The 68762-nt window shown below is 37.3% G+C and overlaps 9 protein-coding genes and 1 pseudogene across 12 annotated transcripts; 4 read left to right on the forward strand and 6 right to left on the reverse strand.

The window, feature by feature from the left end:
* The first annotated feature begins 1213 nt into the window (after positions 1-1213).
* On the forward strand, positions 1214-9395 carry LOC137938531 (receptor-like protein 46). The gene is made up of 6 exons (XM_068783484.1): positions 1214-3592; positions 6596-6690; positions 7118-7408; positions 7606-7694; positions 7835-8332; positions 8618-9395. The coding sequence occupies exons 1-6, from the start codon at positions 1214-1216 to the stop codon at positions 9223-9225; spliced, it is 3960 nt and encodes a 1319-aa protein (XP_068639585.1). The 3' UTR covers positions 9226-9395.
* A 1983-nt stretch (positions 9396-11378) lies between these two features.
* On the forward strand, positions 11379-14662 carry LOC137939042 (receptor-like protein EIX1). Its single transcript, XM_068784211.1, has one exon. The coding sequence runs from the start codon at positions 11417-11419 to the stop codon at positions 14426-14428; it is 3012 nt and encodes a 1003-aa protein (XP_068640312.1). The 5' UTR covers positions 11379-11416; the 3' UTR covers positions 14429-14662.
* A 5972-nt stretch (positions 14663-20634) lies between these two features.
* Positions 20635-23306, reverse strand: LOC137939340 (protein neprosin-like). Its single transcript, XM_068784620.1, has 7 exons — positions 23148-23306; positions 22587-22673; positions 22220-22438; positions 21680-21841; positions 21517-21570; positions 21258-21404; positions 20635-21158 (listed from the first exon to the last, which is right to left on the reverse strand). The coding sequence occupies exons 1-7, from the start codon at positions 23304-23306 to the stop codon at positions 20796-20798; spliced, it is 1191 nt and encodes a 396-aa protein (XP_068640721.1). The 3' UTR covers positions 20635-20795.
* A 2521-nt stretch (positions 23307-25827) lies between these two features.
* On the reverse strand, positions 25828-27163 carry LOC137938655 (LOB domain-containing protein 24-like). Its single transcript, XM_068783628.1, has 2 exons — positions 26528-27163; positions 25828-26264 (listed from the first exon to the last, which is right to left on the reverse strand). The coding sequence occupies exons 1-2, from the start codon at positions 26711-26713 to the stop codon at positions 25944-25946; spliced, it is 507 nt and encodes a 168-aa protein (XP_068639729.1). The 5' UTR covers positions 26714-27163; the 3' UTR covers positions 25828-25943.
* A 1574-nt stretch (positions 27164-28737) lies between these two features.
* On the reverse strand, positions 28738-35406 carry LOC137939240 (probable LRR receptor-like serine/threonine-protein kinase At1g63430). Its single transcript, XM_068784473.1, has 13 exons — positions 34995-35406; positions 34048-34189; positions 33869-33940; positions 33617-33760; positions 33374-33526; positions 33060-33176; positions 32916-32983; positions 32026-32277; positions 31689-31897; positions 30787-30919; positions 30532-30689; positions 29917-30126; positions 28738-29784 (listed from the first exon to the last, which is right to left on the reverse strand). Exons 1-13 carry the CDS (start codon positions 35077-35079, stop codon positions 29539-29541), a joined length of 1989 nt encoding a protein of 662 aa, XP_068640574.1. The 5' UTR covers positions 35080-35406; the 3' UTR covers positions 28738-29538.
* A 7834-nt stretch (positions 35407-43240) lies between these two features.
* Positions 43241-44677, forward strand: LOC137939235 (heavy metal-associated isoprenylated plant protein 39-like). Of its 2 annotated transcripts, XM_068784464.1 has the most exons (3): positions 43241-43624; positions 43801-43882; positions 44390-44677. In XM_068784464.1, the coding sequence occupies exons 1-3, from the start codon at positions 43616-43618 to the stop codon at positions 44593-44595; spliced, it is 297 nt and encodes a 98-aa protein (XP_068640565.1). In that variant the 5' UTR covers positions 43241-43615; the 3' UTR covers positions 44596-44677. The 2 variants fall into 2 exon arrangements, with proteins under 2 accessions (XP_068640565.1, XP_068640566.1); XM_068784465.1 differs by lacking the exon at positions 43241-43624 and having other exon boundaries at positions 43792-43882.
* A 340-nt stretch (positions 44678-45017) lies between these two features.
* On the reverse strand, positions 45018-57672 carry LOC137939023 (tRNA-specific adenosine deaminase TAD1). 3 transcript variants are annotated; one of them, XR_011109919.1, is made up of 12 exons: positions 57584-57672; positions 54819-55086; positions 53386-53506; positions 52589-52779; positions 52411-52500; positions 49856-49969; positions 47135-47307; positions 46961-47037; positions 46732-46851; positions 46238-46322; positions 45543-46097; positions 45018-45428 (listed from the first exon to the last, which is right to left on the reverse strand). XR_011109919.1 is itself a non-coding variant. In XM_068784185.1 (11 exons), the coding sequence occupies exons 2-11, from the start codon at positions 54985-54987 to the stop codon at positions 45992-45994; spliced, it is 1239 nt and encodes a 412-aa protein (XP_068640286.1). In that variant the 5' UTR covers positions 54988-55086; positions 57584-57672; the 3' UTR covers positions 45018-45991. The 3 variants fall into 3 exon arrangements, 2 of the variants coding, with proteins under 2 accessions (XP_068640286.1, XP_068640285.1); XM_068784185.1 differs by having other exon boundaries at positions 45018-46090; XM_068784184.1 differs by having other exon boundaries at positions 45018-46097.
* Positions 55601-57480, reverse strand: LOC137938532 (pentatricopeptide repeat-containing protein At3g60050-like; annotated as a pseudogene).
* Positions 57673-57950: 278 nt separating the features above from the next.
* On the forward strand, positions 57951-59327 carry LOC137939165 (peroxisome biogenesis protein 7). The gene has a single exon (XM_068784377.1). It carries the CDS (start codon positions 58057-58059, stop codon positions 59005-59007), a length of 951 nt encoding a protein of 316 aa, XP_068640478.1. The 5' UTR covers positions 57951-58056; the 3' UTR covers positions 59008-59327.
* Positions 59328-65065: 5738 nt separating this feature from the next.
* On the reverse strand, positions 65066-67832 carry LOC137938533 (cytosolic sulfotransferase 17-like). Its single transcript, XM_068783485.1, has 3 exons — positions 67717-67832; positions 66181-66248; positions 65066-66105 (listed from the first exon to the last, which is right to left on the reverse strand). Exons 1-3 carry the CDS (start codon positions 67830-67832, stop codon positions 65066-65068), a joined length of 1224 nt encoding a protein of 407 aa, XP_068639586.1.
* Between the last annotated feature and the right edge of the window lie 930 nt (positions 67833-68762).

The raw sequence follows: 68762 nt of genomic DNA on the forward strand, positions 1-68762 counted from the left end.
TCCTGTTGCCCGTGCGCATTTTGGAAGTTTTTTGGGTCAATATAGTTTTGTCATAGAAGCAGATCACCCTGGTGATACAGAAGATTCACCTAGTTTTTGCTATCTTTCCTGGATGGTGCAAATGGAGTCTTGGAGTTTTGTTCCCTTTGGTTCTTTCAAGTTTACTATTTATGAAAGTGGTTCTTCCGAGAAGACAGATCAAGGAGGTTTTTGAAACATCATTAAGGACAATCGTGGACTGACCCTTTTTTCTGTATTTAATCCTTTTCCGGAGTTGGGTCGGTGTGGAAGTTGCTACAGCTTGTTCAGTGTTAACCGATTCAGACGCTAATTCCTTCACAAAGGGGGAAAATGCAAATTTTCTAAGCAGTGCGTGTTCTTTGGGGCGTCTAGTCAAGATGGGAAGTCGACCTTCAGTGACATGCAGAAAGACTTGCCGGACCTGGTTGCCTAAGTCGTGTTTGATTATAAAGACGTGATAGTGAAAAGGTTGGTTGAAAGGGGCCATTCTAGCAAGACCTCCAGTACTAGACGGCATCAACTTTCTCTCTAGTCATGCCACGATGGTAAAGGTGCGTCTAGTCAAGAGGGGAAGTCTTTAAGTATTGATTGTCAAGAAGTGATAGTGATAATTGATAATTTTATTAGAGAATAAACCCATTTTTTCAAGTCCTGCAATTACTTTCACAGTTCTTCCAATCGAAGACCTGTTTTCCTGGTAAATGTTGTAAACTCTTCGAGGTTGAAGGCCTTCCGTGACTTGCAGAAAGTCTTGGCTCTAAAGTATTCGAGGTTGGCTCTAAAGTTTTCTTTCTGTATTTAATCCTTTTCCGGAGTTGGGTTGGGTTGGAAGTTGCTACAGCATGTTCAGTGTTAACTGATTCAGATGCTAATTCATTCAAAAAGGGGGGGAAATGCAATTTTTCTAAGCAGTTCGTGTTCCTTGGGGCATCTAGTCAAGAGGGGAAATCTTAAAAGTATTGAACTGATTTTCTGAAGTGTTGGAAAGTCTTCGAGGTTGAAGACCTGGCTGCCAAAGGTTTTATAAAGCCAGTCTAAGTCCGTGTTTGACGTGCTCTAGATGAACTGTGTTCCACAAAATTTGTACTGATATGCAGAAAATGTAAAGTTGGTCAAGGCCAACTCACTACATAAATGACGATCGGAGAGAGTCCGAATATAGCTTCCTTAGGCAGATAACCAGGGAGGCACCATGGGTAACACACCAGTCGAAAGACCTGTCCTGGGAATTGTTTCCTTGTGTCTGATCTTCAGTTGGGTGGTACTATGCGTAAGCGGGCAATGCCATGATGCAGAGAGAGACACCCTTAGCAAGTTCAGAAACGGTTTGAACGATCGCGATAACAGGCTATCCTCATGGGGTAATAATTCTGATTGTTGCAGATGGAGAGGGATTGCTTGCGACAACAAAACTGGGTACGTAACCAAACTTGACCTCTCACGTTATGGCTTTGAGTCCACTATTCCAAACTGGATAGCTAATCTTAGTCACCTTGTGTCATTAAATCTGTCTGGAAATCAATTTTACGGAGAAATCCCTATGTCCATAGGGAACATTACCTCACTTGTTGAACTCGATTTGTCTGAGAATCGAATTGATGGTAGCATTCCAGAAAGTATAAGCAATCTCCACCAATTAGAACATTTGGATTTGTCTTACAACATCATAGACGGGGGGCCAACTCTGGATAAGTTATGTCAGCTAAAGAAGCTCAAAGTTTTTTCTCTCCCTGAATGCAATCTTAAAGGTACTATCCCTGCATGTTTGGGAGAACTTTCTTCACTTGAGGTAATAAATCTTTGGTCAAATCGGTTGGATGGAGCTCTTCCAGGCAGTCTAGGACAACTAGCTCAATTAAGTGAACTTCGGATAGGAAACAATTATCTATCAGGTACTGTGTCCGAGGTCCATTTCAAATATTTGAGTAACTTGTCACTTCTAGATCTGTCTTCCAACTTTCTAACACTTCGCTTTGAAGATGACTGGTCACCTCCATTTCAACTGAGTGTGATCAGGCTGGGTACATGTCACTTGGTGCCACAATTTCCTCCTTGGTTGAAAACTCAGAAACATTTATTCGAATTGGATATCTCTAAAACAAATATTTCAGGCAATATACCCGAATGGCTTTGGGATAATCGCTTGAGTATCTTGAATCTTTCAAGGAATACGATAGAGGCAAAGCTGCCAAACCCTTTGAAGGTGGGACACGGTGCAATGTTGGATTTGAGTTATAACTTATTTTGGGGTCCTGTACCGAGTATGCTAGAGTATGTTTCATTTGTTGATATCTCCAACAACAAATTTTCTGGACCGCTTCCGCATCACATCTCTCAAGCATTCCCTGGTTTGCAATTCTTCTCTGCTTCAAATAACCAAATATCTGGTACTATTCCCATGTCAATTGGAGAACTGGGCTTATTGCTTCTCGACTTATCAAAGAACAATTTCAGAGGTAGTATTCCCCCAACAATTGGCAATTGCAGATCACTGATTGTGCTTGACCTGAGTGAGAATTTTTTGCAAGGAGACATACCAGAGACTATTGGTTCCATTATTTGGCTCAAATATTTGCACATGAGGAAGAATAATCTATCAGGACAGATCCCGTATTCGATATGTAATTGTTTTTTACTGGAAACTATTGACCTTGGTGAGAATAGATTATTTGGTAATATTCCTGCAAGGATTGGTAATTTGTCTGGTTTAAGAAACCTCCGATTGCGATCCAACTTGCTATCTGGGAAAATTCCACCTCAACTCGCAGAAGCTCAGTATATTGATGTCCTGGATTTAGCACATAACAATCTCACGGGTTTAATTCCTCCAAGTTTAGGTAAGTTGTTTGCCATGAGAAACCGAGATGAATTTAGTAAGGTATGGATTCTTTTTCCACAGAATATACCACAGAAGGGTATAGGTCAACATTATATGGACAATCTATTTGTGTTAAGACAAGGTCGAATACAAGAATATACGAGCACACTCTTCCTTGTTACAAATCTGGATCTTTCCAATAATAATTTGGAAGGTAAGATCCCAGAAGAGTTAACAAACAATTCAAATCTCCTCTTGTTGAACTTAGCTCATAATCATTTCACAGGGAATATACCAAAAAATATTGGTAACATGAGTTTGTTGGAGTCACTTGATTTATCAAATAACCAGCTCTCTGGTTCAATCCCTCAAAGTTTGTCATTTCTCACTACATTGAATTACTTGAACTTGTCCTACAATAACTTGTCTGGGAGAATTCCATCTGGTCCACAACTTCAAGTCCTAAACTATCCATCAATTTATTGGGGTAACCCTGAACTGTGTGGACTTCCTCTTATAGACATTTGCCCTGGAGATAACCCCACTCGAGGGGGTGAAGATAATGGTGATGAAGGAAAAGAAAATGAAAATGATGGAAATCAAGAAAGTGACATGCTATGGGTTTATGCTGGCATTGCCCCCGGATTTGCAGTGGGATTTTCAGGAGTGTTATTGATTCTGATCTTTAAAGAGTCTTGGAGGCTTTCCTTTTTCAAGTTTGCGGACACTTTGTCAACTAAGCTTTCTTTACATGCATGATAGTGAAATGAGAGTTAAAATTACATGGATAGATATATTTATTCATGCAGTAAATAAAGAAAGGTGTGTTTGGACTTTTGAAGATGGTAGCATTTTTCATCAGAGTTCTTTATTTTAGATAGAATTGTGGCAGTAAAGTGTATGTGATTGAAGAGCTCCTAGGTGGAGCATATGTGTGGGATTTGCTTTGTTGGATTGTATTTACTAAAGTTAAACTTGTAACACATTGATCTCCACAGTATATATTTCAAAAGAATGAAGTCTAAGGAGAGTTATATCTTCGTTTGTACTTCTCACCAGAGATTTGGTTCTTTTAGGTTGTGTTTGGATGACTAAAAGTGGAGAGAAAAGAAAAAGAAGAGAAGAGGGAAAAAAAAAAGAGAAAAGAAAAGAAAAGAAGTTTTTTTGTCTTGTTTGGGTACACGTGAAAAATGGAGAAAAAAAGAAAATTAGTAATATTTTAAAATTTTGATGATTAAAATTTTCTCTAAATGGAAAGGTTTTTGGCTGCCTGAAAAAATACTCCAAGCTTCAATAACAATGAGTACAAAAGAAGATATAACTCTCCTTATGCTTGCGAATGAAGATATGGCACCCAATTTTGTTACCTCATGATTAATCATTAACCCCTAGGTTGTTCTAGACTCATTTTCCATACGACCTCTTGCCTGAATCCTTAACAAGTTCAAGAAGCTGCAAGATTGTATATGTAGCCCGCAGTCCAGCTGATATCTTATTTTAAGCTAATATCATTAAAATATTATTTAAATTTAAAAATAACCAACAATTTATTATTTTAAATCATGGCCGACGAAAATAGCATAGAACTATGCAAAACATTGGTTTTCATTTGGTGCTTGATCACTTGTACCCCGACTGATCACATTGTGGGTATGTGTCTTCTTTCTCCTATTTCTTCTAAAAGAAGTCAATAATTTTAATAAACATGCTAATGAAATCCCAACTCATATAAAAGAGTTTTAGGAGTAACATACAAGTAATTAATGAAACTTAGTTAACCAGCTAATTAACATACAAGTAATTAATGAAACATTTACATAGGGCCTGTTAGTGCACTCGGATGGTAAGTGAAAATGTAAGTGATTACACTCTCACTTGCACAAAACCGTTAGTGTGTGCACCCGGAGGAAAGTATAAATGAATGAACCAATTCATTCACTTTCACTCGGTCCTCCTGCGTAAAAAAAGTGAATCAGGATTCCCATCCGAATCCTAATCCATCCGCTTAAACTCGCACTCTATGCTCCCTGTTGTGCTGCCTCCTCTCGCCGAACCATCTTGCCCTTCAGCTCCTCTCTTTCTTCCCCCTCTCACCGTAGCGAAACCCTCTCGCCATCTCAAATTCTCTCTTTCTTCCTCCTCTCACCGTCTCAGCTCTTCTCTTTCTTCCCCCTCTCACTGCCGAACCCTTTCTGTGTGATTCTTTAGCGAAGAATGACCCAAAGATGGTTGTTTGTGTAAGTCAAATATGTATCCATCTTCAGTCTATTGTAATTTAACCAAACTCATGGCACTGACTTGACATACAAACTTTTCATTTCAGAATCAGACATAGAGAATTTGGGTTGAAAGCTGCTTTTCTTGTTTTTGAAATACTAGCTGTCTAATTCTGGAAGTAATCCTTATTCATTGTCATACGCAGTAATCCTTTTTTTTATGGCAAAAAAGTAATTCTTTAAAAAATCAGAGAGCAGATAGTGAAAATCAATCCAAACAGGCCCTTTGCTGTTCATGGAGGCACTGTTGTAGAGTCTTTGATCCTCAATTCCATAAATCTCTATCCTTGATCTGTCTTGTGGTTCTCACTGCAATTTAGAATCTTCATGCTGAGCAACCAAGAAAGCTAGGAGTAATCTGAAAAGGTATTTTCTCGTCTTTGACCCTGCATCTTATTCTTACCTGTATGGATGGTAGTAACATCTAGGTAATATCTTTTTTTTCTGTTTGATACTTGTTCTTTATTGTGAGAATCACCATTGATGGTAACTCCTCTGGAGGAGACTTGAACCACTTGATATCAGCAACCATGAGTGGTGTGACCTGCTGCTTGCGCTTCCCGGGTCAGCTGAACTCAGACTAGCGCAAGCTTGCCATGAACCTCATTCCCTTCCCTCGTCTTCACTTTTTCATGGTGGGATATGCCCCGCTCACCTCCGGTGGCTCCCTGCAGTACTGAGCCCTTACTGTCCGTGAGCTCACCCAGCAGATGTGGGATGCAAAGAATATGATGTGTGCAGAACACCCTCGCCATGGTAGGTACCTCACTGCATCAGCCATGTTCAGGGGCAAGATGAGCACGAAGGAGGTGGATGAGCAGATGATCAATGTCCAGAATAAAAATTCCTCTTACTTTGTGGAGTGGATTCCCAACAACGTGTGACATCCCTCCTACCGGACTGAAGATGGCATCAACTTTCATTGGGAACCGATTCAGATGCTAATTCTTTCACAAAGGATGAAAGTGCAATTTTTCTAAGAAGTTCTTGTGTTCCTTGGTGCGTCTAGTCAAGAGGGGAAGTCTTATGTATTGATTGTAAAGAAGTGATAGTGATAAGGTTTGTCGAAAGGGGCCATTCTAGCAAGACCTCCACCAATCTCTCCAGAACTAGATAACATCAACTTTCTCTCTAGTCATCAATTTTTCTAAGAAGTTCGTGTTCCTTTGGGCGTCTAGTCAAGAAGGGGAAGTCTTAAAGTATTGATTGTAAAGAAGTGATTGTGATAATTATCAATTGAACCGATTTTTTTAAGTGTTGGAAAGTCTTCGAGGATGAAGACCTTCAGTGACTTGCAGAAAGACTTGCCGGCTATCCTCAAAATGGCCAGCTTGCAAGCATAAATGACGATTAGAGAGTCCGAATATAAGATTTTATTGATGACACTGGCATTGCCCTTTAGGTTTGTCATTAATATTGTCACCCACCCAGGAAGAGTGGCGATATACAGATCCATCATATGGTTCTTGAACTCGATCAGAGGTTGTCTCTCTTCTTCAATCCAACGGCAGGCAAAACTGCATTAGAGAAGCATTCTAGAAACAAAAGCAAAAAGCTTTCAGTGGAGTCCCCATGGTAGGTACTAGCTCGCTTTTGGTGGTTGGTCTGCCACTCCTTCGTACTGCGGATTGCAAGAAGGCCGAGTAGATTAGCTAAATACGTCGGATTCCAATCGAAGACACGTTTTCTTGGTAAGTGTTGGAAAGTCTACGAGGTTGAAGGACTTCAGTGACTTGCAGAAAGTCCTAGAGGACCTGCTGCCAAAGGTTTAGTAAAGCCAGTCAAAGTCATGTTTGTTGTGCTCTAGACAAACTATGCTTCACAAAATTTGTAGTGATTGGAGAAGGCAGACTTGCAAAGTATAAATGACGATTGGAGAGAGTCCAACTTACAAGCATAAATCACGAATAACCAGGGAGGTAGATAACAGGGGAGGCACCATGGGTAACTCACCAGTCGAAAGACCTGCTCTGTGAATTGTTTCCTTGAGTCTGATCTACAGTTGGGTGGTACTCTGCGTAGGTGGGCAATGCCATGATGGAGAGAGAGATGCCCTTACCAAGTTCAGAAACAGTTTGAACGATCCCTTGAACAGGCTATCCTCATGGGGTAATCATTCTGATTGTTGCGGATGGAGAGGGATTGCTTGCGATAAGAAAACTGGGTCTGTAACCAAACTTGACCTTCGAAATCCATATCCAAATTCGCTCTCGACTGGTGAAGTGTCAAGTCATGGCTACTGGAATTTGAGCGGTCGACTGGATCTAAGTTTACTGGAACTGAAACATCTAAGGTATGTAGACCTGAGTTTGAACAGTTTCGAAGGCAATTCCATCCCAGCTTTTTTAGGTTCTTTGAGTGAGCTAAGGTATTTGAACCTATCCTATGCTGGTTTCCAAGGAAACATTCCTCCCCAGCTTGGAAATCTCTCCAAACTTGAGTATTTGGATGTTTGGGAGAATTTTCTTCACTTGAGGTAATAAATCTTAGGTCAAATCAGTTGGATGGAGCTCTTCCGGACAGTCTAGGACAGCTAGCTCAATTAAGTGGGCTTCAGATTGGAAACAATTCTCTATCAGGTACTCTCTGTCCGAGGTCCATTTCAAATATCTGAGTTATATCAGGTTGAGTTCATGTCACTTGGGGCCACAATTTCCTGCATGGTTGAAAATTAAGAATCATTTATTTGAATTGGATATCTCTAATGCAAATATTTCAGGCGATATACCCGAATGGTTTTGGGATATTCGCTTGAAAACCTTGAATCTTTCAAGAAATATGATAGAGGGAAAACTGTCAAACCGTTTTAAGGGGAGACAAGGTACAATGTACGATTTATCCTTCATTGATATCTCCAACAACAAATTTTCTGGACCGCTTCCACAGCTGATAGGTCAAGCATTCCCAGGTTTGAATCTCTTATACGCTTCAAATAACCAAATATCTGGTACTATTCCCATGTCAATTGGAGAAATGGGCTTTTTGGGTTTTCTCGACTTGTCAAAGAACAATTTGAGAGGTAGTATTCCCCCAATGATTGGCATTTGCATAAACCTAATGGTGCTTGACCTGAGTGAGAATTTTCTGCAAGGAGACATACCAAAGACTCTTGGTTCCCTTGATTCGCTCTACTATTTGCACATGGGGAAGAATAATCTATCAGGACATATCCCATATTCGATATATAACTGTTTGAGTTTGGAAACTGTTGACCTTGGTGAGAATAAATTATTTGGTAATATTCATGAGAGGATTGGTAGTTTTTCTCGTCTAAAAAAACTCCAATTGCGATCCAACTTGCTATTTGGTAAAATTCCACCTCAACTTGCACAAGCTTAGTCTCTTCGTGTCCTGGATTTAGCACACAACAATCTCACAGGTTTAATTCCTCCAAGTTTTGGTAAGATGTTTGCCATGAGAAACCGAGATGAAGATTATCTACCAGTGAATTTACTCAAGTATGTGGACTATCTATCTGTGTTAAGAAAAGGATGAATGTAAGAATATACGAGCACACTCTTCCTTGTTACAAGTCTGGATCTTTCCAATAATAATTTGGAAGGTAAGATCCCAGAAGAGTTAACAAACAATTCAAATCTCCTCTTATTGAACTTAGCTCATAATTGTTTCACAGGGAATATACCGAAAAATATTGGTAACATGAGTTTGTTGGAGTCACTTGATTTATCAAATAACCAGCTCTCTGGTTCAATCCCTCAAAGTCTGTCATTTCTCACTGCACTGAGTTACTTGAAATTGTCCTATAATAACTTGTTTGGGAGAATTCCATTTGGTCCACAACTGCAAGTCCTAGATTATCCATCAATTTATTGGGGTAACTTTGAACTGTGTGGAACTCCTCTTACAGACATTTGCCCTGGAGATAACCTCACTCGAGGTGGTGAAGCTATTTGTGATGAAGGACAAGAAAATGAAAACAATGGAAATGAAGAAAGCGACATGCTATGGGTTTATGCTGAAATTTCCCCAGGATTTGCTGTGGGATTTTCAGGAGTGTTGTTGATTCTGATGCTTAAAGAGTCTTGGAGGCTTTCCTTTTTCCACTTTGCAGACACTTTGTCAACTAAACTTTCTTTACATGCACGATAGTGAAATAAGAGTTAAAATCACATGGATAGATATATGTATTCATGCAATAAATAAAGAAAGGTGTGTTTGGACTTTTGAAGATGGTAGTATTTTTCATTAGAGTTCTTTATTTTAGATAGAATTGTGGCAGTAAAGTGTACATGATTGAAGAGCTCCTAGGTGGAGCTTATGTGTGGGATTTTCTTTGTTTCATTGTATCTAGTAAAGTTAAACTTGCAACACATTGATCTCTACAATATATATTTCAAAAGAATGAAGACTAAAGATAATTATATCTTCTTTTATACTTCTCACCAAAGATTTGGTTCTTTTAGGTTGTGTTCAGATCATAGAAAGTGGAGAGAAAAGAAAAAGGAAGAGAAAAGGATGAGAAAGAGAAAAGAAAAGAAAAGAATCGAGGTTTCTTTTCTCTTGTTTGGATGCCCTTAGAAAATATGAGAGAAAATGAAAGAGCAATATAGTTTCTCTTGTTTGGATACATGTGGAAAGTAGAAAAGAAAAGAAAATTAGTAATATTTTAAAATTTTGATGATTAAAATTTTCTCTCAATGGAAAGGCTTTTGGTTGCCTGAAAAAGTACTCCAATCTTCAATAGCAATGAAGATACACTTTGCAACATAGATGTCCCTTTTCTTCTATATAAGATTCTAGAATAATTAGTATATAGGTGTCCGCAACACTCCTTTTATCAAATAATTGACATCAGTATTAGATAACCAAAATAAGTTATAAAATAATTATAAATTAAAATCAGTCATATAATTAACTTTTAATTTTATTTGTTCTACATGAACTTATTAAAATATTTATTATTATTTAAATAATTTAAAATTATAATTATAAATTATTTAACTCTTATATGAAATAATTATTTAATATTTATTTAAAAATAAAATTATATTTTAAAATCATATTTATTTGATTTTACTAACTAAATAAATATATCCCCTTAAATTTTCTTTATCATATAATTGAATCTTTCATGATAATAACCGAGTTATTTTTAATCAATTTTTTTAGAAGAGTATTTACTATTTAAATATCTTAAAATCTTTAATATGTAAAAACGGGACCACTTAAAACAAGTATTTACTATTCAAATATCTCATCCTCTTCCCCTTCAATATTTTCTAAACCAATATCACTATCATCACTAATACTATCACTATCATCACTAAAACCATCACTAAAACTATCACTCTCAGAATTAGTAACAACCCTGAATAAACAAAAAAATAGACATAACAATCTGAGTAAGGATAACATAAATTTCACATATTTAACAACGAAATGGTAAAAAAATTACATGGGAGAAAATGTTACACGCTCAGATAGTGATGAAATAGAAAAGGGGTTCAAAAACCCCTTTTCACGCCCTTCTATAGTACACCTATAGGTTGTCTTGGATCAGAAGCTCTGAGATGGAGTCAAATAACTATCATACAGAAGAAGAGGTTAGACAAGCATAAATGGCCAACAACCAACGTCTGTCTTGTCGCGTCCATAATTAAATCAGATTTTCCCTTCTTCCACGTCTTTGGTCTAGGGTGGGAAGAAATGAAGGCGGACGGAGGCGGAGCGTCGGATGTGCCACTCCTGAACGGGCTCGGGGGGAGTCCTACGGCGAGTACCCGCCTGTCGGAGGAATCTCCGACGCCTGGCGGCTGTTCAAGATTGAGTCATGGAGGTTGTGGTCCATCGCTGTACCCATTGGCAGCAGCATCCTCTGCCTCTACGGCTTGAACTCCGCTACACAAATTTTTGTCGGTCATATCGGAAACCTCGAGCTCTCCGCGGTCGCCATCTCTCTCTCCGTCATTAAAGGTTGTGGACTTCGACTTGCAGAAAGTTGGTTATGGCCAACTAACAAGCATAAATGACTATTGAGAGAGACCGAATTAAGAATATTCTGTGGACACAGGAAGAGTGGCGATATACAGATCCATCAGAGGACCTGCTGCCAAAGGTTTAGTAAATCCAGTCAAAGTCGTGTTTGATGTGTGCTCTCGATAAACTGTGCTCCACAAACTTTGTACTGATTGGTCAAGGCCAACTAACAAGCATAAATGACGATTGGAGAGAGTCCAACTTGCAAAAGTATAAATGGCGATTGGAGAGAGTCAGAATATAAGAATTTTCTGTGGACACTGGTGTGTTGAAGCTTCCTTAGGCAGATAACCAGGGAGGCACCATGGGTAACTCACCAGTCGAGAGACCTGTTCTGGGAATTGTTTCCTTGAGTCTGATTTACAGTTGGGTGGTACTCTGCGTAGGCGGACAATGCCATGATGGCGAGAGAGGCGCCCTTACCAAGTTCAGAAATGGTTTGAACGATCCCTTAAACAGGCTATCCTCGTGGGGTAATCATTCTGATTGTTGCAGATGGAGAGGGATTGCTTGCGACAACAAAACTGGGTACGTAACCAAACTTGACCTCCGAAGTCCATATCCAAATTCGCTACTGCAATTTGGTGAAGTGTCAGGTCATGGCTACTGGAATTTGAGCGGTCGACTGGATCTAAGTTTATTGGAACTGAAACATCTAAGGTATGTAGACCTGAGTTTGAACAGTTTTAAAGGCAATTCCATCCCAGCTTTTTTAGGTTCTTTGAGTGAGCTAAGGTATTTGAACCTATCCTATGCTGGTTTCCAAGGAAACATTCCTCCCCAGCTTGGGAATCTCTCCAAACTTGAGTATTTGGATGTTTCTTCTTCATATTCTGCCATGGCCATTGACAGCCTTCAGTGGTTGGGGAACATGCACAATTTAAGATACCTGGACATGACTTTTGTCAATCTTGAGAGAGAAGGTGAACACTGGCTTCACATGATAAACCAACTTCCTTTACTTCAAGAGTTTCGTTGTAAAGACTGTCGTCTAACTAATCTTCCTCCAACTCTTTCATTCATTAATTTCACATCTATTGCCGTGCTTGACCTCTCACGTAATAGCTTTCAGTCCAATATTCCAAATTGGATAGCTAATCTTAGTTACCTTGTGTCATTAGATCTTTCGTATAACATGTTTCATGCTACTATTCCGGATTGGCTTCCAGAGCTACATTTCTTGCAAGAGATAAAGCTAGCGTGGGCTGATCTCAATGGAAGTTGCACACAGACACTCGAAGGCAACTGGGAAAGCATGGTGAGAATAGATCTGTCTGGAAATCAATTATACGGAGAAATCCCTATGTCCATAGGGAACATCACCTCACTTGTTGAATTCGATTTGTCATTTAATCAAATTAATGGTAGCATTCCAGAAAGTATAAGCAATCTCCACCAATTAGAACATTTGGATTTGTTTTCTAACAACATAGACGGGGGGCCAAGTCTGGATAAGTTATGTCAGCTAAAGAAGCTCAAATTTTTTTCTCTCCCTAAATGCAATCTTACAGGTACTATCCCTGCATGTTTGGGAGAATTTTCTTCACTGGAGCTAATAAATCTCAGGTCAAATCAGTTGGATGGAACTCTTCCAGACAGTCTAGGACAGCTAGCTCAATTATCTGATCTTCTGATAGGAAACAATTCTCTATCAGGTACTGTGTCTGAGGTCCATTTCAAATATTTGAGTAACTTGTCATCTCTAGACCTGTCTTCCAACTTTCTGACACTTCACTTTAAGGAAGATTGGTCACCTCCATTTCAACTGAGTTCGATCATGTTGAGTTCATGTCATTTGGGGCCACAATTTCCTGCTTGGTTGAAAACTCAGAAACATTTAGTCGTGTTGGATATCTGTAATACAAATATTTCAGGCAATATACCAGAATGGTTTTGGGATATTGGCCCGACAATCTTGAATCTTTCAAGGAATACGATAGAGGCAAAGCTGCCAAACCCTTTGAAGGTGGGACAAGGTGCAATAGTGGATTTGAGTTATAACTTATTTTGGGGTCCTATACCGAGTATGTCAAATGGTGTTTTCTTGGTTGATATCTCCAACAACAAATTTTCTGGACCACTTCCACAACAGATGGCTCAAGCACTCCCTGGTTTGAAAATCTTCTATGCTTCAAATAACGAAATATATGGTACTATTCCCATGTCAATTGAAGAAATGGACTTATTGTTTTTTCTCGATTTGTCAAAGAACAATTTGGGAGGTAGTGTTCCCCCAACGATTGGCAATTGCAAAAAACTTCTTGTGCTTGACCTGAGTGAGAATTGTTTGCAAGGAGGCATACCAGAGACAATAGGTTCCCTTAATTCGCTCATGTATTTGCACATGGAGAAGAATAATCTATCTGGACAGATCCCGTATTCGATATATAACTGTTCGAGACTGACAACTATTGACCTTGGTGAGAATAGATTATTTGGTAATATTCCTACAAGCATTGGTAACTTGTCTCTTCTAAAAAAACTCCGGCTACGATCCAACTTGCTATCTGGGAAAATTCCACCTCAACTCACACAAGCTCAGTCTCTCCTTGTCTTGGATTTAGCATACAACAATCTCATGGGTTTTATTCCTTCAAGTTTCGGTAAGATGTTTGCCATGAGAAACCGATATGAAGATTATCTACCAGTGGATTTACGCAAGTATGTGGACTATCTATTTTTGTTAAGAAAAGGTCGAATGCAAGAATATACGAGCACACTCTTCCTTGTTACAAGTCTGGATCTTTCCAATAATAATTTGGAAGGTAAGATCCCAGAAGAGTTAACAAACATTTCAAATCTCCTCTTATTGAACTTGGCTCATAATCATTTCACAGGGAATATACCAAAAAATATTGGTAACATGAGTTTGTTGGAGTCACTTGATTTATCAAATAACCAGCTCTCTGGTTCAATCCCTCAAAGTTTGTCATTTCTCACTTCACTGAGTTACTTGAACTTGTCCTATAATAACTTGTCTGGGAGAATTCCATCTGGTCCACAACTTCAAGTCCTAGACTATCCATCAATTTATTGGGGTAACCCTGAACTGTGTGGACTTCCTCTTACAAACATTTGCCCTGGAGATAACCCCACTCAAGGTGGTGAAGATAATGGTGATGAAGGACAAGAAAATGAAAATGATGGAAATGAAGAAAGTGACATGCTATGGGTTTATGCTGGCATTGCCCCAGGATTTGCAGTGGGATTTTCAGGAGTGTTATTGATTCTGATCTTTAAAGAGTCTTGGAGGCTTTCCTTTTTCAAGTTTGCGGACACTTTGTCAACTAAGCTTTCTTTACATGCACGACAGTGAAATGAGAGTTAAAATTACATGGATAGATATATTTATTCATGCAGTAAATAAAGAAAGGTGTGTTTGGACTTTTGAAGATGGTAGCATTTTTCATCAGAGTTCTTTATTTTAGATAGAATTGTGGCAGTAAAGTGTATGTGATTGAAGAGCTCCTAGGTGGAGCATATGTGTGGGATTTGCTTTGTTGATTGTATTGAGTAAAGTTAAACTTGTAACACATTGATCTCCACAGTATATATTTCAAAAGAATGAAGTCTAAGGAGAGTTATATCTTCTTTTGTACTTCTCACCAGAGATTTGGTTCTTTTAGACTGTGTTTGGATCATAGAAAGTGGAGAGAAAAGAAAAGGAAGAGAAGAGGAAAAAAAAAGAAAAAAGAAAAAAAAAAGGTTTCTTTTCTCTTGTTTGGATACACTTGGAAAATGGAAAAGAAAAGAAAATTAGTAATATTTTAAAATTTTAATGATTAAAACTTTCTCTTAATGGAAAGACCCATGGCTGCCTGAAAAAATACTCCAAGCTTCAGTAACGATGAGGAGTACAAAAGAAGATATAACTCTCCTTAGACTTGCGAGTGAAGATATAGCACCCAGATTTGTTACCAGACTCATTTTCCCTACGAGCTCTTACATGAACCCTTTACGAGTTCAAGCAGCTACAAGATTATATATCCCTTTACGAGTTCAAGTAGCTGCAATTTTGTATATGTCTAACACCAATGTTTCCCGGTACAAAAACCTCGTTGGAAGAAGAATTTAGTGCAATTTGTCGTGGAACTATACTATATGGTCTGCACTTAGATCACATTTTGAGTTACTGGAAAGAGAGAGAGAGAGAGAGAGAGAAGATCTTCTTCATCACATAAGAGGAGCTATAGGAGGACCCCCCACAAGCATATCAAAAGACTATCACGCCTCTTGGGGAGTGATCTTAGAGAGGAGGAAATTAAGAACGTCGTGTGGAGGTGCAGTTTTGAGAGAGTAGACAATGTCAAGGCTAACAAAAGGAAGGGAGGACGTCCACTGTACCAGATTTCCCTACGATTCGTTCTTCCGCAGGGGAATCGTTGGTAACTAGAAGAATTATCTGAGTGCAGAGATGAACCAGTGGTTGCAAGGGATCACATTGGAGAAGCTCCAATGATTTTGATTACAGTACAAATGGGAGATAGAAACAACAGCAATAGGAAGCAATGGGCAGCCCAATGATGAATGAGGAAACACTACTAGAAGCAAACGAACACTATTGTGGGTGTGTTTCTTCCTTCTCATATTTATTCTAAAACAAGACAATCATTTTTACAAACATGCTAATGAAATCCCAACTCATACTGAATAGTTTTAGCTTCATAATATTTAGAGGCAGTCACTCACATAGAGAAAGAACTTCTTTTATCACAAATAAATTAATTAATAAACCTAAAGAGTTAATCACAAATAAATTTAATGCAAAACTAACTAACGTTTTAATCAAAATAATTAATTAAACATATAAGATCACTAACTAACCGCATTAAACAAATCACAAATCACATTAAATGGAACTAACCAATTCATTCACTTTCACTCGCTCATGTGTAAAAAGAGTGAATCAGGATTCCCATCCAAATTCTAGTTCATCCACTTAAACTCACGTTCGACGCTCTTTGTTGTGCTGCCTTCTCTCGCCATACCCTCATCTCTCTCATCTCTCGCACTATGCCGATCCGCCGTCTCATTGTGCTGCCTCCTCTTGCCGAACCATCTTGCCCTCTCAGCTAGGGGTGGCTTCGAGCCGAGCCGGTTCGCGAGCCGGCTCGGTTCGGCTCGGTATCGGCTCGGTTCGATTCGTCATTTTTCGAGCTCGAGCTGAGCTCGACCGAAGCTAAGTTCGGTTCGTTGGCTCGCGAGCCGGCTCGAAATGAGTCGGATTGGCATGAATCGGTACGGGATCGCGAGCGAGCGGGGGAGCAGGAGCGGGAGCGAGAGCGAGGGGGGGAAAAATTTTTCCTCCCCCCTCGTCACCGCCGACCCCTCCCATCGGTTGTTGTCGCCGCCTCTACCGCCGTCGTAGCTGTTCTCCGGCGTCTATACCGCCGTCGCAGCTGCTCGCCGGCCGCCTCTGTGTCCGTCCGTTCGATTTCTTCCTCTCCTCGCCGTCGCCTCTGTTTCCGTCGCCGCCGACTCCGTCGTGGCCGTCATCTCCGACGATAAATCCTCCCCGGTGCCGTAAGCCCCTTCCCTCGGGGTCGTCTCGGCAGAAAACCAGAACAGGGGAGAAATAATCTCCCCCTTCCTCGCGAGAAGATGATCTCGCACGTGCGAGATCATAAAATAAAAAAAAACTTTTTCCTTTGGAAAAAATTAAAAATAAATTTTATAGAAATAATTTTCTATAAACTATTAGTGTCTCATGTTTTTTTAAATACTTTTCTAATTGAAATTTTTTATTAAAAATCATATAATTTTCAAAGTAAGATTTTTTGTACCAAGATGGGGTAGAAAACTGTATAGAAATTTTTTGAATAAGTATTTAACAGTTGATGCTGTAATACTTTTAGCATGAAATAATTTTCATTGCAATTTTGTGTTTGATATTTTATTTAATTAAAAATTTATCGATAAGTATAATAATATATTAGATTGATTATTAATTTTTATTTATTTCACTAGAAGAGACAATAAAAGGTCCATTTAACTTTCCTAAGAAAATTTTAAAATATTTCCTATAATTTTCTAATAAGTCACTAATAGTAATAAGATTTTATTTAAAGGTTTTTTTGGGAATATGTATCATAGGAAAAATATTTTTAGTTTTTCCTAGAATATAAATTTTTATCTAGGGGCACTAAGGAGGCCATAATAAATTATGGCCAAATTCAAAAATTACAAAACAAGCTAGACAACAATTGGAGTAAAAAATATTAATATTGGTGCATTTTAATCCATTATTGAAATTCAATCCTGAACCTCCCCTATCATTATATTTCTTAAAAATGTATGCATAATTTTATATATAATTTATTCAAAGCCACCCCTACGTGCGAGATCATAAACAAGGAAAAAAAAAACTCTTTGTCCCTTCCTCATGGCTCTTAAATAAATTGAAAAGATATTTTAGTAGAAATACGTTTCCAGAGACTAGTTTTTTCAATAAATGTTGAAAAAACATTTTTAATAGAAATATAGGGACCATTAGTGCCTCGTATTTTTTCAAAATATTTTTCTAATTATAAATTCTTTTTAAAAAATCCTATAATTTTTCAAGTAAGATTTTCTTGCCAAGATGGTTAAGAAAACCATATAGAAAAATTTTGAATAAGTATTTGACAGTTGATGATATAATACTTTGAGCATGAGGCAATTTTCATAGTAATTTTGTGTTTGACATTTTATGTGATTAAAATTTTATCGATAAGTATAATAATATATTAGATTAATTATTAATTTTTATTTATTTCCTTAGAAAAGGCAATAAGAGGTCCATTTAATTTTCCTAAGAAAAATTTAAAATATTTCTTGTAATTTTCTAGTAAGTATGTAATAGTAATATGATTTTATTTAAAGAATTTATAATTTTTATTTGGGTGATTGTAAATTGATAGTGATATTTTATTTTATTTTGTTGTGTTTAATTATTGTATGGAGTTTATTTATAATGTTATGCAATGTATGGAGTGTTTAGATTATTTTATGGAGTGTATAAACAATTTCATGAAGTGTTTATGGAATGTATAAACAATTTTATGGAGTGTTTATGCAGGTATTATGTATATTGATTATGCCCAATTTTAAGTAAAGGTCATGCCGAATTTTATACAAGTATTATATATATAGATTATACTCAATTTTAAGTAGAGGTTATGCCCAATCTTATACACATATTATATATATAAGTTATACCCAATTTTATGTAGAGGTCATGCTCAATTTTATATAAAATGTATGCATAATTTTATATACATTTTATTCGATATATATTTTTTGAAAAGTTTGAAATGTATGTTGAGGCTCGAGCTCGGCTCGAACTCGTTGGGCTCGAGCTCGATAACAATTTTAGGCTCGAGACGAGGCTCGGCTCGAAGCTCGGCTCGAAATATTTAAATCAAGCTCGACTCGAACATAGGCAGGTTCGGGCTCGGCTCGGCTCGATGCCACCCCTACAGTGATAACCATCTGCCTGTTTGGGAAAAGTGGAACAAAAAGCATCATTTTCGCCAAGGTGGAAACTGCTAGAGTCGAGAAATTTGATAAACAATTAGAAGGAAGAGGCAATTTTTGTTGAAGCTCACCGTCCAGTATCCAAAATTCGAGCTACAGAGCCATTATGGAAGGCTCGATTGACCCGAGTTTTGAAGCTACACCAAACATTAGTCATGAATGAAGGTATCTTACCTTTTTTCTGCGGAAGTCTTTTGCAACTTACTGTCCATCCAGCTTGTATAGTACCATGAGCACCATTTATCAGCCGAATATGAGCATTGCTGTATCGGTGATTGTTTTGAATGTGTGGTTTCCCACATATTTAGTACTGCATTTGCTTTGTAGAAGTGGTCTGGACGGGTAGTTATGTGGACAAACTGAACAGTATACCGGAAAATTAAATAAAAACAAAAGATAAAAGGTTGTCTGGGATCAGAAGCTCTAAAGATGGAGTCAAATAACGATCATACAGAAGAAGAGGTTAGACAAGCATAAATACAAGAAATAGAGAAGCAAATTTCAGAACAAACTGGTAATATTTTAGAGTTTTCATACCATTTCATAAAATAGATATTTTAGACTTTTCAAAAAAAAAGAGAGAGCAAAACTCAACTGTGTGATTCTTTAGCGAAGAATGACCCCACCCAAAGATGGTTGTTTGTGTATATATCCACGCAGTCAAATATGTATCCATCTTCAGTCTATTTTAAAACCAAGTAAGGTATTTTTGCTTATGTAATTTAATCAAACTCATGACACTGACTTGACATACGAACTTTTCATTTCAGAATCAGACATAGAGGATTTGGGTTGAAAGCTGCTTTTCTTGTTTTTGAAAAACTAGCTGTCTAATTCTGGAAGTAAACTTTATTCATTGTCATACGCAACAATCATGTATAGTTAGGTTTGTAATTAATCACTGCACAATGCAGTAAGTAACTTTATATTGATTGTCTTAACAGCAGGCTTATTTCCTTTTTCAGCTCCAAGAACAGATAGAATCCTTGCATTTCATATAACTAAGCACATGCTTAGCCAAACTAATGTTGCTTTAACTGATGAAGTGTTAAAAACATTTCCCATGGATGATGGAGAAGCACCATTTGATAAGAGGAAAAGAGATGAGAAGAGAAGAGAAGAGAAGAGAAGAGAGACTCTGCTTCTCTGCTTCACTTCAGAATCTATGTAGGTTACTATAGGATGACGGACAGCTAATTATAAGGATCTTCTGTTAACATATTAAATGTTGTCAGTAGTAAGAGCTAAGCATTTGCTCTTCTCAGCTGACCTCAGTGTGCTCCTTTCCTATGTGTTGTTCAGCCAAAGGGTGGGTGTGACTACTCTTTTGTTTATTGTTGTCTACATTGTTTATCCTTTGTTTTGCCTTCTTTTTGCCCAAACAATCCAATAATACTGCTGAAGCTTGCGGCTTACATTCTGGAATGAAGAGAATTTTACAGATTTAAGGCCAGCGAGTGGAACCTACAACTTTCTGCTTAGGGTCTGTTTTTTCCGCCATAGGAAAAAAAAATGACAGGAAAATCAATTTTGCTTTGACTAATTTCCCCATTGGAAATTTTTCCTGTTAGAAAAAAATTCCTTTTGGCTAGTTTTCTTCCATTTGTGCTACTATAGTGAACAGTTTAAAAATAAATTTTAGTGATTCTCTCCACCGGAAACAGAAGGTTCTATAAATTATAATAAAAAAGGTGGAGGTATGGGGTGAATTGTGAAGGACCACTTTAATGTTTCTTAGTCTATTTTCTCATGGTTTCCTATTTTAGCAATAGGAAACTTATTTAACCATCCAATTTAGCATTTTGAAGGGTAAGATGAATAAAGTGGAAAATTTTCATCCCCCAAAAGCAGTAGAACATCTAAAGTTTTGGTAAAAAAAAGTATTCATCATTTTTTCCAATGGTTTCCTGTTGGCACAAACATTTCCTTATGAAATAGATGCACCTGCAAGCAATCAATGGTCAAAGTCAAGTGACATTTAATAGCCCATCTTGAATCGCTCCTCAAGCCTCATTGAGAATATAAGAGTTTGGTAAAACACTGCACTGAATGTTCCTTTGTTGAAGATAACAGTATAGTGCACTTATCATCTTTATTTTTTCTCTTTATTTTATTTAAATTTTTTAGAATGTTTTCTCTTTATTTTACTGGAACTCAAACTAGCCATCTTAGACACAGTATCCTCCCGATCCTCCTAAGTAGAAGTTTCTTCTCCACGGGCCACTGTTTCCATGATCAGCCAAGCTGTAGCATTTGGGTAGATCGATCTGAATATCTGTGTCTGTGGGTGCATCTAGAAGCTTGTAATCAGGAGTCAGTATCTGCAAGTTCCTCATATAACATGCTTTTGTCCATCCTTCAGTTGGCCAGTGGCCGCTACCCATTTCAGGCATTGGGCTGCCCATGTTTGGGTTGGAAACCTCTCCTCCCCACGTGATAGTATCAGCACCATCCATCTGGGTGAAGATGTTCAGCGGCCAATAACCAATAGCCCAATCATTTACAAAGAGCCACCAGTTCTTAATCAAATCCTGTGCAGGTAATTAGAATCACGGAATGGAAATAGTTTCTTAGTTAGTGATCTGGGCATAAGGTCCTCAAGATAAGAAAAGGTTTGGACTGAGCCCCACCAATTTTACGCTGATGATTGTTTCCTTTTGATCTCCACCATAAATGGAATAGTTTTGGAATTTTGCACCCAGAGGTATCCATCTGTGGGACTGAACAAAACCTTGGCATAGATAATTGAAACAACCTGTTTTCTGATAACCATCTGCCTGTTTGGGAAAAGTAAAACAAGAAGCATCATTTCACAAAGGTTGCAACTGTTTCAGTGGAGAAATTTGGGGAGAAAATAAGAAAGAAGAGGAATTTTTTGTTCAAACTTACCGTCCAGTATCCGAAGAACCGAGCCACCGAATCATTAAAGAAGGCTGGATTGACCTGAGTTTGGAAGTACACTATAGATTATCATGAATGAAGGTGAAACTTTTGCGTATTTAACTTGTTTCCTTATAGTTAGTTTTTCCAACAACAGTCTTTAGCTACTTACTATCCATCCAGCTTGTATGACATTAAGTGGACCATGAGCACCATTTATCAATTGAATTTGAGTGCTGCTGTATTGGTGGCTGTCTCGAATAAGTGGATTCCATAGATTTATTACTGCATTTGCTCCATAGAAGTGGCCTGGGCGGGTAGCTATGTGTACAAACTAGATAGTACAGGAGAAAAATGAATAAAAACAAAAGATCTGTCAAAAGGCCGTCTGAATGTCAGAAGCTCCAACTAATTTGAAGTATTTAATTTACTTGAAATATCATTTAGAAAGAAACAACACTTTCTGGTGTTTGATTGAAAATTTTGAATGAACAAAACATATGGCAATAGATTTCTCTTAATTTTATCTATTTTGATTATTTAAGCTTAAACTCAAGATTTAAATTTTTTTCTTTTCTTTATTTGGGGGCTCAGAGAAAACAAAATAATCCAAGATCCTATTATCTTAGATTGGCCAAAAAAAAGCACCTAAAGCAGAATAACTGAACTAATAATTCATTCAATTGATATATCAAGCTTCAAGGGTACATACCATGTGATTGGTCCGGTATAGTGGCTTCTTTCTGAATTGGTTCATAAACTCCTTCCTTTGTAAACCCATGTTTGATTGAGCTCTTATTAAATCCTCCATTTGGACCCTTATAATGGGAACTGTCCCATCTGGGCATCCTTCATCAGGAAGCCCTATTTCTACTATTGTTTTTGAAGAACTAATAGTTGCCATCTCTGTTGGAAATAAAGTAGGTTTTGTCTGTATAATTATTTAAAATATAATAGAATAAGTAATAAATGTGAAATAAAACTACAAGAAAAAGTTAAAGAATAGTTGAGTCGATAATGATCTTATACAAGAAGTGGTTAGACAAGCATAACTATAAGAAGTGGAGAAGCAAACAAACCTGAACTGTGTGATTCTTCAGCAAAGGATGGTCCAAAGCTGGTTGTTTGTGTATATCCACACAATCAAATATGTCCCCATCTTCTGTCTATCTCACAACCAAATAAGTATATTTACCCATGTAAACTGATATCACTGACTTGACATACTAACTTTCCTTATCAGAATCATATATGAAGCATTTTGTGTTGAAAGTTTCTTTCTTGTTTTTGAGAAACTGTCTACTTTTGGAAAAAAAAAAATCGTTTTCTACTTCTTTGCACTCCTCAACTATTGTTATACAAAGAAACAAGTAAAAAAGAGTTTTTACTTTCAAATGTAAAAATAGTTCTTTGAAAAACAGAAAAGCAGAAATTGAATGCCAATCCGAAATGAGCCCTCTATTAGAAGAGACAACAAATCTCAACACACACACACACAACTCTCAAATCTGTTTATGGTGGTTGATTATTAAACTAGTAAAAACAGTATCAAATACTCATTTTTTGAAAATGCAGGTGGCTTCAGATGATAGTCAGGCATCTAATTTAATCACTCATGCCAATGCTGTGAGAAACTTTACCTTGATTGTCTTAACAGCAGGCTTGTTGAGAGACTTAAGTTGCTTTCTCAGTTCAAAGATCTTGTCTCTAGATAGAATCCTTGCATCACATAAAATTATGCATATCCAGAGCCAAAGTAATGTTGATTTTACTGTCGAAGCATTAAAAACAATTGCCATGGATGGTTGATGGAGAAGCACCTTTTGGTAGAAGGAGAAAAGAAGAAAAGAGAAGAGCAGAGAGAATCTGAGTCTCTGCTTGACCTCTGCAGCTAGTAGGTTACTTTAGGATCATGGACAGCTAATCTGAGTTCTTTTCTGTTATGATATTAAATGCTGTCAGTAGTAACAGCTAAGCATGTGCTAATTTTTAGCTGATTAACTCGAAGCTCTCCACTGCCACATGTTGTTTAGCCAAAGGATGGGTACACCTACTTTCTTGTTTATCTTTCTCTACATTAATGCTTTTCTAAGTAACTATCTTTGAGCTAAAAAGGCTGAAAATGTCAACTAATAAAGTTGCATTAAAAATGAATACTTCATGTGGATTTTTTTATGGGAATTTCTGAACAAGGTTTCAGTGTTTCGTTGATCTAAAACTGAATGTATGAATTTTATAGAGGGAAATTTTCATACTAGAAACTAAAGCTAAAATCTTAGGACAATTGACAAAGATACTGTCACCCAAAATTTTCTTGTTCATAATCATGATATTTCTCATGACATGAAATGGACCACCTGAATGGTCGCATCTACTCCTGCACTGTCCATTGTCAAGGGAAAACATTCATGACTGTTAGTTTTGGCTAGTCAATCTCCATGCTTGTGGAAACAAAACTAAAAATTGTAAATTCCCTATCTTCATTGCCTCCTTCATATAATTAAAAAATCATAATATATGGTTGGTGCTAAAGATATGGAGGAGACGTGCTAGCCTTAATACTTTGTTTTCATCTACAAACAGTAGTGCTTGCATATCTAGACCCAGTCTAACTTCTTGTACTGAATGAACAGAAAGTTATTCTTGTGTTTCTAGTTGAACTCTTGAAGTGAGATTTTATCCAACTGTTTTCTTCAAACGTGCTTGTGAACTTTTGAAGTCCTGTTTACTAGAAATTTTGAAATGGAACTCTGAGAATGCTTAGAGCTTTTGCATACAAATCTTTTAAGAGAACTAGTTCCTTATGTGTCTATTGGATATTATCTCAGTTGTTTCCAAATCAGGGTTGGGCATATCTGTTTTCCAAGAAGTTTTGTGATGGCAAAAATCCAAGACATCTCATCCTTGACAGAATCATCATTTTATGTTTGGAGACATATCATCTCACCCCTGTTTAGAATTACTTTCCCACATTCATGGTACTCAATGTTGTGGCGTCGTTCTTGGATTTGAGTCTTCTAAATCTAGCCTCACAGATTGATCTTATTTATGATTGTGTGCTACTCAGGTTGGGCAGTGGAATCGTGAGGAGAGGCAACAACTACTACAAGAACAATACTCATTCAAATGTAACTGCAGTGCTTGTTCAGAGCTGAATCTTCTTGACCTTGTTATTCATGCTTTTAGATGTGTCAAACCAAACTGCTTTGGTGCTGTCTTAAAGTCTAATTCCTTGAAAGATTTGAAGTGTCCTCCATCGGCAAGCGAAGCTCCTTCCATTGTTTTAATTCCGTTCATTGTTCTGTTTGAGTTTGTATGGTTTCTTCCAGTCTATGGTGCTCAGATTTTACAAAGTACTCTTGAAAATGTACATATTTCAGTGGTTGATTATCATGACAATTCGTTTGGTGGGTCTAATATGTGGAGGGCCACTTCTTCAATATTGATCAGATGCTTCTTTCGAAAAAAATAACATTAATCAGAAGTGAGGCTGGCCTTTGCCAAGGTAAATGAGGAAGGGAAATGCTAGATCCTGGAGGAAGCTAAACAGAGAAGAAAGAATCAACGACTAGATTCCTCTTCTTTTGAAAACTCAACCGTTCGAGGTTTATCCATCCATTCTTAACTTCAGCCACCATACTGCCTAAAACAAGTTCAAAAGATGTGTCTTGGATAAGTTTTCCAAGAAGTCAAGCTACTCCTCTTTTATGGCGGTTCCTGGTCACTGCCTAATAAACGACTGACTAAAATTCTAGTGGAGCTGTCTGTTCAGGTGCTTTTCCAGATATTGAGTGCAGCATGTCTGGTTTTGCTTGAACTGGTTTTTATTGGTCAACTTGTTGAGGTCATTTTAAGTTGGTTATTTGTGCCCTGGGACACCTAAAACATTTCCTTTATGCAAGGAACTCCAGTCATTTACAAGTTGGAAGTTGAGAAGTAACCAGTAAGATCTTAATGGAGCAGGCTGTGGAGAAGTAAGGTCATTACAAACAAGTTGAAAGTTGAGAAGTATGCCGGGACAAGGTCAGATTTCCAACCCTGTTACGGGTTTTTTACAAGGATGGTTTCCTGAATCTAGCCGTTAAAGTGATAACTAGTGAAGATGTTTTCAGGATGTTCACTGCTTTGCTAGCTTGAGGGATTTCATTTATAACCAGACCAACTCTCTCATGAAATCTCTCTTCTCCATTTATTTCACTACCTGATCTAATACGCCTCTTAGCACAGTTAAACTATCAAACCCTAAAAATACTACATTACAAGTAAGAATCTGTCATAAGTTTTCTCTCTGTATGGATTTGGCTAATAGGAATCCAATAGTTTGGTTCTGCCACAAAAACTCCTGACTGTAATCCACTAAGTATTGCTCCATACAAGAAAGGTAAGTCAAGCATTTCTGAAGAAAAATGAACAAAGACTAACAGAATTTTGATTTCTTATAGTAGCTGAGGTTGTTGTTCAATGATGGTCTCTAGAGAATAAGCCTGGGCAAGAGATGACATGTTGGTGCAAGCACAATCTACTGTCTCAAAAGCTCGATTCTTCGCTGAGGCCGAATCCAATAAAGCTTCAGACAGTTGAGCTCTTAATGTAATGGTCTCTGCTAGAAGCATGGCTAGCTCTGTCTGTAGCTGAGAAACTTGGTGTTGAAGGGAAGCAATGGAAGCTACACAACCATATACAGGGTCCTTCAGCCTTGCATTGGCTTCATATACCAAGCTGTTAACTGCATCCCCTCTATGGCTCACTGGAATCTCCTGTTCAGAGGAAAACAACAACAATGGTTACTTCAGTAAAAAAATGCATCAAGACACTTTCAGAGGAAAAGTCCCTTAGTCAATGAAGCAGGAGACGCTTTTTTTTTCTTTTTTTTTTTTTACTTCTCTATTCTCATTAGCGAGCTATATTGCTTAGATTCAGAGGCATCAAATTTGTGCTAGAGTGACACTGCAGTGCACATGCACACCTAGTACTTGGGCTACTGGCATTTTCACAAACACTCAAGCTTCAGCTGTATTACATGCAGCATTTTGCTGACATTGCTTGCACCAAAAATCCGGTGGACGGCGGCGAACTTCTCCGGCTCAGCCGACGGGAAGTAAGGCACAAATATGCAGTCCTTGCTGCATCTTCTTCTTAGTAGCTTACACCCTGCACAAGGAGCATTCATGGGTGAGTTGGAATTGGTGGTGCAGCGAGACTTCATCTTGATGACCACATTTGCTTCCAATTATCTGAAACGAAATCTCTGCTTTATACGTGATTCTCCGCCGCCTTATTGAAAGAAACCTCAAGGTCGATGCTGAAAAGATCTCCTGCAACTTGCCCGATGCTGTGGAAAGATCTAATATGTAGCGGATTTGACCTGTCGTTAGTCACAGAAATCCATGGAAGAGAACCGAAACTGCCAGACTAGGAAGACAAACCCATACATGAACTGCACCGAAAAACATCTAATCTCGCTATATATTTATATTCAAGATTTGTGTCTGCTCCAGTGAAAGTTGTTTTCAACACATTTAAATTAGTCATTTAAGAAGATCCAAGTACAGCTCCCAGTGTTTTGTTACTAAAATACTTGCAGGCAACGAAATGGGTACATTGGTATCAAACCTTCCAAATACACCTCCACCATGGATCCACAGTCCCTGCACTCGGATAAATGATACACAGCTCTAACATTGAGTCCACAGAACATTGAAATGAAATGTGTTATCATCTCTAGTACTGGGAACCGAGTAATTAAGAGTATTTAAGGGTGCAGCTGGATTAGCAGAAAACATTCAAGACTGGCTTCTGAGGTGGCACAAAACAACTTGATGTAAAATTACAAAAATTAATGGCTTTCTGGGTTGATGTACAGAAGAAACCCAGGGTTTTTGATAGATGGGAAAAACTCCTCTACCCTCGTTCTTGTCTGTTTGCTTGAGTACACATTTAGTTGGAAGAAGTTAAGAATGGAAAATTCTTCATTCCAAAGTCAGTCATTTCTTTTTCAAGTTTGCTCTCATGTCTCTTTCTTGAGTACTGATTCAGTTGGGTGGAGTAAAGTAGCTAAAAGACACAGATAGGTGCTTGATGTATATAGCTTTTCATTTTCTCTATTTCATCTGAAGAGTGGGCAAATTTTTACCCAACTCTCAGTAGATTACAATGGTGAAGGCTAGGGCTGCAAATGGATTAGGTTAATCCACAATTCAAACCACCCTTAATTTGTCAAACCTGATACAGATCTCAAATTAATGAAGTGAATCAATATGGGATCAAAACTTTTCATTCACACACAATGTGGAAAAAAGTCTTTGGAACTCTAACCGATCCATATCACAATTTATATAGATTGGACTGGATCTTAAATCAATAAACTGGATCCCCTAATCTGTTAGCCACTTCCTCCAAACTCAAAACTCTGAAGCTCAGCTCTCTTTCTCCATTGGACCTCCTCCCCCAATTCGTCAAAACCCTATTTCTCCGCCGAATCTCTTCCCATTGGGTTGTCCCTTAGGGTTTGTTTGGGACCCATAGAAAAGAAAAGAAAATGAGAATTTGACAATTATTATTTTCAAAAATAGTTAGTAAAAATAAGATAATGATCAAATTCTCCTTTTCATTAACTATTTTTGAAAATAATAATAGTTAAATTCTCATTTTTTTTTCCATGAGGTTCCAAACAAACCCTTAAAGCTTCGCTATGTTAAAAACGGAGGAGAAGAAAGGGGGTGGGGAGTGACAACTGCATCGAGAGCTCTAGTAGGAAAGAAAGAACAAGTTACCCCTCTTGTTCATCTATATAAAGGGGATTTTTTTTCTTCTTCCTTCCAAGTAGATCTCATTTTATGGGTCTTTTTTTTTTAAAAAAAATTATTTTCAATTTTTAAAAATTATGTTTGAGCAATTATTTTTACCCTTGACCTTTTGACCATAGTTGAAATTATGATATCTAGCCAGTTATATTTTAAAAATATGACATAAAGTAGACTATTTGAAATCTACCCACAAAAAAAAACAAAAAAAACTTCAGCTGAGTTGATTGACCCATTCATCCTGTTCAAATTCAGAGGCTTTCTACCAAGGCACACCAAGGAAACTTAATGCCATGAATAAATGTCATACTTTGGATCCCCTTGAGAATAATGGAATACGAAACACATTGCAGTCTCCTCAACCTGTAGAGACATTTGTAGTCTGCCCAGTTCCTACTCAATTAAATTCTACATTGAAATCCTGTTCTTCAAGGGCCAAATGGTTCCTAACAAGCCACACCCACATCATCTGTCACCGACTGAGATAGAGACAGAAAATAAATCAATTGACATAGTGATTTACTGCAACTAGGATTCTCCAATGTGACACAAAAAGAGGAATGCCCTTCTCCTTTCTTAAGGCAATAATGGAAGCTGATTCCTAACACCTCCTTTCATTACCAAAGGAAGCTGATTCATTTTAATGGCAACTCTGGATCTTTTTTTTTTTTCCTTTTATCCTTTTCTTTATTCTGCTTGAAATAGGGTTGAGCATCAGCAATTACAATTGCAAGTCAACAAAACACATGAAAATCATAATCTTGGATACTGGAATTGAATAGTGAATATTTGCAACAACAAAGAAACTGAAGATCTTGGGTTGTATCAGAAAATTACAATCACAAATTCATGGAGGCTGATCCTTTGCTCAACAACATTGAGATCTTAATTTACAGTCCTCTCAGTAGGAGGATCCCTTTGAGCATCCAGCTGCCTCCACCAACTGCATTTTTTAGGCCTTCCAACCACTCTGTCAGTCTCTTTTCCATGTTCTAAAAACGCCAATTTTGATGTACCAGAAACAAGTCAAACAAAATCTATTGATACAAATTCTTTCTTTTCATGTTACCTGTTCAGCCAGAAACAGGGTCAGCCAAGCACCGAACTCTACATTTTCTTCGTTCAAGCTTCTTCTTGAAAGCGTGGTGGGAAAAAATTAAGGAAATTTTGAAAAAAAAAACATTTTGATTGTATCCTATTCAGATTTACAGTATAGGTTTGTTATAAACTATGATTGGATTGCCAACTCTGCCCATGCTAAGGGAGATTCCTTCAGATCCGCAGCAGGGGAGATATCCACCCCATTTTCCAGTGAGGAACATATTGATTCCATGGACGGACGTTTGGTTGGGTCGGGTTGAACGGAGAGACTAATCACCTCACAGATCACTCGAAGGTCGTCGTACCTGAAATATGTCAGTTCTGGGTCAACCAGATAAGATATCATTTCTGGCAGGTCTAGATATTCTCTTGCCTGCAAGACAGAAGAGCAGAAGATGGTCAACCAACAACAAACTTATTTGGGGATCAATCAACTACAAATACAACTCATACCAACCAAAGGAAAAAAAACACAATTAATGTGACTGGAATCTGGACTTCTTACCCAATCCACCAAATTGCCCCTATCTTTGCAGTATGTAGGTCTGCCACTAATTATTTCTAGTAAAAGAACTCCGAATGCAAATACGTTGCCTTGGATGTCCATATCACGTCTTTCAATCAAATCAGGTAAGCCACAAAATGCATTTCCATTGCAGATTGAATCTGAGTTCTTTTTAGATAATATTGTTTTCCATCTCTCAAAATCGACCAGCTGCAAGGAGGGAAGCAATTCAAAATAAAAACATACAACTAGGATGTATGGAATCAAATTACGACAATTCAAAATTAGACAGAATCCATAGATGAACACAAAACATAAAGAGTTATCCACCACTTAATACGTGGATAGAATGCCCAAACACCCCACCATGCTCATCCAACCATACAAAAAGGTCATGCTCCAAAAATCTCCCCAATGATGATCCAAATCAAGAACTAAAGGGCTCCGGAATTTCACACTCAACTCAGTTGAAGATTTCCAAAACAGTGAGGGGTTCAAATCATGCATGTAATCTGTCTACCAAGTGGATCTCTGAACTCAAGTATGCAATGCATAGTTCATGCCCTAAAGCCATGGGTGTGCATGTGCTTTGTATATCAAAATTGACTACCGCACCTTAGATGAAAAATCTTCGGTAAGATATACAGCACTGGAATTCAACTCAGATATTGTAAATGGTGGCTGAAGCTCTGTATGCAAATATTTTAGACCACGAGCAATACCCAGAGCAATTCTCATCCGCCGGATCCATGATAACTGACATCCCTCACCATCTGTAATCAAGTTTTTAAAATCTATACTTAGTGATGTTTAGATATTATAGATATGAACAATCAATCAAAAACCATTATAGAAAGAAAATTGACTTACAATGGAGGTGTTCATAGAGGGTTCCGTTTGATGCATACTCAAATACCAACATTCTTGAAAAAGGGTCGTTCTCTCTGCAATAGCCAAGTAACTTCCCTGTGTTCTCATGATTTAATCTTGCCAAATCTGCCACCTGAGAACCACTAGAGAGTTTCAAACCTCTATTTTCCCAAAAAGTATTTGGTTTCTTAGTGGCCCTTCCCATCTTGAGATTATTTAGTCAGTGTACCAGTAAATCAAACAAAGCAGTTGGTTATCACAAAATGCTCAACAAATTTCCAGCTGACTTTGAACAGAGGTACTGAGCCTTGTTTTGGCACTCTAGATCCTTCCAAGTTCATAGTCCTATTTAGCCACAGTAATAAGCGACATTTTGGACAATTTGGAAATCGAAGATCATTTTTTCTACTCAAAACTTACTCTTGAAGAGTAATTTATTCTTGTGATGAGTTACATTTTATGATTCAAGAATAAGTGGCATCTCATTAGCAGAGTGGCTGTCTGGCTGAGACATCTTGCATGTGAGGTGAGATGTCTCAGATTTGCTAGGGGGCGAGATGATACAGCCTACTTTATAAATTACCAACACATACTGTATCACTGAGACACCTCGGGCGGGTTTTGGACTGGCTAGTTGCTTCAGAAATCTAAGACACACTCCCCTGCTAATTAGGTTTCATTGATGTCCAAATAGTAAAAAGGCAGATCCAGATAAAAAAACCCATTGATCAAGCCCAATAAAATTTTATCTGCCAGTGCAAGTTAAATATAAAAAATCATAAATATTTCAAAAACTTTGACTAAAGTTGTTGAAGCATCAAACCACTTGTGGACCAGTAGAAGTTTGAAGAACAACTTAAGAAAAAATCTCTGAATCACTTAAAACATTGTAACAGTTATACCTCTCGCTGAAAATAAAGCTCAAGATAGCTTGTCCAGAACTCTTCTGAGATGCACAAAGAAATAACAGCAATTTCAGGCCCCCCATCCTTCATGGTTCCTTTGTACACTATACTGTCAGGTGATGTGCCGATAATATTACTGAAATCTTCACATGCCACTTCAAGCTCCTGACGATTTATTCTTGGCACGTCCTTCAGCAACTCAGCATCTATTTAAAGAAATAGAGATAAATCAGAAAACAATAACAAACATAATAAAAATTACAACAACAACAGCAACATGGAGATAATAGATTCTGGAGGATGATGACAACAATGATAAAAGAGCCAAAGTCACCTATGAAAATTGTAATATGGTCCTTCATGCTTCCTGTTTTCTTCCATGGAATTATAACTGAAGGCTTGGCTCTGCATCTTTTAACTGCTGCAAAAACTGCAAACAGCAGGAGCGACCCAACAATCACTCCAGTTGTTATTTCTAAGGCTAGAAGCCATGTCGGTTTTGAAGAACTATGGTGAGTCATTTCATTCTCAAAGTGCCTCTTATCTGGTCTGGGGGCTTGATGCACTTTGGCGGGTAGTGTGCCACCTACAATTTGGAAAATGACAAACATGACATCAGTGGATCATTCTATTTTAGGATCTACAAAATCTCTTTAATAAATGAAATTCAGTTTTTTTAAAGATGTCAGGAGCAAGATGTTAGCAGAATTATTTATTAAAAGGTAACTTATGGATCTTTTAATTAAACTGCAGCTTCTTTTAGGAGATAGGCTTATCCAGTTGGAATAATTCTGAGCAATCACCAATCTATATGATGAGCTCCAGGTTGAAGTTTATGGTCCACAAATAATACCTTGCAAAATGCACCATAACATGATTCTGAATGAAAAAAAAAAAAAGTTTCAACATGAGGTAAAATACCCCAACGTGGTCTTCAAGACATTATTTAATTCATAATATAACCTAAGTAAATAGTGTTTCATTTGATCCATCTTGACTGCACTGAATCATGTTTTGTTTAGATGTGCACATGTTTTAATGCTTTATATTTGGGGAATTGGGTTTGAGAGAGAGTGTAAGGTCAAAATTCTGCTGTGAGGGAAAAATAACAAGATCGTTTCTTTCTTTATTTCTTTCCGTTTCCATTTTCACTATTTCCATATATACTGACAATGAGTGATAACCAAATTCATTGTCAGGGTTGGTTGGTCAGCGGATGCATACCACATTGTTGTATAGGCCTTTGTAGCCTTGCATCTTTATCTTTGAAGCAATTACCTTGAAAGTTTGATCTGTATATAACATATTTGTGAGAAACCAATAAAAAACTAACATATACAGACATAAATGAGAAGAAAAATTACATACTTGGCAAGATACTTTAGGCAGGTAGGTATGCTTCCAGCAAAAAAGTTATATGAGAAATCAGCATTTTTTAGCTGAGGTGAGTGGCAGAATCCAGTCACATTTTGGTAGGGGGTGTACCTGAAGAACCAACCCAGTAATAAGGCATCTCCGTGCAATAAAGGAAACTTAATAATAGAAAGCTGAAAAAGTTCTGTAAAAAATGATTGAATCCTTACATTGAAGAACTGACCCAGTAATAAGGCATCTCCGTGCAATAAAGGAAACTTAACAATAAAAAGCTGAAAAGTTCTTTCAGAAAATGATTGAATCCTTACATTCCATGTTTGTTGGATGTGAAGTTGACTGGATTATTATTGCCTGGTAGTGTCCCTTGTAGTTTATTCCTATCCAATCTAAGTTCTACAAGATTCCTCAAATAGCTTAGCTCAGGTGGGATGATCCCAGTAAGACCATTATATTGCAGGTATCTGTAAGAAAAAAATTTCACAAAGTATGAAGCTGTAGCTTGAAGTAGCAGGAATAAAATAAACATGAGTAACAATCAAAGCATCACATACATTTTCTCAAGATTTGTCAAATATCCCAGCATATGTGGAATGGGACCTGAGAGACCATTCATGCTTAGATCCAGTAATTCAAGGCTGTTAATCATAGCGATTTTTCCAGGAATTGCACCCAAGAAGGTATTATTGTGAAGAACTCTGCAATTGAAAAGGGGATTCTTGTGTAATGAAAAACAACATCTCAAACTGCTTTGGTTTGAAGGGGAAAAAAATTATTGAATAGGTAATGGCATGGATAAAACATACAGTTCTCGTAAGGAAGTCAAGTAGCTCAGTTCTGGTGCAATAAATCCTTTCAGTGATGCACTTGAAAGGTTTCTGCATAACCCAACCACATCTAGAGATTCAATAGATAAACACACGCACAATACCCACAGATAAACTACTGAAAAACACACAAATTGATACAAGTAGAAAATCCTTACAAGGTTATGACATGATATCGATCCATTGAGCAATAAATGCCTGTCCAGTTGCAAGCATCTTGGCCACCTAGTGCGTTCCAATTTGACAAAACTGAAAATGGGTCCTCATAAATGGCCTTCTTGAAAGCCATGAGAGCAGACACTACAAAATTCCAAAATATAGATTAATAATTATTTATGGATCACTGAAACAAAAACTGAAATCACAATAGGACATAAGGTTGGGTCCTATGAAATTTGCTTCCCCGTAAGTTATGCAGCTGAAGAAATCAACTACATTGTCCACATTCTTTAAAATGTAAAACGGATCACTTGCTGGTAAATCTCATAGAAACTCACTACAGAACTCTAAATGTCAAACAGCACAATATGATCATCAGAACTGCCACAGTTCGAACAGAATCCAAGCAACTCATATCAGTGATGGGACCAAAAATTGCTACTTTAGCAAAATATGGACGAATAAATCCTCAATGACATCAGAAGAGTTCAGAAATTTTTTTCAATGACATAACAACCAAGACTAAGAAAGTCAAAGTTTAAAAAAATAAAAAAACAAAGACTTTCTTCACTAATAATGAACAAAGAAACTCAACCTAAATCAAAGTATTTATGAAGATAGTGAAAACTAGAGAGTCCCATCGGAAACCCAGAATAGACATCCACAAAACCCGAATATTACAAAAACCCAGGATCCAGACACTCGCAAGAACAGAGACAAACTCCAAGAACCCAACTGAACAAAAAAACACTCAAGAGTTTTTTCCCCACACTAAACAACCAAAAACTGCGAAAGAAGCAAACGATTTATCAACAGCAACAAGCAGCTAAAACACCTTTCCTACATTTCAAAATCCAATGCCACACAGAAAAGGAACATGATAACACAGAACAAAAACTGGGTACATCAAATCCTCCCAAAAACTGCAAGCAGAGAAAAAATTTACCTTCATTTGACAGCAAAGAATTGGAAGCCACAAACTGAGCAGCTAAGCTGACAGCAAGAAGCTGCACAAACACCACAGACTTCATCTCTCCTGCTTCAGTGTCACATAATCCAGAGACCCATGAAAGTAAACACCCACAAAGAAGCAAAGAAGAAGAAGAAGAAGAAGAAGAAGAGATGGGTTATGAAAGTAGCAGACGAAAAAAAGTAAAAATGAGAAACCAAGCTTGAAGACAGTCAAAAAAGATTAAAGAAATGGCAGGTTCGAGCAGGGACACCCAGAATGACAAAAAAGAGAAACCAAAAGAGTAATGAGAATGTCTTTATGACTAATGAGCACCAGAGAGTTTGTTTGGAGGAGAATTCCGAATATTTTGATTTTAGAGAGAGAGAGAGAGAAAAAGAGAAATGATTGACTGTAGATCAGCAGATCCGATCCTCCCATCTTATCTGGACAGAATACCTTACAAACAAAACCCCATCTCCCCCTTCCATCTTCCTGATCCGACAAAGACCCTTCCTCACACCCCTTGATCTCTAGACACCCAACCCATTTGTGAACCCTCCTGTGGGCCTATTTTGATATTTGGTATTTCAGAACCAAATATCTGGACATAATGGGTGCAGAAATTATAAGACTTGTCTACAAAGGGAGAGCTTGAGTCATCCCTTTCCAAGAATCAGTCATTTATGCAGGCCAACTTTGTCATTCTATCCTAGCCGTTGATGAGGTTAACCAACAAAGGAAAAGGGTACCAAGAGGGTCATTTATGGAATAAAAAAATGTGACAGCATGCTTGAATGCAAAGAATGGAGTTAGCTGATACTTGAAGCATCAACTATGTTGTCTGTACTTGGTAGGCTTCAGCCATGACTGAGCATTCAAGTCTGTTAACTAATGTTGGATGTGACATCATGGAGTTACCAAAACTGTCTTGATTTTATAACTAAACATTCTTCATTTGTATGCTGTATTTAATAAGAATACACATCTTTAAATACAAATGTGAACCATGATTTTTTGATTCACCTGGTCGACTCATAACACAAAAGAGTTAGTTCGGATTTTAAAATAGGTGAGTCGAATTGTGGGGAGGAACTCTTCTATTTTGGTCGAGTCCATGCGATTCGTTGTAGTCTCACTAATGGAGTAGCGAATCCTTATCCAACTCGAATTTTTGTGTGTCCAAATCGGGTTTTCAATCTAAGTCGATAAACCTTAGTTAAAACACAAAATGTGGTACATATTACATCAAGGCTCAAATTTTTGTTTAAAATTGAAGAAGATCTTAAGACATTTATGAGAAAAAAAAAGGGTAATCTTATCTCAATTCTTGGAGGTTTTTTATACAGATTGGTACAAGACTTAGTATTGGCCGGTGTCGATCAATATACCTCGTATTGGATTTTTTAGACTCTCATAATATAGGACTTATTTTGGCAATACTACATCGTATATACAGCCTGATACAAACTAGTATAATAATTTCTATCTCCATAAACTCAAATACGTCGATATTTATACAATACCAATACTAGTTGGGGAAATTTACAAGTATCTTTCAATAAAGATAATTTAACAAAAAATAAAAATACAATCCTTCAAATGGACCTTCTATAATGAATAAGATTAGGTAATTTGGAACCTTCCAAGCAAAGGATTATTGATGGCTCCACTTCTTCTTCATCTCCAGTCTTTCTTGTTCTAGGTGATGTCTTCCAAATTAGACACAAGATAACAAGGTTTAATTTTAAAAAAAATCTGTTTATGCTGTGGAGATAAAAACCAAAGTGATGAAGAGAAGGAAGGATTTCAAAAAGGGAAGACAAAGTGGAGACTAGTGACTAATTTGTTGGATTAAACAAAAGGTAACATTTGGGCTACAGCTTTCAAAAGACAAGCAAATAAAGCTTCTTTCCTCCTTTCAATTCCATCAAAAGGCCACCCATGTGCTTCCTTAAAGCAATGTCTGACCTTTGAGAGCTCTCCTTCTGCTTTGATGAGACCTGCACTTTGTGGTAGGTGTATTTGATTTTAAATGGTCCCAACAGTCACTGTGCTTCACTTTGAAAATATTTGAGTCTAAGAAAGAGAGAGAGAGAAGGCAGATAATCTGTTCCTTTCACTCTACAACAAACCCATCCCATATCAATTAAGCCCTCGTCCTCTCTTCATGAAAATGACTCTAAACTACATAACAAAAGAGCATTGAAAGGTCAACAAGATTGATTTTTTGAAATGTCTTAGAAATGGGTTTTGAGTCACTTCAGTGTATTATTGGCACATCTTCTCCAAATCAATTTAGTTATGACTAAATCAATACGTATTCACCGGTATCAGCTACATGATTTGGTATCGGGGATCTTAGTATTTATCGACCAGTACGACAAACTCGTATGTGTACCATAAACCATGTTTTATTGCTATATCTTATCTTATAATTAAGGCTAAAGGAAAAGTGCTAATGGGTTAGTGAGTGCAGAAAAACTGAAAGGGTGAGGCAATTCATTAAGAAATAATTGTTTTGAAGATGCTTCAGTTCAGAACTTGCCCTGTGGTCTGAGACATTAGAAGGGTGTTTTGAGTGTCCTAAGTACAAATTTTATGTACCCTTGACACATAAACTTAGGCACCCAAAAGAATATAGAACTAAGAATATAAAATATAAGCACAAGGCTCAAGCTGTTGAGCACAAGAAACAGTGTTTTCTTTTCATTTTTCAGTTTACTTTTTTATTCCATTGAACTGAAGTAATAGTTTTTTTCATTTGCTAAAGAACTAAATTTATCACAAAGTGCTCATAAAAATTTTCAAAAACCCATTATAGTGTATAGAAGGAGACTAAGGAGAGAGATTTCAGAAACCCATTACAGTGTATGGAAGGAGACTTAGGAGAGAAATTTCAGAAACCCATTACAGTGTAGAGAAGGAGACTTAGGAGACAGATTTCAGAAACCCATTACAGTGTATAGAAGTAGACTTAGGAGAGAGAGATTTCAGAAACCCATTAGTGTATAGAAGCAGACTTAGGAGAGAGACATTTCAGAAACCCATTGGAGTGTATAGAAGCAGACTCAGGAGAGAGATTTCAGACACCCATTACAGTGTATAGAAGGAGACTTAGGAGAGAGATTTCAGAAACCCATTACAATGTATAGAAGTAAACTTGGGAAAGAGATTTAAAAACCCATTATAGTGTATAGAAGGAGACTTAGAAGAGAGATTTCAGAAACCCATTACAGTGTATAGAAGGAGACTTAGGAGAGAGATTTGAGAAACCCATTACAGTGTATAGAAGCAGACTTAGGAGAGAGAGATTTCAGAAACCCATTACAGTTTATAGAAGGAGACATAGGAGAGAGATTTCAGAAACCCATTACAGTGTATAGAAGCAGACTTAGGACAGAGAGATTTCAGAAACCCATTACAGTTTATAGAAGGAGACTTCGGAGAGAAATTTCAGAAACCAATTACAGTTTATAGAGGAGACTTAGGAGAGAGATTTCAGAAACCCATAACAGTGTACAGAAGGAGACTTAGGAGAGAGATTTCAGATACCCATTACAATGTATAGAAACAGACTTGGGAAAGAGATTTAAAAACCCATTATAGTGTATAGGAGGAGACTTAGGAGAGAGATTTAATAACCCATTATAGTGTATAGAAGCAGACTTAGGAGAGAGATTTCAGAAACCCATTACAGTGTATAGAAGGAGACTTAGGAGAGAGATTTCAGAAACCCATTAAAGTGTATAGAAGAAGACTTAGGAGAGAGATTTAAAAACCCATTATAGTCTATAGAAGGAGACTTAGGCGAGAGATTTCAGAAACCCGTTACAGTGTATAGAAGAAGACTTAGGAGATAGATTTAAAAACCCATTGTAGTTTAACAGAAGGAGACTTAGGAGAGAGATTGAAAAACCCATTGTAGTGTACAGAAGAAGACTTTGGGGAGAGATTTTAAAACCCATTATAGTGTATAGAAGGAGACTTAGAAGAGAGATTTGAAAACCCATTATAGTGTAAAGAAGGAGACTGGGAAAAAACTAGAAATTGGGATTTGAAAAACTAGAAAGCTAATTTCACCTCTCGCCTTGAATCAAGACTCTTTGATGGCCTACGTTCGCTGTTGACACGACCGAAGAGTATAAAGAATACACTTTGTAAGCATCCATATTGATACTAGTTTTTCTTTCTTTCTTTTTTTATTCCTTCAAATCCGAAGTGTATCCTCATCGTTTTTGCAGATGTGGATATTTTAGAAAGCTAGCATAGATAGAAGGAGAGAGAGAGAACGGAAACTGCGATTTGAAAAACTAGAAAGCTAGCTTAGATTAAATATTGAAGGAGATGAAAGAGCCTCGAGAGTGTAAGCAAATAAAAATAGTGCAACAACCGACCATCTTTCCTGCATGGCCAGAATTTTATATGCATGGCATGATTGGGATGAGAAAGCTTGAAAACTGCCTCTAAAGTTTGAAAAAACTGTTGAATAATAGATCAATAAGGGGAGACACTTCAAAGAATCATAAAACACAGCAATTAAAGCTAGTTTTCTTGTCGATCCGGAAAAGTTCTTGTGCCTCTCCTTCCTCCCTTACAAGTCATTCAACTTCTACGATAAATTAAATTAGGGGTTGGTATAGGTTGGGTTAAATGAGAACTTGACGGCCGGGAGGAGGTTGGCTCTTTACCCCTTTGGGTAGGGATAAGGTCAAGAGTACAAGTAGCTACGGACTTCCTCAACTCAGATTCATAAGAATTTATTGTTAGAAAAACTGTAATAGTAAATCTTAATCCAGAATTTACATCATGCCAGAATATTATGATTGAATACATACCTGAATCCATTCCAAAAATTTCGTCTTTCTGTTGTGGAATTTCTATGACGAATGATATGAACAGATGATTGGTGTTATGGTCTTTCTCAACTAAATCTCCTTGTTCCTCGATGGACCTTCGTCTCTCTTCCGGATGGGGAGAAGGAAAACTGTATGTGATTTAGTATATTGGGGACCATAACCATAATGTGTCTCCTTATATAGGGTTCTTATAATTCCCTATAGTATCTACTCGATTAACCCATATCTATGGCTCATTCCTTAATGGGCTTAACAAAATTAGATCACTTAATTTCAGCCCATTTCATTAAAAATAGAAAATATTATTGCATAATAAATATGTTATCCAAATTAGAATAAGAAATGTGAATTTCCTAACATTTATTTCCCTTAATAATTTAGAAAAAGACATTCAAATTCTTTAAAAAAAAATTCTTTACTTCAATGAGGAATCTAAAGAAATAAAAATTAATTATTTCGGAGTCGGGGTTGCCAAGATGACGAGTAAGATTAGAGTATACTACTAGTTATAAATTCAAAATAATTTCGACAACAATTAGTTTAAAATGGTCCATTCCAGTTTTTTCGAGGATGGACGTACGTATCGGTCTTGTATACATATTAAACACCCAAAATCTTATATATCGGCTGTATTGGTAGATCCAATATTCCTCAATATTGGCTTATACACCCTCGATATCGGTTATATCCCCAATATATAATCCGATATGTATAAGTAGATACACAACATACGTCCACAATACACAACCCAATACCTGCCATAACTTTTCCAAATATGTTTCCTCCATCAACAATGTTGACTTCTCTTAGTTCAAGAGAAGTCGGATTTTGATTTAATGGTAGCAACTTTTGGAGTTTACATGCCAACTTCTCTTAACTGAACAAGTTTTCTTGGATTTGTAATATAGATCGTATTTGACACTGGCAACTAGAATTTTTTAATTTCTAGAACTTTACATTGAGCATACTAACAAAAAAAAATAATTCACTTTCACTTTCATTTTCCATTTTATTTTGAAAATGCACTACCCCCACCCCCAAAAGTAGAATAAAAGAGAAGAAAACATTACTCTAGCATTAAAATGGGAGTGACCAATATTCGACAAGGCATCCACTATCATGAGTTGTGTAGTGCTTGCAACATGAGGAGTTGTCAGACAGAAAACTACTGAAAAGGATCATTCTATCCTTCTTTCCTGCATCGAAATGTCAGACAGACACTGTTCACTATTTGCAAAGTGTTGGAGGATAGGACCCAAACCCACGCGACTAAGGAAGACCCACATATCCAAGTGTGTTAGAAGATAGGCCCAAACCCATAAGACCAAGGAAGACCCATACATCCAAGAGATAAAACAAGATCAAGGTCGATAGATCAAGGCAAAGACCCATATGGTAGGATGGTAAATAAAAAGTCATCTCTTAGATATGGCATTAATATAATTAGATTAAAGTTCTAGGGTTAAAACCTTAAACCCAAAACCCTAAGTTCAGGGGTATTATTATAATATAGTAGTTTTATTAATCTAGAAATAGAGCTTCAAAGGAAGGGTTAGACATAGATATTCTTATTAATTGAAGATCTTGCAGCAGTTACAGAGATGAAGCTAAGCTAGATGAGAAACGGGTAGAATGGAGTTTGTTCAGAAAGATTGAGAAGTGGGAGAAGAGTCTATAACTGGAAAAAAACTGTCATCTGGTTTGCTTTTTCCTTTCCAATGTTTTTTTTTCTTCTGGGTAATTTACTTGAATTGAAATTGAAAATGCAGAAGAAAACAGTTGAATCAGCATGACTCGAGGAAGAAGAAGAAGAAAAACTATTCTTTCAGCTGCTCTCTTCTCTTCCCTTGGATTCACTCTATTGTTGCATTCACTGCTTACATCAATTACCATTCATGTCTCGAATTGCAATCACTTGTAAATGAAACGAATATCAACTATGATCATCGATTGAGAATATAAGCTTAAGCAGGAACAACAATGAACAGGCCATGGCAGGAAGAATGTTGCTTTGCAAGCTTCAAACAACCGCTCTTCATTCTCACAATACCTGCAGGCATGAGTGAACCACATTGTTGAATATTGTTAAGGAATGGGATAGGGCCTTGGACCCATTTTAACATGGTATCAGAGCAGGTACTCATATGTGAGCCTGCACCTAAATTATCTACTTGTAGAGCCACAAAAGAGGGTCTACACCTAAATTATCCACTTGTAGAGCCACAAAAGAGGGTCTACATGTGAGGGGGTGTTAAGGAATAGTCCCACATAGATTAGTGAGTACAAAGATCTTGAGTTTATTAGTTGGTAAAGAGGTTTCCTAAGTTAACTAGTCATTTTGAGATAGGGTCTTGGACCCAATTTTACAAATATCATTCATAACTGTAGCTTGAGAAAAAAGGACTAAGAGAATCATTTTCATGAATGAAGAACACTCGATTAAATCTTTCATTCTCATGTTCATGATCAACAAAATCTGGCTACAAAAGGACCAGACAAGTATTTCAATGAAAAGCATAATCTAAATCACTTAAGAGGTTTCTCCCAATAAAATTTCATGATATTAACTTGCCACTTAAGAGGTTTTATTATATCAAATTTGAATTTTCATGTATTTAAGGAGTTTAGATTTGCTAATACGTTTATTAGCAATAAAACGTTATCCCCTTCGATCATACGGCGAGAACAAATGAAAATTTTTCTTCTATATAAATAGGGATAGACCTAATGCTAGTACATATGTACTAATAGAATCGAACCATCAATCGTAATGCATTAGAAAATTAGGATGATATATAGAATTTTTGAGCGAATTCATTTGAGTTTTGCTTTGTAGTCGATCGTTCTCAAATGTAATCCAACTAAATTTCTCTTAAATACTATAAACAACTTTGAAAATTTGCATAATTGAATTGGGCACACATCAACACTAAAGGGTTGGTTTTATGTATTTTACCTATTAATATTTGGGTTGGGTTCAGGTTCAACTCTGACCCGATCGGTCTTGGTTTAATTATCAAAATCATAAATAGAGATTAAACTAGATTGAATTAGATTAAACCACTTAAAGCAATAGATTAAACCCTTAGAAGATTTTAATTTTAAATTCATATTCTTTAATTTACCTTTCTTAATATACATTTTAATCATATTTTATGTATTCTTTAGAATTTTAAATGGGTTAATCATATTAGAGTATAAACCAATTCAACAATATGTTCAAGTTTGGCTTGACCTAAACTCGACTTCATGTAGGGGAGGCTCTCTATGGCCTACTAAGCATGGAGGTCTCCCCCACCCTTCCCTTCTATGAGCCCGGCTCACAGCTCTGAGGTTAAGAGGCTTAGCGTCAAGTAGTACTAAATTGGATCATGTCTGGTTAGATTCTCTCTGCCTCGTCCTCACAAACTGCCAATTCGTGAGCAGAATTTTATACTTGATTGCTTAGAATTTTGGTCTCTTCGTCGTCGTTTCCACTTTCCAAAAGGTTGTAAACAGAGAAAAAGTAGCCTTTTCTTCGTTTTCTTGAAGGCCGAGATGAATCTGAAAAAGGGTGATTTCAGAAAGCTACCTTCTTCGATTCAAAATTCCATGGTGGCCACTTTAACCCCCAAGACTCTACTGGTTGTTTAACCTTAGATTAAACCAGAGAGCCGTCTCCCCACTTCCTTAAATACCCTCCCACCTCCATAATTCATTCCCGTTTCATCAACCTCTGTCTGTCTTGCTCGCCTCGAAGCTCTCGCTTCCTTCCATCCAATGGCTCAGGTACGTCTTTTCTGTTTTTTTTATTCCTTTTTTTTTTTTTTGTTTTTTCCTCTTCTTGAAGCATAGAAATTTTCTGGGACTTTGGTACTGAATCATGGGGATTGCAGAATTTGGTTCTGTTTTTTTTTTTTTTTTTTCTGCTAAATTTCCCTTTTCCCTTTGATTGAATGTTTAAGCAAAAGGTGGTGATCAAACTTCCAGCCATGGCTGATGAGAAGACGAAGCAGAAAGCCATAGAGGCTGCAGCAGACATATACGGTACTCCTCTAATCAATTTTCTTCAACCCTACCTGTCATGCTCAGAGCTTGATTTGGCTTGAAACTTCCATTTTATCTTATCTTAATAGAATTGAAGAGTCCATAGCGCAAAAACTCTTACGGATATTCATGTTCTTCATCAATTACTAATTTTTTGTTTTCCAATCGTGCTAGTGATTCATGTAATCAACAAGAACAGTTGTTTGAATCAGATCCCTGACGAAAAACACGAAGCCACTACCCTTGTTTTTCGCTCGTAGAAATTCATGTTCTATTGGTATTTAAAAGGAAATCCATTGTCCTGCAATTCTTTTCATTAGCAAAATATACCTATTGAGGAAACTCCAATGGCCTCTTACCAACCCAGTTTCATGATTCACAAACTGAATCATTTCTCCGTCCGAAATCCATCTTTTGCTTACAACAAATGCATTTTATAATCTTCAGAGTAGATTTCGTAACAAGTCTGGCATGTTTGATAATGCAATATGGATATTCCATTTGCAGGTATTGATTCCATTGCCGCCGATTTGAAAGAGCAGAAGATGACAATCATAGGTGAGATGGACACGGTGGCCATCGCCAAGAAACTGAAAAAAATTGGGAGAGTAGAGATAGTGTCAGTTGGTCCGGCCAAGGAAGAGAAGAAAGTGGAGAAAAAGGATGAGAAAAAGGATGAGAAAAAAGAAGAGAAGAAAGAGGTTAAGAAATAGGGGAAAACGGTATATTATTCAATAATTGAGATGGGACTCTTGTTATTTCCAACATTTTATATTTATTTATTCTATTCAAAAATCTTGCAAATTTTGTTTAATTTTCAAGCATTGTTGTGTAAATCTTGCAAATATTCTCCACTTTGATCTAACAAACACCTATGTTGAGACATGAAGAATAGATTAATGATCTCATAACAAGTTTTCAAGATTGAAATCTTAATCAAGTTGGAACCTCAGTTGAATCTATTTTGGGTGAAGTCATGCCAGAAGGTGGAAGGTGGCCAACTGGAGGAATCCCACAAAACCTGATCAGTTTCACACCATGCAGTTAATTAATGGTTTAATTCGGAAAAAGTCGGTAGAATAGATGTTTTCAATTATTTGTTAATGATATCTTTGTCACTCTTCTGGGTACAAGAATCTGTTGATCAGATTATATATTCTAAAAACTCTCCTTGTTCTACGCAACAAGGTTGACCTTCTCTAATCTCATGGAGAAGATAAAGAAGTATTCAATCTTTCCACAGAGAATGGGTCTAGAATGTAATGCAGAACCTAGAGTTTTTCCTTACCAGTCACCTTGAATCATCGACATCAACACGATAGTCGTAAATGGTGTCGTAAATGGTGGTCGCCATTAAAGCCGCAATAGGAGACATTTGGTGAATCTGCTAAAAGATGATTTTGGAAGAAATAAAATAGCCTGGGCATGCTTCCGACCAATCAGTCTGATAGAATAATCTACTGTAGCCGCTCCCAGATTTTGAAGTACTGCTGCATTGCCGTTCACCATTCTAACGATCAGGTCTCAGGTGAGCATCTGATATAATCTGATCACCATGAGAAAAAAAATAATCCACACGGTTCATTTACAGGGAGCTGTCAAATAGTCTTTTTGAAAAATGTTTAATTGTTGGAAGCCCAGATTGACGACTTGGTAATACCTGGTTTTCTCAAAGTTGCAGCAAGATTCTGAGAAAAATAACACTTATCCAGGATTTCAATGATAAGCAAGCGAGCAGATTAGCTCCTTGTAGTGGGGATTTTAACAAGAGCTCTTCCTGAATGAAAATGGGTCATGAATTCATAACAAGATAGGTATCCTATTCATTCTACTTTCAGAATTGGAAACATCTCAAGATGTGAAGGTTTTGGAAGCCATTGGCTGAATGATGGGGTGCTTTTAAAAATCTTGACCTGCAGCCTAGTACTCTTCAGCTGGTTTTCTCAAAATTGCAGCAAGATTCTGACAAAAAATAACACATATCCAGGATTTCAATGATCAGCAAGCAAGCAGATTAGCTGCTTGCAGTGGGGATTTTAACAAGAGCTGCTCCTGAATGAAAATGGGTCGTGAATTCATAACAAGATAGATATCCTACTCATTCTACTTTCAGAATTGGAAACATCTCAAGATGTGAAGGTTTTGGAAGCCATTGGCTGAATGATGGGTTGCTTTTGAAAATCTTGACTGTAGCCTGGTACTCTTCAGCTGCATCCTGCAAAGAAAACTAGATTTTATCTGGCTGAAATTTATTGGATACCTGATGCTACACTGAAACCAATTTTAGCAATGATCTTTGCCCTATTTCCTCAAGACCAGATGAAGTAAACATGAACAAGTATAAACAGTCATTACCTTCAATTCACGATAAGAAATTTTGTGCTCTAATCTAGTCGAGCGTCCATCTTGTAAAGAAATAAAAAGCTCCAGTAGTCGCCACCTAACATAGAAAATGTATAAAAAATATAAAAATTAAACAGAAGTTACTGAACATCATCAAATATTGCCCCGACCATGCTGGTAATCCACATAAATTTTCCACCACTCCACTACAAATAGGAAAAATTGAAGGCCACAAACTTTCTAGCTGGCTTCAGTCCCCAACATTTTTATCGGAATTTTGCAGTGCCAAGTAAAAGTCTACAAAGCTACACTAAGATTGATGTTTGACCTGTTGCCTCCAGAACTGGCCTTCATGGACAAGATTATCCTTCTACCACTCATTGGCAAAAATAAAGTTTGCCCTAATTCCAGATAAATAGGATTGCCGAAAGCATACCAAGGCACTCCAGCACTAAGATGAAATTTGTTAAAACAAGAATCATCAAATTGAAAGAAAAACATCATACTTGCATAAAGATGACATAGTAGAAGGGTATAGTGCCCCTTTTGCAGAGGTGCCTTGCTTTCTGCCAGTTGTTCCAAGAATTACCTCATGCAGACCAGATTTATTCCAACAAATAGAGTACCTGCAAATCGAAGAAAAAATCATAAAACATGCTTTTCTGTTTCTTATATTATGTGACAGGAAAATCACAACTGCCACTCAAGAAGTCTGAGATGCAAAAATTGTAGTACCCGCATGTTAAATTTGGGCAGTCTAAGACAAATTGTTGAAACCCCGTAGGAAGCACGGGACCCACCAATAACTGTGGCTGAAAGCAGTACAAACAGATTTTGATATTTTTTCATGGTGATTTCATCCTTCTACTGTACAACTTGTCAACATTTAACTTGACCCACACATGATACCTCGTTTAGTAAGAAAGGAACTGAAAGCTTCTTCGACACAGAGAGGATTCGTAAGTATATAGCTCGTTCCAAATGATTCTGTATGCTTTGTCCGTCAGAAGGAGCAGCTGGTGACTGGCCAATAGTTATAGAAGACAGATACACAGGCAGAAGAAAGTGAGACAGTAACGCTCCTGCAGTACAAACATGTAGAGTGCTGAAATTTTAGAAGCAGAACAAGTGATTCCCCAATTAAGTCTTAAAGTTTGATTTATTGATAAATATCCTTTAAATTAAGTTCATGAAATCATCTTGAAGTAGTACTTTAGAAGGAAAAGTAAATTCTTCTCCTAAAATCTAAAATAATAAAGCTTCAACAGATTTTGCTACACAAATTTCTTTTTCTCCTTTAAAGGATGAAAATCATATTAAGACGAAAAGGAGAAAATACAAAGGCCAAGGGGATAAAGATTGCACACAAAAGGAAAAGCGATAAAATTTAAGCCCCCCATGACAAGGGTGTTGGGAGGCACTAAAACATGCCAACAGCCTGCTGAATGGTTGGCAGTGTGAACCCAAGAAATGCAAAAGGAAAAATAGATATACTTATTCTTCTCAAAATAAATGCCTCTTCCAACCCACCTACCCCACCCCCATCCCCAGTGTGCTACTATACACATCTTGCTAACAAAGAAGCAACATTAGATCTCTCAGTTCACTAGGGATAAGTAAAATTTGTACTGGCTAACATGTGCATCTCTGGATGAAATTGTTATCTTTAATAAAGCAAGTGCCTCCCTCCCTTATGCCAGTTTTGTCATCTGGTTGAAGCAGATTGCTGGTTTCCAAGACACCACCTGATGCAGTCCCAAATGTAATTAAGGAGCAAGAGATGGGCCATGAAATGTCAAATGGAAAAGAGGTGGAACATGAACAATTTGAAGAACTTAAAGAAAAATCTGAGAAGAGAAGCTTTCAAAAAGTAAAGCCAAGAAGATCTCTTCGTATTACTGAGAAAGCAGCTTCTCAAATGATAGAATATTGAGATATTGTATCTTCACATTAGGCCAATAACTGCAAAGAGTTGGCTTCCTACATTTAAGGTATTTTGGTCAATTGTCTTCAGTTGACAGGCTTATTTATGTCTTATCTCTATTTTTAAGTTCTTAACTGATAGATGCATTAGTTATTAAGTTAAAAGGGGCATCTTTGTAGGGTTTACTACCCTAATCTTAAACCTCTCCCACACTTCAGTTACGAATTTTAAATGAAAGTTGTTGCTTTCCTCTCCAATCTGAATTCCTTCTCAGGTTAGGTTGGATTAACAAATCCTAAGACAAAATTACAACAATTCTTTCTAAGCCAAAGTCCAGTTGAAGTGCACACTTGCTGCATTTCTGTTTCCCCTACAGATCTGAAGTGCAGACGTGGTATTTAGAGTGTGCTTTCATTCCACGTCAACATCACCAACCCTTAACTTTGCCCTTAGGTCCCTCCTTCGAGTTTGCCTGAGTTCAGTGAGAGTTCATTGGGGAACCCCAGGCCTGCTGGAATTGAAGGTGTTATTTGGGACAGCGATGGTGTTGCTGTCATTCATCTCTTGAGTCCAATTGAGGCAGAAATCCATGTCGTCCTAGTGAACATGAAAATTTGCCTTCTAACAGCATCTCCACCTCCCCCCCCCCACACACACACACCTAATGTTAAAGGAGAGTCCTCAATTGTTATTAATTGAATGAAAGATCGCTCCCATCACCCCTGGAGATTGTAGGACTTGTATGATTGCAGATCTTTGTTTTTATTGTTCTATTTCTTAGCTGCAAAAATGCTAAATGCATCTGTTATGGTCCTGGGTTAAGTACTTGGTTTTCCGCTACCAGGCCGGTCTTTTGGGTAGTAGGTCGTGAGTTCGAATCCCCAAGGGGGCGACCTAACGGTGTCGCTAGAGTGGGCCGCCGTGGATGTCGGCTCGTAACAGAGGAGCTTGTTGAGCGTCAGCTCGTAAGAGCTTGAGGGCAAGCTCTTTCTCCAAGGGGTGTGTGATGTTATGGTCCTGGGTTAAGTACTTGGCTTTCTGCTACCTACCAGACCGGTTTTTTGGGTAGTATTGGTTAGGTACTTAACAACATCACTAAGGAGTCTCCAAGCATTCTTCCTGATAATTGAGGCTTGAGGTCATCTCTCTCCTACCCTCTTGCTTCTTCCTCTACTCTTTTTTTTTTTTTTTTTTTTTTTCCAGAAAGTGCAGAATTTTATTAAAAGAAGCTAAGCGCACTATACACCATCGAGGCTGAGAGAAAGCCTCAAGCCCACAAACAGACTGAAGAAACTTAAAGAGTTACAAGGAGAATTAGTAATAATCACGAGATTTTGCTGCATATGCCCCGTTCTCGCAAAGTGGTCAGCAAGCAAATTAGCCTTCTGAAGGACCTGGACAGCACAATTGGCATACCAGATGCCAATATCAATGTGCAAGAATTCTTGAGCAAATTGCCAGCTGAATTGGCTGTCACCTTTGGCCCATGAAATCACCAACTTAGAGTCACCCTTCACAATCACTAGGATAGAGTAATATCTGGTGTTTTTTCCTCTGCTCTTTATTAAAATTTCTCGTTGTTCGGTAAAAGAAAATTTTGATCTTGATAACTTAAGTGTGATCAGTTACAAAAATTATTTTCAAGTACTCACAAAGTCAAAGACATTTAAAATAAAACTAGCAGCTGCAAGCAATATGAAGCAAACCTTGAACTCCCACAATATTCCAGCGAGCTATCTTGTCAGAGCAGCTCATCGACAATGTTGTATCACCCCTACCCGGCTTCCTCTGCACCATTCCTAATGTTTCTGTATAACCTCCTGATATATTACTATAGTCGTTAATGACTTCAACAAAAAAAAATCCTTATATAAGATATCAAGAATTTCAAAAATGATAATGTGAACTCCACCTGTAGCTTCAACAAGTAAACTTAGTTATTTGAGTAATGCATCAATCTCTAATTGCATGTTTATTTTTACCCTCTGCTTTGTCTTGCTTCCAAGACCTCTTTTCCTTTTCCATATCCTTTAATGTAACAACATCTTTGACAGACAATTCAAAATCTTTCTCAAAAAAAAAATACTGGATTGCAAAAGAACTTTGAAACTATGGAGCACAACGAAAACATAGAACTTCCACCATCAATTGTCAAAACCAAAGTATCTTGCCCAGCACCCATCTGTAATGTCATTTGTTCCATCAAGGATAATGTACTCATCAACACCTGCATTTCACTAAACAATCCCATTCACCAGCCATCAACATGCTGGCTGGCTAAACAATGTCGGCATTACCAAACGATAAAAATAGTTCATTGAAAACCGCTGGCATTACCTAAATGTAAATAATGGAAAATCTTGTTATCAAAAAGAAAAAAAAAAGGATGGGAGGTTCCAGTAGCAATTAACATGGCTGGTTAGCAAGACCAAATGAAGGAGCCTTCATCGCATGCAAAAATGTAATGTCTTTTATTTATTTATTTATAAAGCAAACATACAATGTCTTGTCAAATAAGAGCCCTGTTCCTAACTTCGCCACTAGTGCATTTTTGGACAGTTCAGCAGTTGTTTGACAAGAAGCAATTAGTCTGGTGATACTCTTCACCAACAAAAGAGTTCCTTAGCAACACCGAAGTCCTCAGATGTCCCGTCCTTCTCAAGCTCCTTTTTTTTAATGGTTATTATGCATGAACGATACACCCCTTTTCCCCAGTGAGACTTGAATCCAAGATCTCACATCAACCGTCTCCCATGTGGCCAAGGCCCAATCCACATCCTTCTTAAGCTCATTCTACAGTTGCATCTAGTTTTTATGAATATTTGTCCGTTTTTCAAGTAAAGGTATCCAGATCTACTTCCAGAAGGCATTTTCTAGTCAAGCTCCAACTCAAGGCAGAAATGTGTTACCCAGAAATTAAAAATTACTTTGAATCAGTAAGAAAAAAAGATTAATAAATATATAGAAAGTAAAGCATTGCAAAACAAGAGGTAAATTCATAAAAAAAATGGAGAGAAAAGTACAACAAGCAAAAGGAGAAAATGAAATACACATGTAAACATAGAGCATGAGAACAAAGATAATGGAACGAAGTCTTCTACACCAAGGAGTTGTAAATAATACATTCTTAACCAAGGAATCAAAGAAGTAGCTGGAACTAACAGTGCAGGTTCAAGATGTTCAAAGACTCACAATCTCATTATAAATATGAAGTGTCAAAGAGGAGTATTCTTCCAGATGCTCTGATGTCAACCACCACATCCTACTCCACTATTAAGGATTCATATTAGTTGTCAACATTGATCTTGAAGCCATATAAGAAGGTAAAAAACTCCACTCCAGTGAAATCACACTCACCAAAAGGAGCACAGACATCCTATGGATTATCTCCAGACTGCATCAAAATTGAGCTTGAGGCTACACAATGGCGTGGAGGCCTTTGGAAGATACATTCCACCACAGAATCAAGTAGAGAAAACACTGCACTCCAATTACCCCTAATTATAGAGTTGAGAGTTGGCTAAATTAAAGAAGCTTACTAACCCAGAATTGAGTAAGATAGAGAACTCACTCAATACCATTGCCAGTTGCACAATTGCTTCCTTCAAAAAGTTCATTTTTTTAGCATTTTACACAACAACTCACAACAGTCAAAGAAATCTTCTAAATGACCTCCCTTGGTACCCACAGAATAATAAGCAAAGTGCTTCAAGAAACGATAGAAAAAGATCAGCAGCACCAGAGATAAAACTCACACTACAACACTCGCCACTAATGGCTTAGTGGCCCCATATTCAATGTCACAACCTCTTGTATTAAATTATCAGTGTCTAGAATTTCACTCTTTCCAGCACAGCAATCAAATATTGTATAAATGCCCTCTTCAGATTACCAGGTCATCATCCTGACATCTACTCATATGTATATATATATATATATATTGTAATAAGTATAGTCGTATATATAAATATTAGTCTTTCATTTAGTTGATATCTCTCTTTTTTAACTGTTTTATTTCCTCTTGTTTATCCGACAAAATCAAATTGGGATATCTGATTATCAGATACCTATATTTACTTTTCGGATTTCAGATTCCTGATACCTGTAATTGGATCAGATCCAGATCTTGCGATGTCCAGTCCAGATCTGGTCCATTTACAACCCTACTTCTAGGGGTTGTAGTTCTAATAGGAAAGCTTCACCTGAAGTATTATTGCTAACCCATAAATCCAGAAAGAACTTGGATGTCTGAAAAGCTTACCTGTAACACTGAAGGCCTTGCTCTTGGATTGTGAAGTCCCATCTGTTAAGGGTGCAGTGCTAATCAAGGTTGCTGGTGAGGCATCCCCACCTGAAATAATAGGTGGAAAATTCAGCTTTTTTTTTCTGTATTAATCAAAGCAAGTAGAGAGAAAAAAACAAATAACACAAGAACTTACAAGGCAACTGTGTAATATACAGATGTAACTTCCAGCCTAATTTCATTTGGTATTTTCCCTGTCTCATAACATCATTAGCATCCACACAGCTAAGGAAGCCTGTGATTTCATCAATTTGGATCTGTCCACTTCTATCATGTATATGATCACTGACAACATCATCCAGATGCTTAATTTCTGAATAGAGAAATCTGTTATAATCAAACGAATTTTTTAGCATGTGAAAAAAAAATATTCTTATATAATAAAACTTCTGTTTCTCCTTATAACAGAAGTGAAGAGATTGCTGTAATGATATAGGTAAGCATACACCTAGTCCTACAATAAATTTCGAGTATCCACCTGCCCTACATTTAGTAAATAACAAAACAAATTACTAGTGTAAGTTTAAAACTATACGGATGAAATATGAGCAAATAAATACCTAAGATAGCTTAAGTATGTCAATAAAAAAAAAGTGTAGATACATTGTTAAGAAATATGATGTAAGGGTATTTATGTCATTTTACTTTATGTACTTATGTTCCTCTTGAGTCTAGGTTTAAGTCTTACAGTCAGAGTAATATCCTGTTAGAAAGAAGGTTTACGTGATGTCTATGTAAAGAGGGGCATTTTTTACTTTTTACCATAAAAGTGAATAAGTGAGTAATAAGGATATTAGGGGTCAAATTCTGATCCCTAACAAGACTGCCAGACTTGCAGAGGTTTTCTTCTCCCTTCTCTCTATCTGAATCTTCTTTCTCTATCTTCAATTTAAACATCATTAGTGACCGATTTTGACATATGCAAATGAAAACCTTAAAAGAGATCTCCTAGCAATAATTTCAGCATGAGAATCATTGACAATGTCTCCATGTGCACTCAGGAGTGACCCTCCAAGACATTTGGTTCCAGTTCCCATAGCCACAACATGCAAATCTGTAGGAAAAGACAAAGCAAAAACTATAAGACAGTTCCTATCACCAAGATGACATATATATATTGCAGCAGCAAAAAGTCCATAATTTTCGCATTTTAAAAGTGATTAGGATATGGTTTCTGTTATTTCCCAGACAAATGAATATTTTAAATGATTTAATTGCATTTATTGAAAAAACATTTAAGTGCCAATTCAACGAGTGTAAATTTCTTAACCTCACCAAGATTGGAAGAAATAAAAAAACTCTTTTCAGTAAATATTTGAAGCTGAAAAAAGACATATATTAACCTCACAGAAGAAAACTAGAATCAATCAGGAATTTCAGTAACGTTAAAATCCCAAAGGCAAAGGAAAAAAAAAGTTTCCACAAACTCTAAAGACACGTGCCCAAAGAAAGTGATGCCATTGTTTCCAGCATGAAGAAGAAGAAAATTTATTTGGGCAAGCAGACCATGGAAACAGTCAAGAAAGTATCCCCATGAAAACAAACATCCTATAAACCTACCATAAAAATTGTTATACGCAAATAAAGAATGACAGTCATGAGAAATCTTTTCAACTGGAAATTTGTACAACCTGACAATAAATAGATAAACTGGTTGGTACATCACATCGACTCGACCAATTACAAAATTTGAATTGTCTTATGAGTATCTCCAGATCATAGCACAAAAAACAAAGCAAATGAATGTCATTCTCATGCATTGTGGACCAAGTCAACATACTTAAAAAGGAAAAAGAAGAAGAATTTAATTTGATCTGTTGCATGGGAAAAGCCCCACATTGATAATGTTAAGAAACATTATTGATTCTAGGGCAGAGCAATAGGCCTCCTAAGTGGTCAATCATTTTGGGATGGAACCAGGCTCCAATAAAAGTATTAGAGCAGGATGTGTGCATGGGCGAAGGCCCAGTTTGTGCTCTATTGAGAGCTTGTGTGCTGAGCTCCATTGGGAGTTTGTGCACGCCTCTTAGGTCCATTAGTAAGCCTTAACATGAGAGGGAGTGTTGAGTGGGAAAGTCCCACATTGATAAATGTTAAGAAATGTTATTGGGTTATAAAACTGAGCAATGAGCCTCCTGTGTGGTTAGTCATTTTGGAATGGGACCTACCTCAATCCAACATGACCATTAAAGAAAAAACTTGGGAAAGCATATGCAGTTCAGAAATTTCTACCAAATTGTTCACATTATTATATTCAACTTTTAATGAGAGAGATGCACTTCCACTATTCAAACAAAGATAAGAGTTGTGTGCTTCCAAAACATACAGAAACATACACAAAAGTGGTTAGGCTGATGTGCTTTTACCTTGAGAAGGAGAAGAAAGAAGAAATGCAGCTAGAACAGTACTCTCTCGGCCTTGAGGTTTTCCTTTCTTTGGAAGAGAATAGTATAGCGAAAAAACCGCTTCTGAAACCCTTTCCCCCCACCCTTTTGCAGCTTCTAAATCAAAAGCCATGTTTGGGTCCAAACACATCTGTAAGACTCTTACTCTTAAGTGCAAGCAATCCTATATTTTAGGCAAAGTACAACTAATGAACCACCTTAGAAAAACATTCTGGCCATAACTGCCAATCTGCAATTGGAAAGATATACACTCAGGATCACAATACAGTTAAAAAAATTCTAGCAGGAGGAGAGAATCATACAAGAATGACCAAAATTGCCAGTAAACTTGAGGTGTTGATGAGAGAGATTACACATAAACATATTTCTTTAGAACATAAACATACTTAATATATCACACATATCACAAAAAGAGATAAATTAACCCCTATAACAAAGGTTTTTTAAAGCAAAACCGGATGAAAGATAACCATTGAAGTATCAAAATTTATTAGACAAAAGAAACTGCGTTTTATTCTCTATAAACAGAAATTTAAAAAAAAAAGACAAAAAACAAAAAAGTTAAGATAAAGAGACAAGTAAATAATTGGTGAAATAATAACTCAAATCTTACAAGCAGGAAGATAACAAGGAAAACGTTGGTCATTTCAAAGTCTAGCTGTTTGAATGGCCTCCCCAAGACAATTTAATTATCATTGTAAGATAGAAGAAAGAGAACCTCTGTATTGGTATAAACAATCCATTTACTTCAGTCTCCTATAGCCCTTCAATTTTGAGATCAGATGAACATAATGTCCCTTCTCTACCATTTCTCCTACAATCTCATTTGCTTCAAATAATCTTCCAACATTAGGAAGATTTCCCATCAGTGTACTGTACACAGAAAAGTTTGGGTTACCTCCTCTAAACTCCATGTCCTTGAGCAGGAACTGAGCCTCTTTGAATTTCCTAGCAATACAAAGTCCACAGATCATTGAGTTATAAGTGAAAACATTTGGAAGTTTTCCTTTGATAATCATTTCTTCAAATATTATTTGAGCCTTCTCTAGTTCACCTGCCACAGTATAGCTTGTTATCTTGACTGTGTAACACACCACATCTAGTTTGCACCCCTTTTTAATCATCTCATCAAAGAAGTACTTGCAAGCATCCAAATTTCCAGCCCAACTAAGCCCATCAATTAATGCTGTGAAATGAATAGAACTTGGGGGGAATCCCACCTCTTCCGTGTTATTAAGGAGGTTAAGTGCGGTCAATGTTCTGTCACCTTCCCCAAGTACATGAAGGAGTATATTGTAAGTATGGAGATCTGGGCTCAACCCATTTTGACCCATTTCATCAAGCAACCTTTGAAACTCATCCAACTTACCCAATTGATACTTTGCACAAAAGCACATTATGTTTGAGAATATTCGGGGAATGCCCATCTAGTAACATTTGTTGGTAAACCCATTCAATCAATCTATACTGATTAACAATAAGAAGAGTGTGGAGAACGTATTGATGGACTGTTTATAAGGCCGACAATTAAATGTCTGGGACGTATTCCAGGAGATTTTGGATATTGTATCTTCTTTTTCATGTATTTGGTTTCACATTTCGAGATTTACAAATTCGGCAGCAGATATGCTTGCCAAGGAGGGAGCTTTCCTGCAATCTCTCGTTGTAAGGGATTTGCTCCCTCCGCCTTTGTAATTTTTTCTTTTTCTTTTTCTTTTAATAAAAATACATCTTCATAAAAATAAAAAAAACTGTCCTAGCTGTAGTGGGAACTCCATTCTCAATCATCTCCTCCACTAGTCTCCACATGGCCTTGAACTCTTCACAATCAACAAAGAGTTTCAGTATTAGGTTATAACTGTTTGATGTATGCGTGTAATGCACCTGACTCCCAGACCAGACAAAGAACATATAACCTAATTTTGCACATCGAGACTTATTTGTGTGGTTTATAGAATTCGATATCCTAATTTAAATTCATCTGAGTAGAGTATTCGACATTTTAATCTCCATTTCACTAAGAATTGATCTGGCATCGATCCAGGCCCATCTTATTGTAATATACAAAATATTAAGTCCACTTCAGTATTAGTTTCTTCTGAAAATCTCCAGCGAGGGGAGTGATCATCGAAAGAATCACACTCATCAGTTTCTCCATGGATACCCCTTCCCTCTGTTGGAAACCCCAAAAGTTTTACAACTGGTTGTGAGCTCCCTCGCAGAAGTAAATAAGGGTCCAATCCTTCGCATCTATCCTTGGAACAATCACCAATGGACACAAAGCCAGTTTTATTTCTCGTATCATCTCTGCCAACTAAAGCAAAAGCTCCTAACTTTCAGACGGGACCTTCAACAGGAACGCATAACTAGGTTCATGACAAGAAAACTTCAGGCATTCGCCAGTTTTCATCATTCATATATCCTAAAAACCATTGACTATGCCGAAAAAGACTTCTTCGCTCAAATGGGTAGAATAAGGAAGCAGGACAACATCAGAAGCTCTATTAAAATCGGGATTACCTTCGTAAGTAAAATGGGCGTAACGAAATGGGAGAGAAGAACTCGAAATTGAGACAGAAGAGAAGGACGTAGTCGACAGAAACTCAAGCAAACGGAAACACATTCCGACAGCCGGCTCGGAGGTAGCCAGTCAAATCGATAGAGAGTGAGAATGACATTATTATTATTATTATTATTTTGTCTGCGATAAGGGGAGGAGGTCATACCTCAAATTTATCGAGTTATCCCCCGGAGGATTCCAATCGATCTTCCGGGTGCGAGGGCTCGTGAACCTCTGTATCAGTCTTCACTGAGAGATAACGGCTGCTAACTGCTGTCCATCCTATTCGATGGGAATTGAAGAATGGCATTGGGTCGGGTTTCGTGGGAAACCAAATCCGATCCGATCTGACCCGACCCGATAAACTCAAGTTTGGACTTTAAATTGATTTTTTTTTAAATAATTAAATTTAACAAATTAATTAATTAATTATCTAATTTTTAAAAAATTAAGAGTTTACCGTTGTTGTACCGTATACCAAATAGGCTTCTACCTTTCCGTTCCGGTGATGACGTTTCCTATTGGGGAGTCTTGAGAATTTGGTATTCGAGACGAACGAGGACTCGCCGATTCTTTTTTCTATTGATTGATTTTATCCTGTGAGCCGTCTGGTGTGGTGGGCGCTTGCTGGGGACGACGATGCCCTCCTTCAAAGCGCCATTCAATTGCTCTGCCGTCAAGTTCAGCCCCTATTACGAGAACCGTCTCGCCGTCGGCACCGCCCAGAACTTCGGGATTGTCGGCAACGGCGCCGTCCACGTGCTGGACCTCACCCCCGGCGCTGCCATAGCTCCCGTCGTCGCCTTCAATACCAACGACGGCGTCTACGACGTTGCCTTCGCCGAGGACAACGACAACCTCGTTGTTGCCGCCATCGCCGACGGCAGCGTGAAGCTATGGGACATCGCCCGCCCCCCCTCCGCCAATCCCATCTGCTCTATGAACGAGCACACCCAGGAGGTTCAATCCGTCGATTACAACCCTGTCCGCAAAGACTCCTTCCTCACCGCCTCTTGGGATGACACCGTCAAGCTCTGGGCCATCGATCGGCCCGTCTCGATCCGCACTTTCAAGGAGCACGCTTACTGCGTCTATGCTGCCGTCTGGAACCCTCGTCATGCTGACGTATTCGCTTCCGTATCCGGTGACTGCACTGTCCGCATCTGGGATGTCCGAGAGCCAGCATCCACAATTGTCTTCCCTGCGCACGAGATGGAGATTCTCTCCTGCGACTGGAACAAGTATGACGACTGCATTGTGGCTACCGCTTCTGTAGATAGGTCCATCAAGGTCTGGGATGTCAGGAGCTTCCGTGTCCCCATGGCCGTGCTCAATGGCCACACTTTTCCGGTGAAGAAAATTAAGTTCTCGCCACACAAGCGGAACTTTATGGTTTCTTGCTCCTATGATATGACCGTCTGTATGTGGGACTACCAAGTCGAGGATGCGCTGGTTTGGCGTTATGATCATCACACTGAATTTGTGGTGGGTATTGATTTGAACTCTTTTGTTGAAGGCCTTATGGCCAGCTGTGGTTGGGATGAGCTAGTTTATGTGTGGCAGCATGGGACTGACCCCCGAGCTTTATAAATTAATTGGCTTCGTTTGCAGATGAAGGGGTAGATTACTTGCTGGTATGTGCTCTGTTGTTTTTTTAACGTAGAACAGAACTTTTAGAATGTTTGTGCAAGTTGAAGAAATTCAAATCCAAGTTAGCCGTGTACAACCAATAAATTAATAAACAAGTGATGATATTGAAATTTATCATTCTAAGGCCGATTTCTTTTAATTTTATTGTATGTATTGGTATTGTGAGTCTGATAACGAATGCTTCGTTCTGGTGTGAAATTGATCAGTAACTCTGAAAATGTGGATCTGTCTGAAATTCTCCAAAAAAGTTATTTTTTATTTTTTGTTGAGGTAGCTCGGAAGAATTCTCTTTGGAGAAGAAGATCACTGAGACAAATTTTCCTGAAAAATTGGACTTGGAAAAAGCACAAATATGAAACGTGTAATACGTTCTGAATTTATTTGTATGCAGTATCTTATACAAACAGATAGACAGGTAAGTTATCTCCAATTTGTTTTCTGCCCATGTCTATGTGACCATTGAGCCAAAAGCCCAAGTTAATGCACTCCAGATGAATTGCTAAATACAAATGTCTTTCTCCATTTCTATGACTAAGGCTGAAATCTGAATTAATAAATTACTTGTACTTTGTAATGTTATGCAAATTTTAAGCTCTTGAGTAGGTAATTTGAGAAAGTTTTTCCTATTAAGAAGCTAGTACTGGTATTGATAAGTTAATCAGTTAATAACTATGTAATTCAAAACACACTACGAGCTAAAGTTTCTCAAATATGCAAGCATAATAAGGACTATATCAGTTATTTGCTTGTAGGAGGTTTCTTTCAAAGGAAGGGATTTGCTTGCGTGTAAGAAGAGTTTTTCCTTTATTTTTCAGTTCATAGCTCAGTTTTATGTACCACAATCAGCACTAGTGCCCATTTCTGTTAACTTTTTTTTTTTTCACATCAGATGACAAAGAACCACTTTAAACTTATTAATTTGGGGCTTTTGACATTCTTCCACTAACTTGTGAATGGTTTCATGTGCTGTGCTTTTGTCTCACTCTCATAATAAAATTTACCATTCTTGATTAATTGGAGCACACTGAAATGTTTTTACTTTACTGTTATTTTATTTGATTTTATTTGGAAAATCAAGGTTTTAATATAGCATGACTGAACTTGTGCCAGAAGTATAAGCTGTCCAACCTTAGAGCAGAATGTCTTTGAATATGTATAGCACCGTTTGATAAGTGCCAAAACCTAGTGGCCTCCTGGAAAGATCAATGAGACAAGTATGCCATGCAATTATGACCAGCAGATGGTTTCTGAATAGAATTTCTTTTTTATTAAATTCTTTTCTTGCATTGGTGATGTCAATTGGTAAGGTCTAAAGAAACTGATACAGCATAAGGTGGCAAACCTGAAATATGCACCAAACTGCTTTCTAAACCATAGAGAGCTACAAACCACCTTACACAGTCATTAGAAGCAACCATGATGGCTGAGCTCCATGGCCTCCTTAATGGGTTTTGTATCTTTAGGGATCATTGTAGCAGCCCTATCCACATTGAGGAGGACTCCAAAGTCGTGATTGGATGGTGTGCTCACTCTTCCGCTCCCCCCCCCCCCCCCCCCCCCCCCCTATGGCGCCATTGGGATACCTTTTTTGAGATTATGGATATTGTAGCCCTTTATAATTGTATTTGGTATACATAGTGGTATCGTATGAAGAAAATTCTGACATCCCGAGATCCGCTAATTCTATTGCCGATGTTCTTGCTAAGCAGGAAGCTTTCCTTCAATCCCTTGTTGTTAGGGGTTTGCTCCCTTGAGCTTCTGTTTATTTGTTCTCTCATTTAATAAAAAGATCATTTTTCCAAAAAAAAAAAAAAGATTCTTTAGAAGCTGCACTTTTTTTTTACACTCTTTTATTTTTTTTATTTTTTGACACTCTTTAGAAGCAGCACTTTTGAAATTGAATTTACTTCAATGACATTTGATAAAGCTGTCATTTGCCTTCAAGTAATAATACTTAGTGAGGAAAATGACTGTTTTCTTCTTTTAGTTGAATTGGTTATGGAAAGTCCTCTTACTATTGCACTAATTTAAATATTTGTGACTTTCCTTTGCCTCAGTAGATGTAGTAGTTAATGAAGTTTCATCCCTTCTAGTTCTTATTTTCCTTCCACTGAATGTTTTTTTTTTAGATGTAGGCTTAATGTTTAAACTATTCTAAAAGAAGCCACATTTTTTAATTACTTCTAAAGATGACCAGTATTTCAATTTTTTTGGTCAAATAAGGGCTCACAAATTAATCCTAAGTCAGTCGGAAAGAGGTCTCAGAGGATGCTAAAAATGATCATTTTGTTTCATGTTCCTCACATTCTAAAATTAACTTTTACTACTGAATTTCTAACTTTGCCCTTACTCTTGGCTATTGGGTCATTGGAACAGTGCATTTCTTGAGAACCACTGTCATGCCTTAGTTTGTCCTCTTTTGATATGGCCAATTTTTTTGTCCATTATTGGCTTAAATGAAATTTGGGTCCTCATTCAGGAAATCTTTCCTTCAATGCTTCATTCATCATCCTTGTGCTTGTCAAGCATGTTTCTTTTATTACTGAAAAGAAAAGGATAAAGATAAGAAAAACAATCAAGATACAATCAAGATCAAGAGAGATGATGGAACACTCCTTAGCTAAAGCATCTGGAATATTATTAGGAGCTGTCACCATGTGCTGCCAGGGTGAGAGGAAGATGGATCCCTGATCTCTTCGCAGACATAACCAAATCTCCATGTCGGGAGGAGGGGGTTGTTCGTGAATTGATCCTTCATCCAACTGATGACTACTGCCATGTTGCCTCAATTCCTTTCAAAAGATCCTTAACCTCAGCCTCAACTGAATCTCCTGTAGCCATTGGACCTGAAAAGTATAAGTTATATAGAGCTGTCATGGTCCCTTATCACCTTTGCAGTGCTAGCTGAACCAGGATTCTAAGTGAACTACTATTGAAGTTAAGTTTAAGTTATTCCTGTTAGGGAATAGTCCCACATGGATTACTGAGTACAAAGATCTTGAGTTTATTAGCTGGAAAAAAGGTTTTCTAAGTTGGCTAGTCATTTTGGGATGGGCCTTAGACCCAACTTAACATGGTATCAGAGCAGGTACTCATATGTAGGCCTGCACCTAAAAACTATCTACTTGTAGAGCCACAAAAGAGAACCTACATCTATCTACACGTGAGGGGAAGTGTTAAGGAATAGTCCCACATGGATTACTGAGTACAAAGATCTTGAGTTTATTAGCTGGAAAAAAGGTTTCCTAAGTTGGCTAGTCATTTTGGGATGGGCCTTGGACCCAACTTAACAATTCCAATACCGGCGGACCACCAGCTGATGAGCTGAGGTGGTGCTTGAGAGTAAAATGTAGCCACTACCTTCCAATGATTTTTTATGGTTGAGAGGGGCCAAGGAGGGAGCCCCTTCTACATGTGGGCCAGAACCGGATTTCACAGAATTACTTCTCCATTAACCTTCCTACAAGGGGATCCCTGTTAAACTGTTCTGCTATTTTGTGAACCAAAGACTGCAGCATAGTTGCTAGTCAAAGGACCTTGCTAGTGGCTGGAAATTTCAGTGGAATGCACTGTTCTAAGAACTCCATAGCAAGGGGAGCAAAGTTGGAGTCCAAACTTATTGAAAACAGTGATCCATATTGTGAAGCTAAAAGGACATTGCTGCAACAGATGATCTATTGTTTTCTCTCAGTCATTGCAAAGTTTGTGTTAAATGTAGTGTAAGGTGCATTTTGGTTATTTTACATGTTCTGTGAATCTCAGTGTGAGTGTCATTATGTTCAGTATGTTCAGATGTGTCTATGGTCCAGTTTTGTTATTGTTTGGACGTATAGTTATGGAGTTATAAGGAGTTATTTGTAAGAGGGGTAAGAGGTCGTTGTCTCTCAAAATCACTTAAGTGAATAAGAGGAAAGGGTGTCGGTTTTAGAACCCCATTGAGAGCAGTTTACACGTTCTCTTCCAGCACTTCTCCTTCTCTCATCTTCTTCCTCTCTTCCCTTGTATCTCTATTTCTTATCATTTCACAGTTTGCATAAGGAGTTGACTATTGGACCTCCTCTATTGGTCAAGCATGTTGAGGGAGCAAGTTGGATCAGCAATCCATACTAATGCCTTAGTTGAACTTGGAAGGTGACAACAGCACAAATAGCAGAAGTGTTTATAGTTCACCCTATTACACTATGTATTTTCCCTTACTAAGCTTGTTGTCACAGTATCATGGTAGCTAGATGCATAGCATTTGACAATAGGGCACCTGCTGGATCTGTTAGCACTGCAACATGGTCTAAATAACACTTTAACTTTCAAATATTTACTTGTCACTAAAATTTACGTTGTTGTTATCAGTTAGAGCTGAACTGAACAAAACTTTTCATAGGTTTTTACTCTCTTTGTTGTCCTGCACAAGAGAAAAGATAGGTCCACCGTTCTTTTAAAATAGCAATACCCATTATCAGATGTAAGGTAGGTAATTAGTTAGTTGTTTGTAGTTTATGTTTTCTTATTATGGCATGAATAATTGTGTATCTTCAGGCTGACACATTCCATATCAGGGGTAGATGGCAGCACAATTGTTTCACTGAACACATAATTAGCACAAATTTTCAAGTGCATAATCACTTCATTATGCAGTGGTGAGAGAAGTTGACATCACTTTGTAACCAAATACATTCTTCTCTGGTTTTGTCTCTGCTGAGAAGTTGTGATATGATTATGAAGATTTAGCGATGGGGTCGAAGTTGTTTGATTGATGCTGTGATGTAGCTCTATTACTACCCAACTTATCCCTTTTGAATCTTGTGTCATGTGTTTGGGAAATGATAGATCATCTGTTCTGGATGGTATTTCTTAAAGTTTTGTGTATATCCAATACCTAGAGAGCAGGTATGCCATTCTAATGATCTATTTGATGTGGCTTCCTCTTTAAGAAACTTCCTTAGTCCAACTCGTTGTGGTTCATTTGTCATGCATTTCTTTTCTAACAATTGATTTATTTTAGCAGAGATTTCTAAATCTTTGCTTTGTCATCTGGTGAGTGTTTATGCAGTTCATTCCATTTTTAACCTGGAAAGCCTTCTACACTCTCTTTCTCTCTATCCGGCTATTGGATAGCTGGTTGGGGTTGGATTGATTAGATTTATTAAAAAAAAAATATTTTATTAGTTTTTTTATAAAATCTATAATTTATTAAATTAATTTAATTTTTTTCACTACCGATCCTATTTTAAATAAATAATTTTTTTTTAAAAATTCCAAGTCTTTTACTGGTACTGATGGAATTTATTGTTGGACCTAATGAACCGGTTGGATCATCTAATTTGGAAGTAAATTCGTTTTTTTTATTAAAAAGAACTAAATAAGAACTAGAAAAAAATTCTGAACCGTTCGGTTGGGTCGGGATTCGATAATATTGGCTTAATCACTAAATTTAAATTAATTAAATTAAATTTAAAATTTAATTGTTTTCGTTTTTTATAATTATATATAATGAAGTTTATTTGGTAAGTGAAATTATTGTAATATAATAATACTATTTCCATGCAGAAGAAAAAAATAAATATAAATAATATAATAAAATGAAATTACTAAAATGAAAAGAAATAAATTTAACTCCTTCAATTTTTTTAATATTTTTAAATTTAAAAAACTTTTAGATTAATTTATATTAAATTTAAATTATTTAAATATTAATGTATTTTAATAATTTTATTTAAATTTAATTAAATGAAAAGAGTTTAATTTATATTTTTCATTAATTATTTTGATTATCTAATATAAATATTAAAATTCTAGATCTTATATACCTGAAACAGAAAAAGCATTAAAACAAATTCTAACAGAAATATCAATTCCAAGCATATAAATAACAGATCAAAATGCCACATTAGCAAGCATCAAAAGCGAAATTAAAATAAAAAAAAAATCCCATGCAGAAACTGGTTTATAAGCAATCAAATCAAGGAGGAAGTCGATAGTGATTCCTCATTCATCAGAATCATCACTGGGCTGCTCCATTGCTCCCTGTTGCTGTTGTTTCCATCTCCCATTTGAACTGTAATCCGAAACCCTGGAGCTTCTCCGATGTGATCCCTTGCAGCCGCTGGATCATCTCTGCACTCAGATAATTCTTCCAGTCGCCGACGATTCCCCTACGGAAGAACGAATCGTAGGGAAATCCAGTCCAGTGGACGTCTTCCCTTCCTTTGTTAGCCTTGACATTGCTTACGCTATCAAAGCTGCACCTCCAAACGATGTTCTTGACTTCCTCCTCGCTAAGATCACTCCCCAAGAAGCGTGATAGTCTTTCGACATGCTTGTGGGGATCCTCCTGCAGCTCCTCATATGTGATGAAGAAGATCTTCTCTCTCTCTTTCCAGTAACCCAGAACGTGATCTAAGTAAGGACCATACGCTTCAGTTCCTTCACAAAATGCACTAAATTCTTCTTCCAGAGAGGATTTTCTACCATCAATCCTTCTGTTGATGAAGTGCCACCATGAAACGAAGGTGTCAGCGGGATTGCGGGCTACATATACTATCTTGCAGCTGCTTGAACTCTGAACAGATTCCGGCAAGAGCTCGTAGGGTAAATGAGTGTGGAACATCCTTGTGGATAATAATGGTTTATCAACAGGTTTCAGATCAGAGTCTTCCCCAAATAGCTCGTATTCGACGTTACGGACAAGCTCATGGGGGTTGTAAGAGACTAATGGGTCGGCCGCAGCAGCTGCATCATCGCCGGAATGAGAACCGGCGGTGCCTGGTGGTGGCATCGAATGATTGAGGATCGTATGGATGATGGCCTTGAGCCATGTTGTACCAGTTTTGGGGAAGGATGTGAGAAATACATCGCCGCCATCGATTTCAAAGCCAGTCCTCATCGCCATTGCACTTTTAAGTACGACTTCAGGCAGCCAAAAGCCTTTCCATCGGAAGAGAGGATCCCGTCCACAAGGTACCACTTTGGGGAGACGATCAGTAATTGCTTCATGTTCCTGTTGATTTTCAGCAACGTTGGCCATTTTTTTTTTGTCTGTTCCTGGAAGAAGAATTAGATGAAACCATTAATCCATAATAAACTTCGTATTGTAATCAAGCTATCGAGTAGACAGACCTGCAACGTTCCAACTGATGACAACTGCAGCAGCAACGATCTTCCTCTCAGAAGCGATCGTCAGTCTCCTGAAATGAACACGGAAGAAGAAGACACAATCATCGAAATGAGCCCCTGGCCGTCGAAGCTCAGATGACTGCCTTCATCTGATAACATTCCATGAAAACCAGACACTCTTCAGGTTTCTTTGAGAAAGGAAAACTCTTGAATTGATTTGAATGATTCACGCATCTCTTACAAGATTGAATAGATATATATACATCTAAATCCAACTGTTCTAAAACAACAATTAATGGGTTTCCTTTATAAAGGATATTTACAGATGTAAACTTCTTGTTTTGGCGATTACAGCCTGGTTTCATGGAGATTTCCTATATCAATGTCAAGCAGCATTGACGAGATTTTGCTAGAACTGGAACCTGGTCTTTATGAGGTGTAAGGATGAGATATCATGCTGATTTGGCAGAGGTAAGTGGCTATTGGAATATGTTTACTGCAAGAATGAAGCACAAGATTAGTTTTTTAAGTGAATGACACTACTATTATCACAATACAAATTAGAGTTGCAACCAAGTTAGTTCGACAACAATGGTAGTCATAGTATGAGACCCGGTCTCAGTGCAACTCCGAACAATGGGGTTAGAACCTCGATTAACCTAGGATCAAGTAAGTTCAATAGAGTAGTAGCCATGGCACGATACTCGGTTTTGGTGAGTTGTTGGGCGTCCTAAATGAGGACTAGGGAGCAACGTAGAGGCTAGTATTAATGTGCCCTTGTATAACATAAGATTTTTTTACAAGAGAGTAGTAAAAAATAGATGGATTATGCATAAATTGAGAGAGAAGATGAACAGAATAAGAAATATCAGGTCGTGTTAAACACTAGTATTGAAATATGAGGTTAGATCCTTGATTAACCTATTCACCACCCCTCTAAGTTAATCTTATAGGACCAAGTAAGTTCAATAGAGTAGTAGTCATTGCACGATACTCGGTCTGGTTGAGTTGTTGGGTATCCTACAGAAGAGGCTAGTATCTAATGTACCCTTTGATAACAAAAGATTCTTTTTGACAAGAGAGTAGTAAAAAATGGTTGGATCATGCATAAATTGAGAGAAAAGATGAACAGAATAAGATATATTAGGTCATGTGATAACAATTTGCCATATCATGGTTGCTTGTGTTTCGTTAAATAAAGTTTTTTATTTGAAATTAATTCAATTTAGAAAAACAAGTTTCCACTACTATGTGAAACCAACGATGCAATCCAAGAAATTCCAGAGAGGCGACGCTGTTTCTGGACAGCGTTTCTGACTAGACGTCGTCGTCTGAGACGATCTGAGGATTGCCGTGGACGATGGGCTACGAGTCCACTGGAGGGGAATGCCGGTGGCTAGCCGTCGGCCGCCGTTCGGGTCAAGAGGCGGGATAGTAGTTGAGGGGAGCCGAACATCTGCGCTCGCTGGCGTCGAACCATCGACGAACCCGAAGCATTGTGCATATTTTCTTCCTTACTCCCCGTTGGACCCGTCGCACCTCCGAGTCGCCTGGAAACTGGGGCTGCGCACGACTGATCCTCGGCCATTTGGAGGGAGGAGAGCGTGGAAGAGGTTGTCGCTCCGACTGGTGGCTGTGAGCACCAGGTGGTGCATCGAAGTGCAGCCAAGACCACTTGGCCATCTAAGCTCAAGAATTATAATTATAACAATTTAATTGATATATGAATAGTAATAAAATCACTATATTTTGGTTTTCATTTTTTATTTAATACATATGATTTAATTAGTTGTACAAATATTTAATATTTTTAATTTAATTTTTTATCTGTGAAAATTTTATTTAGGTTTTATACATACTTAATTTTCTATGCGTATTTTTGGTTGACCTAAATATAAGGAATTAATAATTGACATAAATTTTAGTCAATTATTTTGATGTGATATTTTGATTTATATTTGAGTAATTGAGTAATAACTATAACATTCTTAATTATAAAAATGTCTAGCGATATTAAGATTAGTCACATAGAGTTAATGACATAAAAATTGTGATTAATTATAAAAATATAATAATTTAATCCACAGGATAATTGTTATATTTAAGTAATTAATTAAGATGCGATAGAAATATTTTGAAAAAAAAATTTCTAATTGCCCACTGGCCCAGAAAATTCCTTTTTGATATTATCATAAAGTAATATAAATTGCTTATGCATTATAATCTAAGCCCGTAGTACATGGATAAATATTCAATATTTGTCTTCATTGCATGTTTTAGTAAGCATTGTTGTTTATTTTACAGTTGAATAAGTTGTTTTCGTTGTTGTGCTCCCCTGATTTGCATGAGTTGGGTAGCTGCGTAAAAGGGAAGGTAAAAGGCCCTTATCCCACTAGCATTTTACAATAACGAAACATAGACTTCTTATCTAAGTGGAAAGTGGGCTAGCCAAAGGGAAGTGGTCACTCTTTTCCCCAATTTTGTGGCATGCGAATTTAGCGTTTAGGGTTTAGGGTTTAGGCGGGGGAATAAGAAGACCAAATGATAACCAGGTCTTAAATGGAAGGTTTTTAACAATACAAAAT

This window comes from Aristolochia californica, unplaced genomic scaffold (assembly GCF_029961685.1).
Source record: "Aristolochia californica isolate CCGP_79_NKW_82.1479 unplaced genomic scaffold, dmAriCali1.0.hap1 SCAF_8, whole genome shotgun sequence".
NCBI classification, from domain to species: domain Eukaryota; kingdom Viridiplantae; phylum Streptophyta; class Magnoliopsida; order Piperales; family Aristolochiaceae; genus Aristolochia; species Aristolochia californica.

Coding starts and splice junctions, on each gene's coding strand:
- LOC137938531 (XM_068783484.1), top strand. CDS start 1,214: ATGGGTAACACACCAGTCGAAAGACCTGTCCTGGGAATTGTTTCCTTG. Junction 6,691..7,117: donor CTTTCAGTGGAGTCCCCATG/GTAGGTACTAGC, acceptor TCTGATCTACAG/TTGGGTGGTACTCTGCGTAG. Junction 7,409..7,605: donor CTGGAACTGAAACATCTAAG/GTATGTAGACCT, acceptor AATAAATCTTAG/GTCAAATCAGTTGGATGGAG.
- LOC137939042 (XM_068784211.1), top strand. CDS start 11,417: ATGGGTAACTCACCAGTCGAGAGACCTGTTCTGGGAATTGTTTCCTTG.
- LOC137939340 (XM_068784620.1), bottom strand. CDS start 23,306: ATGGCAATTGTTTTTAATGCTTCGACAGTAAAATCAACATTACTTTGG. Junction 21,842..22,219: donor TATACCGGACCAATCACATG/GTATGTACCCTT, acceptor TGTACTATCTAG/TTTGTACACATAGCTACCCG. Junction 21,405..21,516: donor GGTTCTTCGGATACTGGACG/GTAAGTTTGAAC, acceptor TTTCCCAAACAG/GCAGATGGTTATCAGAAAAC.
- LOC137938655 (XM_068783628.1), bottom strand. CDS start 26,713: ATGAAGTCTCGCTGCACCACCAATTCCAACTCACCCATGAATGCTCCT. Junction 26,265..26,527: donor ATGTCAGCAAAATGCTGCAT/GTAATACAGCTG, acceptor TCCTCTGAACAG/GAGATTCCAGTGAGCCATAG.
- LOC137939240 (XM_068784473.1), bottom strand. CDS start 35,079: ATGAAGTCTGTGGTGTTTGTGCAGCTTCTTGCTGTCAGCTTAGCTGCT. Junction 33,761..33,868: donor TTGACTTCCTTACGAGAACT/GTATGTTTTATC, acceptor TTTCAATTGCAG/AGTTCTTCACAATAATACCT. Junction 30,690..30,786: donor CCTCTATGAACACCTCCATT/GTAAGTCAATTT, acceptor ACTTGATTACAG/ATGGTGAGGGATGTCAGTTA.
- LOC137939235 (XM_068784464.1), top strand. Junction 43,883..44,389: donor GGCTGCAGCAGACATATACG/GTACTCCTCTAA, acceptor TTCCATTTGCAG/GTATTGATTCCATTGCCGCC.
- LOC137939023 (XM_068784184.1), bottom strand. CDS start 54,987: ATGTGTTTGGACCCAAACATGGCTTTTGATTTAGAAGCTGCAAAAGGG. Junction 52,780..53,385: donor GCTAGGAGATCTCTTTTAAG/GTTTTCATTTGC, acceptor TGATTATAACAG/ATTTCTCTATTCAGAAATTA. Junction 46,098..46,237: donor TTTCTTATCGTGAATTGAAG/GTAATGACTGTT, acceptor TTTTCTTTGCAG/GATGCAGCTGAAGAGTACCA.
- LOC137939165 (XM_068784377.1), top strand. CDS start 58,057: ATGCCCTCCTTCAAAGCGCCATTCAATTGCTCTGCCGTCAAGTTCAGC.
- LOC137938533 (XM_068783485.1), bottom strand. CDS start 67,832: ATGCACCACCTGGTGCTCACAGCCACCAGTCGGAGCGACAACCTCTTC. Junction 66,249..67,716: donor AGTTTCCAGGCGACTCGGAG/GTGCGACGGGTC, acceptor TGTTCATTTCAG/GAGACTGACGATCGCTTCTG. Junction 66,106..66,180: donor CATCAGTTGGAACGTTGCAG/GTCTGTCTACTC, acceptor TTCTTCTTCCAG/GAACAGACAAAAAAAAAATG.